Source organism: Triticum aestivum, chromosome 5B (assembly GCF_018294505.1).
Source record: "Triticum aestivum cultivar Chinese Spring chromosome 5B, IWGSC CS RefSeq v2.1, whole genome shotgun sequence".
NCBI classification, from domain to species: Eukaryota; Viridiplantae; Streptophyta; class Magnoliopsida; order Poales; family Poaceae; genus Triticum; species Triticum aestivum.
The window spans coordinates 710,828,644-710,900,732 of record NC_057807.1 but is presented as its reverse complement, the minus strand read 5'-3'; the positions used below and the strand labels follow the sequence as shown (position 1 = coordinate 710,900,732).

The 72,089-nt window shown below is 45.2% G+C and overlaps 3 protein-coding genes across 5 annotated transcripts in view; all 3 read left to right on the top strand.

Moving 5' to 3' along the window:
• LOC123115366 (uncharacterized) overlaps positions 1-4,917 on the top strand; it is a 21,739-nt gene extending 16,822 nt beyond the window's left edge. Inside the window, exons 2-3 of the mRNA XM_044536532.1 lie at positions 1,485-1,594; positions 3,404-4,917. Coding sequence (XP_044392467.1) covers positions 1,485-1,594; positions 3,404-4,917 — 1,624 coding nt within the window. The remainder of the gene's footprint in view (positions 1-1,484; positions 1,595-3,403) is intronic.
• A 27,942-nt stretch (positions 4,918-32,859) lies between these two features.
• Positions 32,860-34,500, top strand: LOC123117881 (atherin). 3 transcript variants are annotated; one of them, XR_006457551.1, is made up of 4 exons: positions 32,860-33,534; positions 33,618-33,774; positions 33,842-34,008; positions 34,093-34,500. XR_006457551.1 is itself a non-coding variant. In XM_044538548.1 (2 exons), the coding sequence occupies exons 1-2, from the start codon at positions 32,900-32,902 to the stop codon at positions 33,634-33,636; spliced, it is 654 nt and encodes a 217-aa protein (XP_044394483.1). In that variant the 5' UTR covers positions 32,860-32,899; the 3' UTR covers positions 33,637-33,775. The 3 variants fall into 3 exon arrangements, 1 of the variants encoding a protein (XP_044394483.1); XR_006457552.1 differs by having other exon boundaries at positions 33,614-33,774; XM_044538548.1 differs by lacking the exons at positions 33,842-34,008; positions 34,093-34,500 and having other exon boundaries at positions 33,618-33,775.
• A 2,157-nt stretch (positions 34,501-36,657) lies between these two features.
• On the top strand, positions 36,658-53,359 carry LOC123114468 (uncharacterized). The gene is made up of 5 exons (XM_044535955.1): positions 36,658-37,798; positions 40,373-40,924; positions 43,087-43,767; positions 43,972-44,601; positions 51,034-53,359. The coding sequence occupies exons 1-5, from the start codon at positions 36,746-36,748 to the stop codon at positions 53,251-53,253; spliced, it is 5,136 nt and encodes a 1,711-aa protein (XP_044391890.1). The 5' UTR covers positions 36,658-36,745; the 3' UTR covers positions 53,254-53,359.
• The last annotated feature ends 18,730 nt before the right edge of the window (positions 53,360-72,089 follow it).

The following is a 72,089-nucleotide window of genomic DNA, read 5'->3' as shown; positions in this document are numbered from 1 at the left end:
CCGGACTCCCTGCGGATGGAACCTGGATAGGCGATAAACCTGGACTAGAGGCTTAAGTGTTTAGGTAGGTCGTGGTCTACACCCACGTCGGCTTTCGCTTGAAGTCTGCCGAGCACATGTCGTGTGCAGACGCTAAGTGGTGAAAACATGTATGAAGAAGTACACCCCTGCAGGGTTATCATAACCTATTCGAATAGCCGCGTCCGCGGTAAAGGACTACTTGGTTGCCTATACAGTTCATAGACAAGTAAATGGAAACTACTAAAAGCCTCAAGATAAGTGTGAGTGCCGAGGATGGCTCTTCCGTAGGAAGACGGAGGTGGATCCTCGGTAGTGTATTGAAGTGGTGAGTAGTGGACTCGTGTGCGCAAAACCATTTCAAGTTGGAGTATCGTAGGATAGTCTAGCCATGAGTCAAAGCTGGCTTGCTGCAATAACTCCACCAACCCTTCTTGATAACATGCATGTATGTAGGATCTGATGTAAGTCTTGCTGAGTACCTTTGTACTCATGTTGCTATAATTTATATTTTTACAGAAGACGCTGCAACCCCTTCTGATGGGTTCTATGTAGACGTTGACATCAACGAGTAGGCTAAAGGCCCAGGTGGTGACCCTGAGCTTGTGAAGGACCATGTAGTATAGCTAGGCTTTCCAAGCCTCTTTTATTTTACTAGTTGTCTGTACTCAGACAAGTTACTTCCGCTGCTGGTTTGTATGACTGTATGACTTGTATGTGGGGTCGTGAGACCCGTATCTTTGTGTATGTTATGTATGGCTCCCTGAGCCTTAAATAAAGTACTTGTGTCATAGAGTCATGTTGTGATGCTTCGTTGTATTTGCACATATCGAGCATATTGTGTGTATGATTGAAATGCTTGGTATGTGTGGGATCTGACTATCTAGTTGTTTATCTTTAGTAGCCTCTCTTACCGGGAAATGTCTCCTAGTGTTACCGCTGAGCCATGGTAGCTTGCTACTGCTCTGGAACACTTAGGCTGGCCGGCATGTGTCCTTCTTCGTTCCTGTGTCTGTCCCTTCGGGGAAATGTCACGCTTTGAGTACCGGAGTCCTGTTAGCCCGCTACAGCCCGGTTTACCGGAGTCCTGCTAGCCCAGTGCTACAGCCCGGACCCACTTGCTGATGACCGACACGTTCGAAGCTGGGTCATGGATGCCTGTCCCTGTAAGTCTGTGCCACTTTGGGTTTACGACTAGTCATGTCAGCCCGGGCTCCTTATCATATGGATGCTAGCGACACTATCATATACGTGAGCCAAAAGGCGCAAACGGTCCCGGGAAAAGGTAAGACGACACCCGTGGGAATACCGTGCGTGAGGCCGCAAGGTGATATGAGGTGTTACCAGCTAGATCGATGTGACATCGAGTCGGGGTCCTGACATGCTAGCTAGCGGTGATTGATGCGCCAAAAGGTGTCGCGGGACAACTCGTCATAGTGCTTGATTTAGAAGTTTCGTGAATGGAGCCTACCTTCACCATCGGCTCAAAAATTTGGTATTTCTGCAGAGAAAGATGGAGAGAATTTGTTCAATGAGCTGGTCCAGTTGAGCATCATCCAGGAACCACCAGGCCAGAGTGATTTTCACAGGAGAACATTCAATGATCCAGAGAGAAAAGTTGACAATGTGTTCCAAGTCAATGGTTTCTACCATCAGTACATTATCTCATGACAATTGGAAGGTAACCTTGTGTTTGCACTGGAGGGGCACTTCAGCCTGAACTCGCAACGTGTAGGACAACACCTGACCATTAGGAGCAGCTGGGACAGAGCTGATAATGTATTCAAGAGCATGGACTTATCACGGCTGCGGTCTTTAACAGTGTTCGGGAAATGGGAATCATTCTTCATCTCAACGGCGGACGGTAGCAGCAATATGAGACTGCTTCGTGTACTTGATCTTGAGGACATGAAGCCAGGTGTAAAAAATGGTGTCCTCGACCAGATTCGGAAATTACTTCCTCGTCTCAAGTTTCTGTCTGTACGAGGATGCAAAGAAATTACTGGTATGCCGGACTCATTGGGTGGCTTGAGGCAGTTCCAATGATCCAGACAGCAAAGTAGACAATGTGTTCCAAGTCAATGGTTTCTTCCATGGATACATAATCTCACGACAATTGGAAGATAACCTTGTGTTTGCACTGGAGGGGCACTGCAACCTGAACTCGCAACGTGTGGGGCAACACCTGACCATTAGGAGCAGCTGGGACAGAGATGAGAATGTGTCCAAGAGCATGGACTTGTCACGGCTACGGTCTTTGACAGTGTTCGGGGAATGGAGGTCATTCTTCATCCCAACGGCGGACGGTAGCAGCAATATGAGACTGCTTTGTGTACTTGATCTTGAGGACATGAAGCCAGGTGTAAAAAATGGTGTCCTCGAGCAGATTCGGAAATTACTTCCTCGTCTCAAGTTTCTATCTGTACGAGGATGCAAAGAAATTACTGGTATGCCGGACTCATTGGGTGGTTTGAGGCAGTTCCAATGATCCAGACAGCAAAGTAGACAATGGTTCCAAGTCAATGGTTTCTTCCATGGATACATAATCTCACGACAATTGGAAGATAACCTTGTCTTTGCACTGGAGGGGCACTGCAACCTGAACTCACAACGTGTGGGGCAACACCTGACCATTAGGAGCAGCTGGGACAGAGATGAGAATGTGTCCAAGAGCATGGACTTGTCACGGCTACGGTCTTTGACAGTGTTCGGGGAATGGAGGTCATTCTTCATCCCAACGGCGGACGGTAGCAGCAATATGAGACTGCTTCGGGTACTTGATCTTGAGGACACGACGTCAGGTGTAACAAATGGTGTCCTTGAGCAGATTGGGAAATTACTTCCTCGTCCCAAGTTTCTGTCTGTACGAGGATGCAAAGAAATTACTCGTATGCCAAACTCATTGGGTGGCTTGAGGCAGTTCCAATGATCCAGACAGCAAAGTAGACAATGTGTTCCAAGTCAATGGTTTCTTCCATGGATACATAATCTCACGACAATTGGAAGATAACCTTGTGTTTGCACTGGAGGGGCACTGCAACCTGAACTCGCAACGTGTGGGGCAACACCTGACAATTAGGAGCAGCTGGGACAGAGATGAGAATGTGTCCAAGAGCATGGACTTGTCACGGATACGGTCTTTGACAGTGTTCGGGGAATGGAGGTCATTCTTCATCCCAACGGCGGACGGTAGCAGTAATATGAGACTGCTTCGGGTACTTGATCTTGAGGACATGACGTCAGGTGTAACAAATGGTGTCCTTGAGCAGATTGGGAAATTACTTCCTCGTCTCAAGTTTCTGTCTGTACGAGGATGCAAAGAAATTACTCGTATGCCAGACTCATTGGGTGGCTTGAGGCAGTTCCAATGATCCAGAAAGCAAAGTAGACAATGTGTTCCAAGTCAATGGTTTCTTCCATGGATACATAATCTCACGACAATTGGAAGATAACCTTGTGTTTGCACTGGAGGGGCACTGCAACCTGAACTCGCAACGTGTGGGGCAACACCTGACCATTAGGAGCAGCTGGGACAGAGATGAGAATGTGTCCAAGAGCATGGACTTGTCACGGCTACGGTCTTTGACAGTGTTCGGGGAATGGAGGTCATTTTTCATCTCAACGGCGGACGGTAGCAGCAATATGAGACTGCTTCGGGTACTTGATCTTGAGGACACGGCGTCAGGTGTAACATATGGTGTCCTCGAGCAGATTGGGAAATTACTTCCTCGTCTCAAGTTTCTGTCTGTACGAGGATGCAAAGAAATTACTCGTATGCCAGACTCATTGGGTGGCTTGAGACAGCTGCAGACTCTGGATGTTAGCCACACCAAAATAACCAAGTTGTCATGTGCTATCATCAAACTGGTGAAGCTTCAGTACCTGTGTGCAGGCACCACTGAAGACGGCGATGCACAGCCAGTAGCAGCTGACCCTGATGGCATGAGCAGAAGCCAAGCAGCAGCGGTTGACCATGATGGCATGAGCAGTAGCCAAGCAGCAGCAGCTGACCGCGATGACATGAGCAGAAGCCAAACAGCAGTAGCAATACCAGCCATGGACGGTGATGTGACGAGCACAATCGAACCAGCAGCAAGAGCACCAGCCGAGGGTGAAAATTCATCGAGTACACCAATGCAATGGAGGAGTAAGACCGAATGCAACTTGGTGCAATACTATTCCTACAGCTGGTCATCCAAGAAGAAGAAGATGATGAAGAAGAAGAAGCAGTTTGATTATGGCGGTGGTGTCAAGGTTCCTGCTGCAGGTTTTGGGAATCTAACGGCCTTGCATAGTCTTGGTATTGTGAATGTGAGTGGTGCAGGCGGGAAGGCCATCCTCAAGGATATGGAGAAGCTTACCCAGTTGCACAATCTCTGTGTGTCAGGCATCAGCCAGAAAAACTGGGACAACTTGTGTTCAGTCATCTCGGGTCACGGCCATCTAGAGTCCTTGTCAGTGCGACTCGACTATGATGAGTCTGAGCAGGAGGGTGGTCTGTGTTGTTTAGATGGCATCTCCGAGCTACCAAAGACACTAGACAGCCTCAACTTTTATGGGGGAAATGTCTGTGCATCCCCAACCTGGATCTTGAGGAATCCTCGGTTTTTTCAAGGTTTTTGGGGCTTGTTCAGGAACAATCTTGTACTTACTCGTATTGAGTTGACAGTATCAACGCAAGAGGACATAGACAGTCTTGGTAGAATTGACTGTGCAAACTTGTTTGCCCATCTTTGTGTCAAGCCGATTCAAGGCAGCTTGCTCCGTTATGGTTGCGTTGGGTTATTTGGCATGCCCTGCGGATCCGCCACAGTCAAGATCGAATGCAACAGCAACGATTTAACGCTGGTTTTTGGACCTCATTCAACGGAACATGTGGAGGTGCTGGAGGTTAACTGATTTTCTGCTACTGAGTCGTCTTTGGTGCTTTATGGGCTAGAGGAACTAAGGAATCTCAAGGAAGTGTGCCTCAAGGGTTCCTACAGCGACCAACTCAGGCAGTATTTGCAGCAGGAAGTTGACAGGCTTGAATACAACAATCGGAAACCTGTGTTGAAGCTGGAGCCCAACACTCAGCTCCATCTACTCCTTGTGCGAGCCTGAAGCGCCTATTTACATGAACTTTCCTGTTTGTAATCTGTAATAGAGTGCTACTACTGTACTATCTGTGATCCCAAAGTTAATTCTGCAATCAGTATGTATGTATGTATTATTACCATCTTGGCACAACTTTGCCTGCTCCTCCGTCTTAATTTGTCCAACTGTCGTACTGTACATGATAAATAAAGGGCAAGTGTGAGCTAAGGTACAAGGAAATTGTTATGATATTAAGAATTAGCACCCATTGCTCACTGAATTATGCATGTGTGTAATATTTATGGTTCACATTCACCCTTAGGCGGATGAGCCGCCGGCAACGAATCCATGTCAGGTCTGCACACCGATGCCCCGTCCCCCGTTTCGATCGGCTCTGCTGCAACTCTGCCTGACGACCGGTGCCCTACTTCGGTCTAGATCGGCATGGCCCTCTTCTGCCAAACCCTGCCCAATCTCCTCAATCAGGGATCTTAGCTTCCGAGACAAGCTGCAAACGAAACGGCGGAGCAGAGCGTCAGAAAACAAGACTTGTGGCAGAGCATTTCAGCAGTGGTCTTTTCTTGATCCTCTGCTGACACAGGTATTTGAGAGAAACCAGAGTAACCATCTAAAAAGCAAAAAAGTGTATGTTTGGATAATATTTCTAGCATTTGATCAATAAAAGGTATAGGGTAATGATCCTTTTTAGTAGCTTTATTTAACTTACGAAAATCAATTACCATCCTATAACCTGTAATAATTCTTTGCGGGATCAATTCATCTTTGTCATTAGAAACAACAGTAATACCTTCCTTCTTAGGGACACAATGGACAGGGCATACCCACTGACTATCAACAACGGGATAAATTATACCTGCCTCGAGAAGCTTTAGTATTTCCTTTCTTACCACTTCTTTCATCTTAGGATTTAACCGTCGTTGGTGATCAATAACTGGTTTGGCATCTTTCTCCAAATTTATTTGTGTTGGCATAGAGTGGGACTAATGCCCTTAAGATCATCAAGAGTATATCCAATAGCAGCACGGTGCTTCTTCAGAGTTTTCAATAATCTCTCATCTTCCTGCTCTGAAAGGTTAGCACTAATAATAACAGGATATATCTTTTTTTTCATCAAGATAAGCATATTTAAGGGTATCAGGGAAGGGTTTAAGCTCAAACACGGGATCACCCTTGGGTGGAGGGGGATCTCCTAGGATTTCAACAGGCAAGTTGTGTTTCAAAATAGGTCCCTGTTTAAAGAATACTTCATCTATCTCCCTTCTTTCATTCATAAACATATCATTTTCATGGTCTAGCAAATATTGTTCTAAAGGATCCTTAGGAGGCACGGCAATAGAAGCAAGACCAATAATTTCATTCTTACTAGGCAATTCGTTATCATGAGGTTGTCTACGAAATTTGGCAAAATTAAACTCTTAAGACATATCCCCCAAACCAATAGTAACAACATACTTTTCGCAATCTATCTTAGCATTAACAGTATTCAAGAAGGGTCTACCAAATATAATGGGACAAAAGTCATCTTGTGGGGAACCAAGAACAAGAAAATCAGCCGGATATTTAACTTTCCCACACAAGACTTCAACATCTCAAACAATCCCAATTGGTGAAATAGCATCTCTATTGGCAAGCTTAATTGTAACATCAATTTCTTCTATCTTTGCAGGTGCCATATCATGCATAATTTCTTTGTATAAGGAATGAGGTATTGCACTTGCATTAGCACCCGTATCACATAAGCCATGATAACAATGATCTCCTATTTTAACAGAATAACATGCATGCCTACAACAGGTCTATGTTTCTTAGCATCGGGTCTAGCAATTCTAGCAGCTGCATCACAGAAATAAATAACATGCCCATCAATATTATCAACCAACAGATATTTAACCATAGCAATACTAGGTTCAACTTTAATTTGCTCAGGTGGTGTATATGTTATAGTATTACTCTTATGAACCACAGTTGAAGCTTTAGCATGATCCTTTATCCTAACAGGGAAATGTGGTTTCTCAATATAAGTGGAAGGAACAATAGGATCGTTATAACTGATAGTCTTTTCATCAACTATAATAGGTGCAACTACTTTTACTTCAGTGGGAGGATTATATTTAAACCACTTCTCCTTAGGGAGGTCGACATGAGTAGCAAATGATTCATAGAAGGAAGCTACTATCTTAGAGTCAAGTCCATATTTAGTGCTAAATCCACGAAAAGCATCGGTATCCATAAAAGATTTAACACAATCAAACTTAGATGTCATACCTGACTCATTACCTTCGTCGAGATCCCAATCTTCATAGTTGCGTTTAATTCTTTCCAATAAATCCCATTTGAATTGAATAGTCTTCATCATAAAAGAACCAGCACAAGAAGTATCGAGCATGGAGCGATTGTTGAGAGAAAGCCGAGCATAAAAATTTTGAATAATCATTTCTCTTGAGAGCTCTGATTGGGGCATGGATATAACATTGACTTAAGCCTCCCCCAAGCTTGAGCGATGCTTTCTCCTTCGCGAGGCCAAAAATTATATATATAATTACGATCACGATGAACAAGATGCATAGGGTAAAACTTCTGATGAAATCCCAATTTCAAACATTTGTATTTCCATGATCCCATATCATCACATAGCCTATACCATGTCAATGCATCTCCATTCAAAGATAAAGGGAAGACCTTCATCTTGATAACATCATCGGGCATACATGCAAGCTTAAATAATCCACAAACTTCATCCACATAGATTAGGTGTAAATCGGGATGCAATGTTCCATCTCCTGTAAAGGGATGAGCTAGCAGTTTCTCTACCATACCCGAAGGAATTTCAAAGTAAACATTTTTAGTAGGTTCAGTAGGTTGAGGAGCAACTCTTTGCTCTACTGGTCGGGGTGAAGATACCCTGAACAAGCCCCTCAAAGGATTATGTTCCATAGTAATAAGTGACAGTAAATTTCAGCACACTATATAACTTTTTCCTTACCAAGTTCCAGTTACCAAAGGCACTTCACTCCTCGGCAACGGCGCCAGAAAAGAGTCTTGATGAGCCACAAGTGTAGGGGATCTATCGTAGTCCTTTCGATAAGGAAGAGAGTCAAACCCAACGAGGAGCAGAAGGAAATGACAAGCGGTTTTTAGTAAGGTATTCTCTGCAAGCACTGAAATTATCGGTAACAGATAGTTTTGTGATAAGGTAATTTGTAACGGGTAACAAGCAATGAAAGTAAATAAGATGTAGCAAGGTGCTTGGATACTGCCCTTTCTTGGACAAGCATCCCAATTATGATTAACCCCTATTGCAAGCATCCGCAACTACAAAAGAAGTATTAAGGTAAACCTAACCATAGCATGAAACAAGTGGATCTAAATCAGCCCCTTGCGAAGCAAAACATAAACTAGGGTTTAAGCTTCTGTCACTCTAGCAACCCATCATCTACTTATTACTTCCCAATGCCTTCCTCTAGGCCCAAATAATGGTGAAATGTCATGTAGTCGACGTTCACATAACACAACTAGAGGAGAGACAATATACATCTCATCAAAATATCGAACGAATACCAAATTCACATGACTACTAATAGCAAGACTTCTCCCATGTACTTGAGGAACAAACGTAACTACTCACAAAGCATATTCGTGTTCATAATTAGAGGGGTATTAATATGCATTAAGGATCTAAAAAAATGATCTTCCACTGAATAAACCAACTAGGATCAACTACAAGGAGTAATCAACACTACTAGCAACCAACATGTACCAATCTGAGGTTTTGGGACAAAGATTTGATACAAGAGATGAACTAGGGTTTGAGAGGAGATGGTGCTCGTGAATATGTTGATGGAGATTGACCCCCTCCCGATGAGAGGATCGTTGGTGATGATGAAGGTGATGATTTCCCCCTCCCGGGGGGAAGTTTCCCCGGCAGAACAGCTCCGCCACAGCCCTAGATTGGTTCCGCCTTGTGGCGGCGGAGTTTCATCCTGAAATCTTGCTTATGTTTTTTTTCAGGGTAAAAGACTTCATATAGCAGAAGATGGGCACCTGAGGGCTGCCTGGGGGGCCACGAGGCAGGGGGCGCACCTAGGGTGGTAGGTCGCGCCCCCCACCCTCGTGGCCAGGGTGTGGACCCCCTATGGTATTTCTTCCGCTTAGTATTTTTTATTAATTCCCAAAATGACTTTCGTGGAGTTTCAGGACTTTTGGAGTTGTGCAGAATTGGTCTCTAATATTTGCTCATTTTCCAACCCAGAATCCCAGCTGCCGGCATTCCCCCTCTTCATGTAAACATTGTAAGGCATAAGTACTGTGACATAATGTGAAATAACAGTCCATAATGCATAAGTATTGATATAAAAGCATGATGCAAAATGGACGTATCAGGCCTCAACTGGACCAAGAGTACGAGGGACGTCTTCGAGCTGAACGTGTGCTGAACATGGAGGTGCCGTACGTTCGTTGCTTCGATCGGTTGGATTGCGAAGACGTTTGACTACATCAACCGCGTTAGCTAAATGCTTCCGCTTTCGTTCTACGAGGGTACGTGGACACTCTCCCCTCTCATTGCTATGCATCACCTAGATAGATCTTGCTTGATCGTGGGAATTTTTTTGAAATTACCGCGTTCCCCAACATACTCACCTGTGGCTCGACGGAACACTATTGGAGTACTACTTTAATATGTTGCCTCACATGGTGTTCTCATTCATCAAATGGATGTTAAGACCGCTTTCCTAAATGGAGAGTTAGAAGAGGAAATTTATATGGAACAACCAGATGGGTTTTTAGTAGATGGTCAGGAAGGAAAAGTGTGCAAGTTGCTGAAGTCTTTGTGTGGACTTAAGCAAGCACCCAAGAAGTGGCATGAGAAGTTTGAAAGACCTTTAATAGCCACAGGCTTTGTTGTAAACGAAGCTGGTAAATGTGTGTACTATCGCCATGGTGGGGGTGAGGGAGTTATCCTTTGCTTGTATGTTGATGACATACTGATTTTTGAAACAAATCTGAAGGTTATTAAGGAGGTCAAGGATTTCCTATCTCGTTGCTTTGAGATGAAGGATTTAGGAGTGGTTGATGTCATTCTGAACATCAAGTTGTTGAGAGACGATGATGGTGGGATTACATTGCTTCAATCTCACTATGTGGAAAAGATCTTGAGTCGCTTTGGCTATAGTGACTGCAAGCCCTCTCCAACACCATATGATGCTAGTGTGTTGCTTCGAAAGAATTGAAGAATTGCTAGAGGCCAATTGAAATATTCTCAAATTATTGGCTCGCTTATGTATTTAACCAGTGCTACAAGACCTAACATCTCTTTTGTTGTTAGCAAACTGAGACGGTTTGTCTCAAAACCAGGAGATGTGCATTGGAAAGCTCTAGAGAGAGTCTTGCGTTATTTGAAAGGCACTGCGGATTATGGAATTCACTACACTGGGCACCCAAAGGTGCTTGAAGGGTATAGTGACTCAAACTGGATCTTAGATGCTGATGAGATAAAGGCCACAAGCGAATATGTATTCACTCATGGAGGTGGCGCTATTTCTTGGAAGTCTTGCAAGCAGACCATCTTAACGAGGTCAACAATGGAAGCAGAACTCACAGCACTGGATACAGCTACAGTCAAAGCAGATTGGCTTTGCCGGCTCTTGAATGACTTGTCGGTTGTTGAGAAACATGTACCGGGTATCCTTATGAACTGCGACAATCAAACTGTGATCACAAAAGTGAGCAGCTCAAAGGATAACATGAAGTCATCAAGACACGTTCAGAGAAGGTTAAAGTCTGTCAAAAAAATGAGAAACTCTGGAGTTATTGCATTGGATTATATCCAAATGTCTAAAAATCTGGCAGATCCTTTTACTAAGGGTCTATCACGTAATGTGACAGATAATGAATCGAGGGAGATGGGTATGAGACCCACAATATGAGTTGTTCACAGTGGTAATCTATTCTTTGCGATCAGAGATCCCGTGGTTTAGATGTGGAAGACAAGTTGTTGGTCAACTGAGAGGAGAGTATCCTTACTATGAACAATACCACTCCATGAAGATGCAATACTCTCCTAATCTGCATGGCAGGTTGATGTATATCTTAATGTGTTCTAAGTGACTCTTTTAAGCAGAGATGTTGTCCTGTAGAACATCTTTTGAAGAACACACCTATATGAGTCTGATTGTTAAATGTGGCAATCTATGAGAGTAGGGTTCTCTCTAGTAAACTCATGAAAGGTCTCGGAGTATGATGCATAAGCTCCACCTGCGTGGAAGACCCATGGTAGCCTACTATCGGTCAAGGCTTTGTCTGAACCTAGATTCACAGAAAACTTGTAGTTCAAGGCCCAGTCCATTGTTCAATGTTTACTAGTGTAGCATAGATTCTAGCTGGAAGTTCAACTTAACAGTCTCCACTACAGTACCGGTATATAAAACAGTGTTTTGGAACCAAAGGCAATTCTTGTGTGCCTCTGGTATCTGGTGGGGGATTGCTGGAATTTAGTCTATTTTGGGACATCCCAATAACTATTTCAGAAATTCCTAATAAATCCTAGAGGCCCACTTAGCCCATTCGTGCAAGGCAAGGGATACTACTAAAGTTTAGTCCCATATTGCTAGTTTAGTGGGAGTTGGACCTCCTTATAAGGGAGGTTCTTTCCCCACAAGTATGAGCATGAGAACAAGCGGGACATCCACGCGGGCTCCTCCTCCGCCGCCCGCCTCGGCATGACACGACGCGACGAGTCACGCCGTGGATTGCGGGAATGAGCCGAGCCGATGTCTAAATTTTTGCCACGCACTACGGGTATACGAAAGGTCACTCAGGAGCTGGAAAGTTTTTGCTGTAGTGGATACTGAATAGGAACGCTGCACCCTTCGGTTGTTGTCTGTTCATTTCGTCTCCCTCGTTCCCTTCAGCTCCCGGCGCAGCCTCTCGCCTTCTTCTCCTGTGCCTATAAAAAGGAGGCCGCTCCTCTCCAGAGAGACACAACAGAAGACTCTCTTCCTCTCGCCACCGAGTTCCTGAGCACTGTGCTACTGCCACGATCTTCCACATCCCGGCTTGCGGCATGCACCGCGAGTTGGGATAGTAGGCCTTCGAAACCGCACCTCTTTGCGTCCTGTATGGGAGAAGGGTGATAAGGTTTTTGGGGAGCGCTCCGCGTGACTACTGACTTGTTCGTCACGGAAGCCCCGGACTCCGACGACTACTTCCCCGACGATGACTTCTTCCCCGACGTCAACAACCTTCTCGATGACATGGCTGGCGAGGACACCAAGCCCAAGACCAGTGCTTATGTTGCTGCTGCTGTCCCGTACGTGTTCTTCCTCTTTCTGTTAGATGTCCTGCCAAAGTTCCTTGTTCTAGCATCTACTCTAGATATGTTTGGTTATAGTTCATATTTGCAGATGCTATTTACCTTCTCTCTGTCAGACTGCATGACTTGTTTTATATCTGTTATATTAGTCATGCTTTATTTAGTATTTCTGTTAATAAAATTATTCGGTAAATTGCTCATATTTCCAACACGCCTCGTCTCCAGTGGCCTTAGGACCATGGCTGCATGGTGGATCCCGGCCCTTGCCAGCAGGAGGGTTCTGTCTTTCCTTCGAATTTTGTTAGGGTTTATGTCTTGTTCAGAAAGACGAGACGTCGGTGCCTCCCTGAAGATGGAATAAGGTTCTCCCCACCTAGCTGTTGGGGAACGTAGTAATTTAAAAAAAATTCCTACGCACACGCAAGATCATGGTGATGCATAGCAACAAGAGGGGAGAGTGTGTCCACGTACCCTCGTAGACCGAAAGTGGAAGCATTAGCACAACGCGGTTGATGTAGTCGTACGTCTTCATGGCCCGACCGATCAAGCACCAAAAGCACGGCACCTCCGAGTTCTTGCACACGTACAGCTCGATGACGTCCCTCGAACTCCGATCCAGCCGAGTGTCGAGGGAAAGTTCCATTAGCACGACGGCGTGGTGACGATGATGATGTTCTACCGACGCAGGGCTTCGCCTAAGCACCACTACAATATTATCGAGGTGGATTATGGTGGAGGGGGGCACCGCACATGGCTAAGAGATCAATGATCAATTGTTGTGTCTATGGGGTGCGCCCCTCCTCCGTATATAAAGAGGGCCGGCCAAGGGGAATGGCGTGCCCAAGGGGGGGCAATCCTACTCCAAGTAGGTTTGTCCCCCCTTTCCTACTTGGACAGGGAGAGGGAAGGAAGAGGAAGGAGGGAGGAAGGAAAGGGGGGCCGGCCCCCCTCCCAATTCGGATTAGGCTTGGACGGGGGGGGGGGGGTTCCCTTGCTCCTTTCTCCTCCTTTCCACTAAATCCCAATAAGGCCCATATACCTCTCGGGGGGTTCCGATAACCTCCCGGTGCTCCGGTATTATCCCGATCTCACCCGGAACCATTCCGGTGTCCAAATATAGTTGTCCAATATATCGATCTTTACGTCTCGACCATTTCAAGACTCCTCGTCATGTCCGTGATCACATCCGGGACTCCGAACTACCTTCGGTACATCAAAACATATAAACTCACAATATAACCGCCATCTAACTTTAAGCGTGCGGACCCTACGGGTTCGAGAACTATGTAGACATGACCGAGACACGTTTCCGGTTAATAACCAATAGCGGAACCTCGATGCTCATATTGGCTCCCACATATTGTATAAAGATCTTTATTGGTCAAACCGCATAACAACATACGTTGTTCCCTTTGTCATCGGTATGTTACTTGCCCGAGATTCGATCGTCGGTATCTCAATACCTAGTTCAATCTCGTTACCGGCAAGTCTCTTTACTCGTTCCGTAATACATCATCCCGCAACTAACTAATCAGTTGAATGCTTGCAAGGCTTATAGTGATGTGCATTACTGAGTGGGCCCAGAGATACCTCTCCGACAATCAGAGTGACAAATCCTAATCTCGAAATATGCCAACCCAACAAGTACCTTTGGAGACACATCTAGAGCACCTTTATAATCACCCAGTTACGTTGTGACGTTTGGTAGCACACAAAGTGTTCCTCCGGTAAATGGGAGTTGCATAATCTCATAGTCACAGGAACATGTATAAGTCATGAAGAAAGCAGTAGCAACAAACTAAATGATCAAGTGCTAAGCTAACGGAATGGGTCATGTCAATCACATCATTCTCCCAATGATGTGATCCCGTTAATCAAATGACAACTCTTTTTTCCATGGCTAGGAAACACAACCATCTTTGATAAACGAGCTAGTCAAGTAGAGGCATACTAGTGACACTTAGTTTGTATATGTATTCACACATGTATCATGTTTCCGGTTAATACAATTCTAGCATGAATAATAAACATTCATCATGATATAAGGAAATAAATAATAACTTTATTATTGCCACTAGGGCATATTTACTTCAGTCTCCCACTTGCACTAGAGTCAATAATCTAGATTACACAGTAATGATTCTAACACCCATGGAGCCTTGGTGCTGATCATGTTTTGCTCGTGGAAGAGGCTTAGTCAGTGGGTCTGCAACATTCAGATCCGTATGTATCTTGCAAATCTCTATGTCTCCCACCTGGACTTGGTCCCAGATGGAATTGAAGCGTCTCTTGATGTGCTTGGTATTCTTGTGATATCTGGATTCCTTTGCCAAGGCAATTGCACCAGTATTGTCATAGAAGATTTTCATTGGACCCAATGCACTAGGTATGACACCTAGATCGGATATGAACTCCTTCATCCAGACTCCTTCATTTGCTGCTTCCGAAGCATCTATGTACTCCGCTTCACATGTAGATCCCGCCACGACGCTTTGTTTAGAACTTCACCAACTGACAGCTCCAACCGTTCAATATAAAAATGTATCCGGTTTGCGATTTAGAATCATCCGGACCAGTGTCAAAGATTGCATCGACGTAACCATTTACGACTAGCTCTTTGTCACCTCCATAAACGAGAAACATATCCTTAGTCATTTTTAGGTATTTCAGGATGTTCTTGACCGATGTCCAGTGATCCACTCCTGGATTACTTTGGTACCTCCCTACTAAACTAATAGCAAGGCACACATCAGGTCTGGTACACAGCATTCCATACATGATAGAGCCTATGGCTGAAGCATAGGGAACTTCTTTTATTTTCTCTCTATCTTCTGCAGTGGTCGGGCATTGAGTCTGACTCAATTTCACACCTTGTATTATAGGCAAGAACCCTTTATTTGCTTGATCCATTTTGAACCTTTTCAAAACTTTATCAAGGTATGTACTTTGTGAAAGTCCAATTAAGCGTTTTAATCTATCTCTATAGATCTTAATGCCCAATATGTAAGCAGCTTCACCGAGGTCTTTCATTGAAAAACTTTTATTCAAGTATCCTTTTATGCTATCCAGAAATTCTATATCATTTCCAATCAATAATATGTCGTCCACATATAATATTAGAAATGCTACAGAGCTCCCACTCACTTTCTTGTAAATACAGGCGTCTCTAAAAGTCTGTATAAAACCATATGCTTTGATCACACTATCAAAGCGTTTATTCCAACTCCGAGAGGCTTGCACCAGTCCATAAATGGATCGCTGGAGCTTGCACACTTTGTTAGCATCCTTTGGATCGACAAAACCTTTTGGTTGCATCATATACAACTCTTCTTCCAGAAATCCATTCAGGAATGCAATTTTGACATCCATTTGCCAAATTTCATAATCATAAAATGCGGCAATTGCTAACATGATTCGGACAGGCTTAAGCATCGCTACGGGTGAGAAAGTCTCATCGTAGTCAACCCCTTGAACTTGTCGAAAACCTTTCGCAACAAGTCAAGCTTTGTAGACAGTAACATTACCATCAGCGTCAGTCTTCTTCTTGAAGATCCATTTATTCTCAATGGCCTGCCGATCGTCGGGCAAGTCAACCAAAGTCCACACTTTGTTCTCATACATGGATCCCATCTCAGATTTCATGGCCTCAAGCCATTTTGCGGAATCTGGGCACATCATCGCTTCCTCATAGTTCGTAGGCTTGCTATGGTCAAGTAACATGACCTCCAGAATAGGATTGCCGTACCACTCTGGTGCGGATCTTACTCTGGTTGACCTACGAGGTTCGGTAGTAACTTGATCTGAAGTTTCATGATCAATATCATCAGCTTCCTTCCTAATTGGTGTAGTCGTCACTGGAATTGGTTTCTGTGATAAACTATTTTCCAATAAGGGAGCAGGTACAGTTACCTCATCAAGTTCTACTTTCCTCCCACTCACTTCTTTCGAGACAAACTCCTTCTCTAGAAAGGATCTATTCTTGGCAATGAATGTCTTGCCTTCGGATCTGTGATAGAAGGTGTACCCAACAATCTCCTTTGGGTATCCTATGAAGACACATTTCTCTGATTTGGGTTCGAGCTTATCAGGTTGAAGTTTCACACAAGCATCGCAGCCCCAAACTTTAAGAAATGACAACTTTGGTTTCTTGCCAAACCACAGTTCATAAGGCGTCGTCTCAATGGATTTTGATGGTACCCTCTTTAACGTGAATGCGACCGTCTCTAAAGCATAACCCCAAAATGATAGCGGTAAATCAGTAAGAGACATCATAGATCGCACCATATCTAGTAAAGTACGATCACGACGTTCGGACACACCATTACGCTGTGGTGTTCCGGGTGGCATGAGTTACGAAACTATTCCACATTGTTTCAAATGTAAACCAAACTCGTAACTCAAATATTCTCTTCGCCGATCAGATCGTAGAAACTTTATTTTCTTGTTACGATGATTTTCAGCTTCACTCTAAAATACTTTAAACTTTTCAATTGTTTCAGACTTATGTTTCATTAAGTAGATGTACCCATATCTACTCAAATAATCTGTGAAGGTGAGAAAATAACAATACCCGCCGCGAGCTTCAATATTCATTGGACCACATACATCAGTATGTATGATTTCCAACAAATCAGTTGCTCGCTCCATAGTTTCGGAGAACGGCGTTTTAGTCATCTTGCCCATGAGGCATGGTTCGCAAGTACCAAGTGATTCATAATCAAGTGATTCGAAAAGTCCATCAGTATGGAGTTTCTTCGTGCGCTTTACACCAATATGACCTAAACGGTAGTGCCACAAATAAGTTGCACTATCATTATCAACTCTGCATCTTTTGGTTTCAACATTATGAATATGTGTATCACTACTATCGAGATTCATCAAAAATAGACCACTCTTTAAGGGTGCATGACCATAAAAGATATTACTCATATAAATAGAACAACCATTATTCTCAGATTTAAATGAATAACCGTCTCGCATCAAAGAAGATCCAGATATAATGTTCATGCTCAACGCTGGCACCAAATAAAAATTATTTAGGTCTAAAACTAATCCCAAAGGTAGATGTAGAGGTAGCATGCCGAACGCGATCACATCGACTTTGGAACCATTTCCCACGCGCATCGTCACCTCGTCCTTAGCGAGTGTCTGCTTAATCTGTAGTCCCTGTTTCGAGTTGCAAATATTAGCAACAGAACCAGTATCAAATACCCAGGTGCTACTGCGAGCTCTGGTAAGGTACACATCAATAACATGTATATCACATATACCTTTGTTCACCTTGCCATCCTTCTTATCCACGAAATACTTGGGGCAGTTCCGCTTCCAGTGACCAGTCTGTTTGCAGTAGAAGCACTCAGTCTCAGGCTTAGGTCCAGACTTAGGTTTCTTCTCTTGAACAACAACTTGTTTGCCGTTCTTCTTGAAGTTCCCTTCTTTTTCCCTTTGCCCTTTTTCTTGAAACTGGTGGTCTTATTGACCATCAACACTTGATGCTCCTTTTTGATTTCTACCTCTGCAGCCTTTAGCATTGCAAAGAGCTCGGGAATAGTCTTATCCATCCCTTGCATATTATAGTTCATCACGAAGCTCTTGTAGCTTGGTGGCAGTGATTGGAGAATTCTGTCAATGACACAATCATCCGGAAGATTAACTCCCAGTTGAATCAAGTGATTGTTATACCCAGACATTCTGAGTATATGCTCACTGACAGAACTATTCTCCTCCATCTTGCAGCTGTAGAACTTATTGGAGACTTCATATCTCTCAATCCGGGCATTTGCTTGGAATATTAACTTCAACTCCTGGAACATCTCATATGCTCCATGACGTTCAAAACGCCGTTGAATTCCCGGTTCTAAGCCGTAAAGCATGGCACACTGAACTATCGAGTAGTCATCAGCTTTCCTCTGCCAAACGTTCACAACGTCTGCAGTTGCATCTGCAGCAGGCCTGGCACCCAGCGGTGCTTCTAGGACGTAATTCTTCTGTGCAGCAATGAGGATAATCATCAAGTTACGGACCCAGTCTGTGTAATTGCTACCATCATCTTTCAACTTTGCTGATTCCAGGGCCACTGCATTATGTTGGTTGGCTTTCATCAAGATGAGTGAATCATCCGCAAAGAGAAGGTTTGTTACTGGTGAGGCATCTCTACAAACTTTTACTCCTGATATGTTTCCGTTCTCCTCCGCATGCGTAAGCAAGGCATTTAGCCCCTCTGTACACAACAGGAATAGACCCTGCCTCAACCCTCTAGTCGGCTTGAAACTCTCACTTTCCTCTGCATTTATCCTTACTCTATATTCGACAGTTGAGACGCATTGCATAATTAAATTAACCCACTCTTGACGAAAGCCCAATTTCAACATGATCTCCTTCAAGAAAGGCCATTCGACTCTATCATATGCTTTGTGCATGTCAAGTTTTATAGCACACAAGCCCTCTCTACCCACTTTTTGTTCTTGATAGTGTGAAAGCATTCATATGCCACTAAAATATTATCCGTTATCATTCTTCCTGATACAAAAGCACTCTGTGCCGGACTAATTATTTCTGGTAGGAGAACCTTCAATCGGGAAGCCACCATTTTGGCAATTATCTTATCGACCACATTACATAAGCTGATCGGTCTAAACTGATTTACCTTTTCTAGTGTATTAATTTTAGGAATCATCACGATCGCCATCTCATTCCAGTCATTCGGTATAGTACAAGTGTTGATTGCTTTCAGAACCTCCTCAATTAGGTCTTCCCCTAGCATGGGCCAAAACCTTTTGTAGAAAATAGTATGGAGTCCATCTGGCTCTGGAGCTTTCAAGTCCCCAATATCGAATAAGGTCTTACGAACATCTTCCGCGGTATAAGGGGCGCGTAGAGCCTTGTTCATTTTATTTGACACTTTCCTAGGGACATGTGATAACACTTCCTGATTCGGATGCTGACCTTCCGACGTGAAAAGCTTTGAAAAATAATCAGTAATATGATCCGTCAATTCTTTTTCTCTTATCCATTTTTCGGACTCGTCTAAGAGTTTATTTATATTATTTCTTTTTTCCTGGTTGTGACAGCGTTATGGAAGAACGATGTATTTCAATCCCCGTGCATCAACCAGTTTGCCTATCCTCTTTGTAGCCAAAAAAATTCCTCTTGATCCAAGATATTTTCAATTAACACAATAACTTCCTTTTAACGACATTGAGATTCCATATTCAAAGGGCCCCGCCTAAGTCTCTCTAGTTCCTTTTTAGTTTCCTAATTCTCACCTTTGGTCCCTTTAGAGTTTCCCAATCCCAAGTATGTAGATCGATATGCACTGTTTTCGTACGGTCCGCAAGTGAAGGTCCAATACCTGCGAGCTTTGCTTTCTCCCACGATGCCTTAACAATTCCAGTCACCGTCTCTTCCTTCATCCACCTCGCCTCAAATTGTTTAACACGCCCCTCCGAATGTTTAAATATATTTCCATCCAAATATTCCGTGTCCAGAACGATTGGGCGATGGTTAGAGTGGACATGTTCTTCGTTGATCACCACCGTTCTAGGGAATTTATTTGCCCACGCTATATTGCAGACTTCCCGGTCAAGATGTTCACATATTTCTCCTCTCCTCCAAGTGAAGATCTCACTGATATAGCCCATGTCGTCGAGCCCGCAATCCATTAGGAATTAAACTCTCTCATCATACCAATAGGTATTTCCATGCCACCCTCCTTATCTGAAGGGTAAAAAATTTCATTAAAATCTCCCAAAACCACCCACAGATGGTTTCCCTTACTATGAAGATTGCGAATATCCTCCCAAGATAGATGGCGTTCATTCCATTTCGGGTGACCATAAAAACCGGTGAAACACCACTGAACCATATCCTCATGCATGAAAACAATATCAATAAAATGGGGCGAGACCTAGTTCAATTCGACTTTATTTAACTTATGATAAAATAAAATGAGGCCACCGGCCTTACCATCACTTTCCACTACAAACATAGAATCAAAACCTAGGACACGACGAAGTTCATCGGCTTTACACTTATTCAAATGAGATTCAGAAAGGAAAATTAACTCTATCCTTGTACACTCCTGTAGGTCCAGAAGCTCATGAACTGTCGTGGTAGGCAGTTCCATCCTAGGATTTTCATTTGGCCCGGCGGTCCTCCTCCTCGGAGGCCGCCGATGTGCCATTCTCATCTTTCTCTTCGCCCACCGTCTCCACACCTTGCGGAGTATATTCTTCCTCCTTCTCGTCTATCTCCTTTGCTACGTGCGTAACACCCCCCTCCTTGTCCTGGATTACCTCAACTCTACTAGTACACATCGCCATATAACATATGCTCATAGCTGTTCATCTCTTTCTCAAAAGGCAGTGGTTATGTCAAATGAACATGTTGGCGCCGGATAGATCAAATCGGTGGGGCCGAGTTTGACTTTAGGTTTTGGACATATGTGGAAATGAGAAAGTGGCTGAGGGTTTTTGGAGCAATATCACTAAGCACTTGAGCAAGTAGACCATTAAGCAACACCTCATCCCCTTTGAATAGTATTGGCTTTCCTATGGACTCAATGTGATCTTGGATCACTAAAATGAAATTGAAGAGTCTTTAGCCTTTGCCAATCTTTGTCCTTAGCATTTGGAAGGGGTTCCACATCCTCTTGTCCTTGCCACGCCATTGTTGAACTCATCTGAAATATACTCGATAAAAGTATTAGTCCAACAAGAGATATGTTGTCATTGATTACCAAAATCACCCAGGGAACACTTGTGCTTTCAGAGGCTATAATAATCAAGTATGGGTATAATTTCATATATCTGATCGAAAACTCACAGTTCATTAGATCCCAACAAACACAACGTAAAAGAAAGAGTTACATCAAATAGATCTCCAAGAAACCATTGTATTGAGAATCAAAACGAGAGAGAAAGCCATCTAGCTACTGCCTAAGGACCCGTAGGTCTGATATGAACTACTCACGCATCATCGGAGGTGCACGAATGAGGATGATGAACGCCTCCGTCACCGTGTTCCCCTCTGGCAGGATGCCGGAACGGGCTCTAGATTGGATCTCGTGGCTTCTAGAACTTGCGGCGGCAGAAACAATTTTTTGTCGACTCCCCTAGGGTTTCTGAAATATTTGGGTATTTATAGAGTCAAGAAGAGGTGGGAGAGGTGCCTGAGGCCCCCCACTACCCACCAGGGTGCTCCCTGGTGCCTAGTGGGCCACCTGGGCCTCCCCTGGTGAGCTTCCTTGGTTCACAAGTTTCCTTCTGGTCCAAAAAATCTCCAAAAAGTTTCGTGGCATTTGGACTTCATCTGATATTGATTTTCTTCGAAGAAAAAAACAAGCAAAAAACTATAACTAGCACTGGGCACTATGTCAATAGGTTAGTCCCAAAAATGATATAAAGTTTCTAAAAAATTATTATAAAACATCCAAGAATGATAATATAACAACATGGATTAATAAAAAATTATAGATACGTTGGAGATGTATCAAAGGCCCACGAACTAATCGTTATTACCGCTTGATACTTATGGTGGAACAGACGTAGGCTGGTCCACGAAGGAAAGTTTCAAGATGCTCCACAAACTCTATGGGAATTCGTGCTATAGCGGCAAACTTTGTTAATGCTTTCTCACGAAATGCAGTCAGTAAAAGAGGGGCAAGGACTAGACCTCCAATGGGTTTTGTGAAGCTTAATGTGGATGCATATTTTGATCATGACTTGCTTAAGGGCACGGCTGGTGCTGTTCTTAGAGATGATAAAGAAAAATTCATTGTTGGCGGAAACTAGAAGATTGATTAGTGTGTTGATGTCCTGACGACAGAAGCTTTGGCTCTATTGAATTATCTCTCGCACATTAGGCGGGTTGCAGTCGTGTTGTCATTAATTCTGACAATATGGAAGTCACTGATACCATGAAGAATGGAGGACGTTCAGCAGGAGCGGCGGCTGCAGTTTTTGATGATTGTTAGTTTTTAGCGTGTGATTTTCCTCTCACTGGTTTTGAATGTTGTAATAGGGAAGCGAATAAAGTAGCTCGTGAACTTGCCAGATTAGCTAGATTTTCTGAGACAATGGGATGGTTTGAGGAGCCTTTGGTCGAAATTGTAAAACCTCTAATAGACGATGTAACCGTTATTTCTAATTAATAAAGTTGGTTATTTTTCAAAAAAAATTGCTATTCCTAACAGTCCCCACCTCCTCATGTCATCATGCACTACTTTAAGGGATAGCCCCAAAGGGTGGCCTTCCAAAAAGCCACGAAAAGGGGGTGTACACTAATAGTGGTATATGCATCATCATCTCACGATTCGTAGGATCTTGTCCCCTCACACTGGGACAAGATTTTCCGCGACTGTTCTCTTCGAAAAAATCCTCGAAGGTCCAAATTTTTTGGCACCCCAAAAATAATTTTGGACGTGTTTCGAAACATCTTCTATATGATGATTTTCTCTTCGAAACTTTTCCGCTGTCTTTCTCTCGGACTCCCTGTCTAGTAGTCAGCAAATAGATGAACCTTAAGTGTGGATCCTCTAGGTTTGGAGAAGTATAGACATGACCGAAACACTTTCCAATCAATAATCAATATAGCAGAACCGTTAACATCCATATCGACCGCTACCCATGCGAATAAGTATTCAAGTGAACCAGTAGTTACTGAATGATGTTCATGTTGCTTCGTGGTATGTTAAAAATTCATGAGTTGAGTTTTAATGGCATCCCTGTAAACAACGTGTTCACTGTGCCAGTTACCTCGTTAGCGGTTTTATTCTCTTTTCTCGTCCCCACATTCCGGCATCCCTATAATCAAATCACACAGTGTCGGGCCAGACGATGATGGATACCGAAACACCGAGTGGTCCCTAAGAATATCTCTTCATCGTGGGAGGGGAAAATCCTAATCTTAAGCTATCTAATTCCTTGGCATACTTTTTCATGACCACGTAAGCTGCCGTAATAGCCATCCTATTATAGATGACGTTTAACAAACCCGAAGTAAGTATGAAAGAACTTTGTACTCTTATGGTCTAAGGAATTATGCAAACGTATAACTTTCTCTGCGTTATAAAATCATTAACTCGTGACAAAAGTATCTCATAACATAACATCAATTGGGTCAATTCAACACATTTGTTCTTGTAACATTGTGTCCTCAAAGTTGTGACATTGTAACGCCCATGATCAGGAAAATGTGTCCATCGTGGAACATTTGAGCTAGTCTTAGAGGCGTGGCTAGAAATGTATATTACAGTTTATTATATTCCACACATGCACATGAGTTTTCCTCTGATCATTTATGGATTTACGGGCTCAAGGACCATTGCATTTAAAGCATAAAACATAAACATTTATTACAAATTTAGAGATAAATAACAACTGTTATTATTGCCTCCAGGACATATCTCCTGCAGTGTCTGTACACCTGCCCCCTCTGTACTGTTGTACCTCAAACTATGCGGTCGTCCCTTTTGAATACAAATTAAGGTGGGGGACCTCCCTCCTTCCATTGACAAAATTAAAAAAAAAATCTTCACGTCGTCCGCTGAGCATTGTCGGGCAATGTGGTTCTCCGATTTCCACAACCCTAGCATCATGATTCTCTCCTGTGATGCCGTGTCACCGTGCCTATCATTGTTGAGTTCCCGCGCCATCGGACTAGGCTTCTTTATGCCGTCATTGGTGACCGGACGCGGCCAAATTTCATGTTTTGACCCTTTTTGCAAACAAAATCGGGATCTGACTCCAGTTCGGAAATTTTTTGGGATCTGACCCTTTTGCCTACCGCCAGAGGGCCTGGCGGTAGGATTGCGTGCCCTACCGCCATACCCTACGGCGGTAGGCCCTTTGACGGCGACTGACGGCCGTTGGCAGGCGCTGACGTGGAAAAGGGCCTACCTCCATCCCCTACGGCGGTAGGTTACTGGAGCCTACCGCCATACCCTCTGGCGGTAGGGTCCTGTGTTCTGGATAAGGTGGGGAGGGGCTGGTTTGTGGGCCCCACCACCACTCTTCTTCCCCACTCATCTTCTTCCCCGTGCTCAGCTCCTCTTCCCCCTCTCTCCCCCTCACAAACCCCCCTAGATCCACACCATTTGCTTGGGATTTGATCGGTGGATCCGGAGCATTTTCATCACCCAAGGTACCTCCCCCATTCCCCCTTCTTTTGATTGGTTGAGATCTTTGTTTTGTGTTGATTTGGTCAATTTATTGCAAACCCTAGGTGTTGATGTTGTTGTGTGCATTTATGATGCATTTATGGCTAGGGTTGTGGTTATGTTAGGGGTTGGTGTTAGGGTTAGGGTTAGGGATGTTGGGTGGTTATGTTGGTGGTTATGTTGGGGTTAGGGTTATAGTGGTTATGTTAGGGGTTATGGTTAGGGTTAGTGGTTAATGGTTAGGTTAACTTTAGTATGAATAGTAGTTATGCAAAATTTCGTTCATTTGTCCATTTGTGTTGGTTGGATGACATATATGGATTGATTATATTCTTCCCATTTTCTTAGATGCATAAGCTCGTAAACGTTCATTATTTGGACAAGTCGACATTTATGCTTGGAAATGACGATGAAGGGGAAGAGGCTATGGTTTTTGACACAAGTCCAAGCTTTGATGATCTTGTAGTTCAAGTGAGAAGCGTCTTACATTGGAATGACCCAAATGCCGAGGTTAAGCTTATTGGGAGGTATGACGTTGGATTGGGAGTAAAGTCCCGATTAAAGAGTATGCCCATCACCTCCCAATTGCATTGGAATGTGTACAAGGAAAAAGTAGACGCATCACAAGACAAGTCTCTTGAGATCTTTGCCACAAAGGTTGATCCTCCTCCTCCTTTGCAAATTGATCTCAACCGCAATGCATCCTCCCCCATGCATGATGACAGTGCCGAGGTGTATGTCCCCAATTCTTCTAGCCAACCACCAAGTAGCCAACCCAATGAAGATCATATCAACGCTAGCGCCATAGTACTCCGTCATGATGCTATTCCTCATGTTGAAGAAGATGCTATTCCTCATGTTGATGATGATGCTATTGTTGCTCTAGAGGAGGATGTTTACTCGGAGAATGAAGAGATCCATTACAATCCAATTGGTAACTTGGATGTCATTGTGCGGCAACAAGACATGGACCGTACCCTCCCTTATAACCGTATGTGTGGGTATAACTCGGATGACGAGGGTCCGGAGGAAGAGTTGGATGAGGATGGGTTGACTGCGCAAGAAAACGAAATCTACAAGAAGGTGACCGGCAAGGAGAGAGGGCCGCCTTTGTTTAGAGATGTGAGTCTTGCGGACAATGCAGTCGTTGATGGTGGGATGAGATTATGGTTGTCCGAGCCAACGCCGTGCCCCAAATTCAGTGATCCTCGACCAGAAAATGAGGATGAGAATGCTCATTTGAAGAAAGGCATCAAGTTTGGTTCTTTGGTAGAGTTCAAGATATGGTTGTGTGACTATGCCATTAGGAACCATAGGCCATTTGTTGTTAGTCATTCAAATCAAAAACTTCGGTACACGGTCAAATGTGACAAAGAAGGTTGCAAATGGATGGTCCGCGGTAGAAAAATCAAAGAAATCGGGCAATGGGTCTTGAAGAGTCATGTTGGCACTCACACGTGCGTACCCCCGGACAAGGCCGACCAAAGCAAAGGATAGCGTCAACTCACGTCGGAGTATCTAGGATATAAATTGTTGCATCAAATAGCACATGATCTAACCGTGAAGGTCAAGTTTCTCATGTCTTCGATTGAGGAACAATTCGGACACCCGGTCAAGTACGGGAAGGCATGGATGGCGAAGGAAACGCTATTAGGATGTTGCATGGTGATTATGAGGCCGCATATAACATTCTCCCCAAGATGTTGGCAGCAATTGCTCATCGAAACCCGGGAATGCGCCATCGGGTGGAGTCAATTGCCGGAGTGTTTCGTCGTGCCTTCTGGAGCTTTGGACAATGCATTGAGGCATTCACGTATTGTCGCCCGGTGTTGTCTATAGATGGTACATTCTTGACCGGCAAATACAAGGGAACATTGATGGTGGCGATGGCCCACTCTTCAAATGATAACGTGTTGCCGGTGGCATTTGCCTTGGTGCCTTCGGAGCACGATGATAATTGGGAGTGGTTCATGGGGCATGTGAGAACCAAGGTGATAGGCAAGCGAGAGGTATGCATTATATCGGATCGCCATCATGGGATTCTCAAAGCAATAGACGTTGATATTCCCGGTCTTCCAAAGCTTCAACACCGTTGGTGCATGAGACACTTTGTTGCAAACTTTTACCGGGCATGCAAGAGCAAGGAGTTTTGCAAAGACCTTACCCTTGTTTGCGTTGCTTTCAACACCGCCACATTCAAGACCCGATATGATAAACTCCTCGAGGCTTTGGAGAAGAACAAAGGGGGGAAAGAATTCTTGGTTAGGCACTTTCCGGAGAAGGAAAAGTGGTCACGCGCTTACGATGAAGGAGGTATGCGATATGGGGACATGACAAGCAACATGGTGGAATGCTTCAACAATGTGTTGAAGGGTGTCCGTTCCTTGCCGGTGACCGCAATACTCAAGTACACTTTCATCAAGCTCAATGAGTACTTCCTAAAGCATTCTGCAAGCACGGCCAAGTGGATTGGGGAAAAGATGGACTATCCATTAAAGGTTCATGATTGGTTGTTGCATCAAGCGTGCAAGTCTGCCAAACAACAAGTGATCACATATAATGAAAAAGAAATGATCTATCAAATCGATGAGCTGGGTGGGACAACAAGGGACGGTAGGTCTTACAGTGGAGTTGCTTACGAGGTGCGCCTTAAAAACCGTTGGTGCCAGTGTGAGAGGCCACACAAGTATCATTGGCCTTGCTCGCATTTGATGACCGCAGCACGGGTGAGAAACATGAACGTATCCGATGGCACAACGGTGCGGTTGCACGAGTTTACATTGGAAAGAACAAGGTTGACGTGGGTGCCTCGGTTCAATCCTTTCCTTGATGCCTCACAGTGGCATGAGTATGTTGGGCCAGAAATTGTGCCAGATCCCGCACCCATGGTGCCTATGAGGGGAAGAAGAAGAAAAAAGAGATTCCGGAGTGACATGGATGATCTAGCTGGATACACCGGAATGAAGCAATTTGGTAGTGGTCATTTCATGGAGCCACCGGAAAACAAAAATTGTGGAGAATGCAATGACACAGGACACAACGTTAGGACATGCAAGAAACGAAGAACCAACACGGGCACTAGTCAAACACGTGGACGGAGCAGTAGCCTTGGAGGGGGCTGTGGCCGTGGAGGAAGGGCTAACATTGGAGGGGGCCGCGGCCGTGGAGGAAGGACTAGCCTTGGAGGGAGTCGTGGCCGTGGAGGAAGGACTAGCCTTGTAGGGGCCCGTGGCCGTGTATCCGGTGGTTCTAGGACATGTCAGGTTGATAGGGGAAGGCCTATCGACGTGTTGCTCAATCCGGATGGTTAAATAATGTGAATGGTACTACTTTTAATATGTTCATGCATGTGTTGATATATTTGCCCCTTTACATGTCAATGTGTTCATATTTAGACTTAACATCTTTATTTGTTGTAGGGCATGGCTTCAGCCGGTTCCATGACAAGGCCACCGTGTGCTCACCATGAAGACATGCCACCGTGAACGAATTTAGTTTGTTAGTGTATTCTGGGATTTGTCATGATTTTTTTTGAAAAACTGTTGTGCTGTGAAGAGAAGTGGGATATAACAGAACAGAGTGCTCTGTTTTCGGAGTTAGAACCCTACCGCCACAGGCCATGGCGGTAGGATGCTGGACCCTACCGCCAGGTTGCATGGCGGTAGGGGGCGCAAAGTTTCTGTGACGAAGAAACCAAAACCGTTGGCGGTAGGACCAGACCCTACCGCCACACGCCTTGGCGGTAGGGTGCTGGACCTTACCGCCAGATGCCATGGCGGTAGGGGGGGCAAATCTTCTGTGACAAGAAACGCCAGCGCCCTGGCGGTAGGGTTGCCCCCCCTACCGCCATGGCATCTGGCGGTAAGGTCCAGCACCCTATCGCCATGGTCTGTGGCGGTAGGGTCTGGTCCCTCCTCTCCCCTGTTTTGCCCCATATGTGTCGAATGTTAGCATAATATACCCAATTCTATCAAATATTAGAATGATCATCTCGCAAGAACATACATAACTCAACTCAACATAGTTCATTACATTCACGAATAACAAATGTTCAAACTTATTAAAACATGACCCGGTTCGAATGACATCGTTTGAAACTAATAACTCATGCTCAACGGCACATTTTCTAAACATGTAACATATCTCTCATACTTATCAAACGTTCAATTTGATCGTCACACCCTTGATTACGCTTCAGTTGAAAGTCTGTGGATCCTGCCCAATGACCCAACACACCATTCATTTCACGGAACCAAGCCCATGCAGCACGGTGAGCGGGATTCTCTGACACACCCTATTTGATTGCCCATCCTATGACCTGCCTGGGTTTCCTCAAGTCCATCTCACAGAATTCTTCTTTGCTTGCAGTGAACGCAATCTCAACTGCCAAAGCGTGTCTGCAAGCATATTCCCGGTCTTGCAGCTGATCAAGCATCCTCTCTTTCTCCTTCACAAGCTTTCGGAATGCTTTTTTCTCCTTAGCATCAGAAGGTTCCTCGATAAAGTGATACTTGCTGAAATCTTTCATGGCCGCATTTGCCTCATCACAACTCTTCAACCATGCTTCACATTCCTTCTTCAAGCAACGGTGTCGCTCCGCCATGATCTTCTCACACGCTATGTTCATAGTCATGGATCGACTATCCATCCTACATGAATATACGGGTTTAAGATGACATAAACAAAAACATAAAATAAATTAATTAGAGTACAACACTCGGTTACTTGATATGACATACAACATCAAGTTCTTAATGAGTTCAAATGTTAAGGGTACAAGTCATAGTAGTTCAAACGACGACCAAGCATAGGGTACATGTCATTACAGTCCAAATGACAAAGATTACATAGCCTCATGCAATACTATGCGGCGTACGGTCCCGGGTTGCAACAAATAACACCATTTCTTTCTTTGACCCATGCCCAACGAGATGCACGGTTCTCATCCGACGAGAATGGTTGGCGAACTAACCAATCAATGACCTGACCATGATTGCCCATGTCTATCTCAGCATATTCTGCCGTTGTCGCACACAATGTAATTTGCATTGCAAGATCACGCCTACAATTTTTTTCCGCCGTCTTGAGCTTCTTCATCAGCCTCTCCTTTTTTGTTATAAAATTTTCGGAACGGTCTTTATTGAAATAATTATATGAAAAGGCCCTACACTCCGCATTCAACGCATCAATGGCTTCGATCCACAAGTTCATCTTTTCCTCAATCAATTCGCGTTCACGGTTCGCCGCCGCCTCAGCAGAAGTTTCAAAGAAAACGAACGGTGCCATCCTACAATTCGAAAAGTTGCTATTAAAGTAACTTAGCTTTAATTGCTTTCTTAAGCATAACCTAATCCCCATTATGTACATTAAGATTAGCACTAGATCTAGGCACACAAACTTTTCTACAAGCAATTCTAAGCACATCATACATAAGGAAATCACAAACATAAACCTAAATGGATCATAGTAATTGATTTGACCACCCCAAAATGATGAGCTAGGGTTTGCAATCAAATGAGCAAATGCAAAGTAAACAAAGATATCAACCAATCAAAATGAGGGGAAATGAGAGAGCCACCTTGAGTGATGAAAATGGTAAGAATCCACCGGAGAAATCTCAAACAAATGAGAGAGATTTGGGAGGCTCTTGTGCTTCAAAGAAAGAGGGGGGAGAGTTGAGCTCGGTGGAGAGGTGATGTGGGCTGAATGAGTGGTTGAGGAGAGGGGGGGGATATCCAGCCCCTCCCCACCTTATCTAGAACACAGGACCCTACCGCCAGAGGGTATGGCGGTAGGCTCCAGTAACCTACCACCGTAGGGGATGGCGGTAGGCCGTTTTCCACGTCAGCGCCTGCCAACGGCCGTCAGTCGCCGTCAAAGTGCCTACCGCCGTAGGGTATGGCGGTAGGGCACGCAAACCTACCGCCAGGCCCTCTAGCGGTAGGCAAAAGGGTCAGATCCCGAAATTTTTCCGAATTGGAGTCAGATCCCGAAATTCTTTCAAAAAGGGTCAAAACACGAAATTCGGCCACCGGACGCCCTCTCCGTCTAGATCAACGCCTTTAAGAGATACTGCCTCCAACCACTCTCCAGACGAATTAGCAAGTATCAATAGACCAATCCGCCACCTCACAGGCACGTCAATGCCTACGAACTGGAATTGGTCAAAGTCCCTTTAGTCTCAGGTTTGATCTCCTCTCAATGTCCCATGCTTTATCTCAATGGCACTCAGTGATACAAATATGGAATTTATGGATAAGTATATTTATTGGATGCATAGTTAGATACTACTTAAATAGATTGCTTTCATGGGGAAGGGAGAATGTACGCGGGGGAGGTGTTTTCCTACAACGACGATAGACCAGACAAGCAATGACACATGGCACGGATATATGTGCACTCACAGTGACATCAGGCTAGCCATAGCGTGAGTAACTTAGGGCATGTACAATGTATAGCCTAAAGGTGATGCCTCGCATGCCATGTAGGATTGGATATGACGTAAAGTAGGTTCGGATAGAGAAGCAGGATCCTCTCCAGGAGGCGGGTGCTTGAAGAGAAAAGGCGTGGTCCGATGACAAAAGCTGAAAAGGTTACAGTGAAAAGTAGAGATGCATGTGTACTGGAGTCTTTATTTTTTATTTTTTAATGAGGCCCACTAGTGATAGCTTGCATTGGAGAGGAAAAATTAATGTAGGTGCTTCAAATTACTTTTTGTCATGGGGCATATGTATCCATATGCCACCATTGTACATGCCCTTATGGTAACATAACGCACCCCAAAACAAATTTACTTGTGTGAAAGGAGTTAATGAAGAGAGATGTTTATGATAACATAATATGTTACTGTAAGATCAAGTACAATAATGTGTTTATAGCCCGCTTACATGGCACTATTGTCTATGTGAAGAAGAGAGACATGAAAAAATGATGGGAGTGGGCTCTCATGCAAGAGCCTAGCAATATGCGTACTCCTAAGCAAATACAATAAATATGAAGAAAAAGATAAAGAGAAGGTGAAAAAAGTAGTACTCTTATAGTCAACCTTATTGTATTAGTGATGATAAGTGATAACTATATTTGACATGGCAATATCATATAGCCGGCAGTTGGTTATACTATCAACCATGCTCTAACATAGCATTTTTCATGAAAAAAATAAGTCTACAAATTAATAAATAAATACATCTATGACACTACTACTATAATACTTTGCATTAAGGAGGTAATAATTTAGATTAGTGTTATATGCACGACACTGGTATAAATTAGAGTAAATTGCTTATATACCATAGACAAGCTCGGTATTGCTCATTTGCCGTCGAACAAACTAGTGTTGCTTATATGCCGCTTACAAGCTTGTTTCGTTGCCAATTTGCCATCGCCGTTACTCTTTTTTTTGCGGGGAATTGTGAGAGCTTTATTCAAACAAAAACGCTCCTAGGATCATCAGCCATCAGGCTACTGATCAGGAACGGGGGTGCAGAGTCTAACCAAGTCTCGGTCACCATCAACGTGCTGGCATGCTTTGCACAAAGATGGGCCGGAAGATTAGCAGACCTGTTTACATGCTGAATTAAAAAAGAATCAAAAGACAAAGTATGCTCTCCAATCTCTACTAGTAACGAGTCACAACCGAAAGAGAGCCGTGACGAGTGTTCCAGAGATTCACTATCTCCAGACAGTCGGATTCCAATATCACATGTGCATAGCCTCGAAGACGAGCAAAGAGAACTCCCTCTCGTAGTGACAAGGCCTCCGCAATGAGGGGGTCCGTAACACCGACATGCGGTTTGGACCAGGAAGCTAGCAACGCCATAGCAGAACGAGCCACACCACCAGCTTCGGCTAGACCCACTTCTGAATTGATTGCACCATCGACATTAATCTTGACAAATCCCTCTTCCGGAGGACGCCAACCATGTCCTGGCAATAGGGTGGCTTGCTTTATAGGAATCTCTAGAAGGCCAAATCCTCTCGAATGTGGCGAATGGAGTAAACTGGCTCGACATGTTCCTTCTCATGAGTCCATCGATTCCGCGACTGCTAGATAGCCCACATCACCGACACGATCTGCTCTCTCACATGATCCGAGAAACGATCATCACATAGAATGTCACGCGCCCAGGTGGCAGGGTGCAAGCATGGGAGTCGAAAGCCAAACCAGGTTTGCGCTTCATCCCAAAATCTGCGTGCATGGGAGCAAGACTCCAATGCATGCATAAGATCTTTCTCTTTGGCCAGGCAAACATTGCATAGACTAAGAGGTTTAATATGTTTGTGCTTAAGGGTAGCTTCATCAAATAAAGTAAAAATACATGGTAAAAAGACCCATCTTTTTCACCCCGCAGAATTCACCCCGATTTCAAGCCCTGTCGGCGGTCGCCATGGCGGAACCGCCGCCGCCCCTGCCGCATCTTCTCCTACCCACCGAAGATCCTCCTCTCCTGGCTGTCTTTCCTGCCGCCGCCGGACATGTAGCCGCCGCCCCTCCCTCATCTTCTCCCGTTGCGGCCGGTCGTGAAGATGCAGCTCCCGCCGCCGGCGGCCGTGCAGTCGCCGATCCCGTCGCCTCCGGCCGTGAAGCTGCAGATCCCGTCGCCGCCGGCCCTGTAGATGTTGTTCCTCCCGTCGCCGGCGCAACAGCTTCTGCTCCTCCCGTCGCCGGCCCTGCAGCTGCTGCTCCCGCCTCCACCGCCCCTGTAGTTGCTGCTCCCGTCGCCCCCCCGCACTGTAGTTGTGGATCCGGCTGCCACCGCGCTGCACCGGCTACTGGACCTCGAGCTCCAGCCGGTGGACCTCCATCCAACGCCCCTACAGCTGCAGGACCTCGAGCTCCAGTTGCCTCCCTCATAGGCACTGGACCCCCAGCTCCAGGCGCCTCCCTCACTGCCGGTGAGGATGTGGCTTCTTCGACATCTCCTCAATCCCCACCACGAATTCCTGCAGTAAGGTAGTTCTCTCTCTGATGTGTTTGTGATATGTTCTCTTGTGATATTTAGTTGCACATTGTGATACGATTGTCGCAAAAGGTAGAGATGCACAAGAGTGGTGATGAGCATAGCAAGAGCAAGAGAAGAAAAGGACAACATCAATGCCTAATTTGCAAAGACTATGGTCATGGATGGAAAGGTTGCAAAAATGCCGATCTAGATGCAAAAGAAGCTAATGCTGATGTCGCAAAAGAAAGAAGGTAAAACTGTAATTTTGTTTACAATTATCATGCATATAGCAATACTAATGTTCTTTTGCTCATGTAGGAAAAAAGAAACAAGTCCAAAGCTGCAGCAAGGAGTGGTGACAGTAATATTCAAGCAATTAAAGGTACTCAACCATCACTAGGTCTTCCATGTCCAACTAGCAACCCAAGTGAAGTAGATGTGGTGAAGTCAACATCATCAAAGACTACATCATCTAAATCTTTGAGGTAAATGATACTATATTTTCAAGGTTAAATTGTATTTCTTTTTTGCAATCATATCATCTACTTTAATATGAGTTGTTAATTTAGGTCAAAAACTGGTTCAAATTAAATTGAGAACACCTCAATGGAAATTGTGTCAACACCAAAGCGACGCAACTGCAAGTCGAAGGCAAAGGTGATACCACCAGCAGCGGACATCCCCGCAATGGCCACTCGAAGCAAGAAAAGGTAACCAAACAGCCCTGTTATGGCCACTCGTAGCAAGAAGAAGCTGAAAGTGTGAATTTGTTTCTTTCTATCACATTGTGGACTTGTTTTCTTGCACTGGACATTGTTCTCTCTTTTGTGCACTTCAATTTCATGTACTGGACTTTGAGTACCATGTCTATTTGGAGACCTAGTGCTGGTTGAGTGCCTATATATTGAGTACCTCTTTTGTGCACTTCAATTTCTTGTACTGAACTATGGAAATATATTGTTGTCATGCTTATAATAGTTTGATCCTCAAATTACAAGGAAGGTGCTGTCAGTTTTTAAAGAGAAATATGTTATTGTCATGCAAGCTAGCTCCAGCAAGGTGCTACCTCTATCCTTGTTATATGTGATGGTGAAAATATTATATTGTTTCCATGAACTTGTTTGATCTTGAAATTACAAGTAAGGTGCTACCAATTTTTTTATACAAATATGTAATCTCAATATGTAATGGTGAAAATATTATATTGTTTCCATGAACTTGTTTGATCTTGAAATTACAAGCAAGGTGCTGCCCTTTTTTTATACAAATATGTAATCTCAATATGTACCGCATGTTTACAAGTAATTGTTCGCAAGCAACCTTATTTGCCATTGAGGGCAAAATCATCATTTTGCTTACTTTAACAGAAGTGTTTCACACCAACATAACGGTTGATGGCAAATTGGCAACGAAACAAGCTTGTAAGCGGTATATAAGCAACGTTGGTTTGTTCGATGGCAAATGAGCAATAGCTGAGCTTGTCAATGGTAAATAAGCAATTGTCTCTATAAATTACTTATTATAACTGAACCACCCAAACGTGGCGCACCTTTCCTTCTCTCCCCAATCGCTAAACATTGCAGAGATCCGACGTGGCGCAAGCGACTGGGCGCCCAATGCAACGACTCTTAATTTTAGAATTCACGGTGCTGGTGGGTGTGTTATGTTTAAGCTAGCCGGTTGGTGACTAGTCACACGTCCGTATGTACCTAATCACACAATTTAGAATTCACGGTGCTGGTTTGTGTTTATTTTGTTTAAGCTGGCCGGCCGGTGACCAATCAATCTTATGTCCTTATCTATCTAATCACATAATTTTAGAATTCACTTTTGTTTAAGCTGGCCGGCCGGTGACTAATTAATCACGTGTCCTTATCTACTTAATCACATAATTTTAGAATTCAACTTTTGTTTAAACTGGCCGGCCGGTGACTAATCAATCACGCGTCCTTATCTACTTAATCACATAATTTTAGAATTCAACTTTTGTTTAAACTGGCCGGCCGGTGACTAATCAAGTGTCCTTATCTACGTAATCACATAATTTTAGAATTCACTTTTGTTTAAGCTGGCGGCCGGTGACTAATCAATCACGCGCCCTTATCTACATAATCACATAACTACAGAATACACCGTGCTGGTGTGCGTGTTTTGTTAAGCCGGCCCGTGACTAATTACATGTCGTTATCTACCTAATCACATGATCTTATAATTCACTGTGCTGGTGTGTATATGTCTATTGTTTAAGCTAGCCCGCCGGTGACTAATCAATCATGTGTCTATCTACCTAATTATATAATTTTAGAATTCACTTTTGTTTAAGCTGGCCGGCCGGTGACTAATCAATCACGTGTCCTTATCTACTTAATCACATAATTTTAGCATTCAACTTTTGTTTAAACTGGCCGGCCGGTGACTAATCAATCACGCGTCCTTATCTACTTAATCACATAATTTTAGAATTCAACTTTTGTTTAAACTGGCCGGCCGGTGACTAATCAATCACGCGTCCTTATCTACATAATCACATGACTATAGAATACACCGTGTTGGTGTGTGTGTTTTGTTAAGCCGGCCCGTGACTAATTACATGTCGTTATCTACCTAATCACATGATCTTATAATTCACTGTGCTGGTGTGTGTATGTCTATTGTTTAAGCTGGCTGGCCGTGACTAATCATATGTATCCTTACCTATTTAATCATATACTCTCTCAGTCCCAAAATAAGTGTTGTTATTTTAATATAAAAGTTGTACTAAATTGATGCTATTTATTTGAAGACGGAGGGAGTATATGTGTTGAAGGCTATATCGATCAACTAAATTCAATCAGTTTCTTAATTGGGACCTCGAGCCAAGTCTAGAAGTATAATGTCTGATGAGTGTTCCCAAAAATCTGACCTGTGAGTTTTTTCCTTCTGTATCGAATTATGATCTGGTTGGCAGCTAATTAAGTGTACTACTCGCTCCATTTTATAATGAGTGCCGCGGTTTTAGTTTAAATTAGAACTAAAGTAATGACACTTGTTTTGAGAGGGAGAGAGGATATGTTAAAAATATCCAAACACCATGGGCCCCCCATGTGCCTTGCTTCGCTTGATAGCTTTATAATCCCATGCGTCCCCGGCTGAGCTGCTGCACAAATCACTTGCTAGCTTCAATTAAGGAGCTAGAAAACAACCAGACAAGCTAAGCGAGGCTGGGAGATCGAGCAACTAGCAATGGCGGAGTTCGCGCTTGGGTTGACCAAGTCGGCGGTGGAGGGGGCGCTAAGCAGGGTGAAGTCGGCGATCGAGGAGGAGGATAAGCAGAGGGTGCGTGTTCAGGACGACCTGGTGTTCATCACCGGGGAATTTCAAATGATGCAGTCCTTTCTCGGCGTCGCCAACGCCGAGCGCGCCAACAACACGGTGGTACGGACATGGGTGAAGCAGCTCCGCGACCTGGCCTTCGATGTCGAGGACTGCGTTGAGTTCGTCATCCACCTCGACAAACCGTCGCGCTTGGACTGGGTGCGGCGCTTCACCTCGTCCGTCATCTGCATCACAAGGCCGCCGCTGCCCCTGGACGTGGCGGTTGCAGACATCAAGCGGCTCAAGACCAGGGTGGAGGATGTAAGCCAGAGGAACACACGCTACAACCTCATAAGTGACTCCGGCTCCAGCTCCAACTCTGCAGTTACTGTTGTCTCTACTCCGGCAGTAGAGCTTAAGCCGGCCAGCGCAGGACCAACATTGCATAGTATCCTATGCAAGGTGTGGGAGGAAGCGGGGAGGAAGCGATGCGGCACGGATGATCTCAAGAAGCTGATCATCAGAGGAGGGGGTGGCCTTGAAGTCATCTCCCTATGGGGAAGTCAAGAGGTTGCACATCTTGGGGTAACACATGTTATTAGGGAGGCGTACAATGATCCACAAATCCGCCAAGATTTCAGTATCTGTGCACGGGTAAAGCTGCTACATCCATTTATCCTTGACGAGTTCCTCAAGAGCTTTCTCGCTCAGTTCAACACACTGCGGCAAAGGAGCACTAGGCGTTCTCACCTCAGGCAGCATATGAAAGAGCATAGGTATCTAGTCATCTTGGAAGATGTACGCACTGCGGCAGAGTTGGATGACATCAGAGAGTATCTGCCGGACACTAACAATGGCAGCCGGATAGTCGTGTCAACACAGCAATTGGGGCTGGCGATTTCCTGCTTGTGGAAGTCGTACCAGGTAGCGGAGCTCAGAAAGTTCTCTCATGGTCAATCGCTTTATGCATTTATCAACAAGGTATGCAGTTAAGCTAGCACTATCCACTATTTGGTTAAACTAGTTGTTTATAATAATAGAACATCTGTATATTGAGGGCGTAATCAGAATGCCAATTTCCATATGCCCGGGGTAATCCATGTTTTAAATTATTTCCACTCACAATTACTGGACCTTCATATTTTTGCTCCTACGTCCAACCAACTGCTCTAATAATTTTTTACCTTGGCGTCCATATCACTTGGAATAGTTTAACTACTTACTCCCTCCGTCCCATAATATAAAAGCGTTTTTTACACTAGTGTAAATGCTCTTATATTATGGGACGGAGGGAGTACTACTGTGTGCGTGTGTGTGCTTGTGCGAAGCTCGGCCGTGTCGTGTTGATTACTCTCTTTGGATCGCTATGTATATAACTCATGCATAGATTTATCCCATAAATACTTTCATATTTTTTTATTATACTGTAGTCTGAAATGAGTTGTCAATGGGACGTAATATCCATGCCAAAGAAAAAAAGGACGTAATATGGTTTGGACATATTCTAGGTAATGGGTACATGAAATTGGCATGTCCAAGTATAAATATACGTAGTGTGTCTTATAAATAATTTCTTGCATTTTTAAATGCATCAAGAGGTTTTTGAGATGTTATTAGATCCATTTAAGTAAACATAAGCTATGAAGAACTTATGATATAATTGAGATAAAAGTTGTGGTCTGCTATATGAAATCACGCTCCTAAAGATTACCTATATATATGATTGAGGTAAAACTGTGTCTATCATAGCTTGCCACAAAACTAGTTAAGCCTTGCTAAACATTTAACGGTTTTAATTGTGGTACCAAGGAGAGTAGTAACGGGATAGATCAACCGTCTACCGATATATATATGATTGAGGTAAAACTGTGTCTATCATATAGCTTGCCACAAAACTAGTTAAGCCTTAATTGTGGTACCAAGGAGAGTAGTAACGGGATAGATCAACCGTCTACCGCGTGGGTGTTATGGATATTTTACATTAGCATATTACAGTTTCAATTTTATTTTGAGCGAGAGAGCGTGTTCAGATGCGCCCAGGTCCGGCTGCTCCGCGTAGTTTGGCGCACGACAGCAATGGCTTAATCCACGAGGATCGCCATTTTTTTTACGCCTTGTCGTTGGTCTATATCAGCTCACCATGGGTTTTCTCCTCTATACGGCCTTCACCAGCAAGGGAACCGCGGTCATTGCCGGTAGTCCGTGGTCCGCCGGCACACCTGGCGCTCATCCGATCCGTGTCTTGCTAGTCCCTCATGGTAGCCGACTAGCCATGCAGCCCCCAAGAACTTCTTGGTCAACAGACCGCACCGCACGCCTGTCAGGCTGTCTTCGACAAACCAGCACCCCAACTCATCCTCCTCATCGTTCTTCTTCCTCAGCTGCCCCCGTGTCCTGTCAATGTTGCTCTTCCTCCCCCGCAAGCACTTGAAACTGGTTGGCGGCCCGGTTATGGAGCCGGTTGCCGAGTGGAGCAACTTCGCAGCGCGTTGCGGCGGTGCTATGTCCTCATGAGCGTGTGCCGTGCCAGGACTGATGCTACCTCTGCTGCCTGCTCCTGCTGAGTGCCCAGATGGCCGCGGGTAGTCCTGGCCATCTCACGCCCGGCCCTAAAATCCAGGGCCTAGGCCCGATGGGCTTGCTTGTGGGCCGGGCTTGGGCCTAAGTTTTGAGCCCACCAGCAGGGCTTGGACGGGGCATTTTAAGGAAGAGACCCGACCCACGGCCCTAAGCCCTAAGGGCTTTTGAGGGCTTTTTACCAGATGGGCTGGGCTTGGGCTTGAAAAGTAGGCCCGATGGTAGGGCCTGGGAGGGCTTGGGCCTCAGTTTTCTGCCATGGGCTTTTTTAGGCCCGGCCCACGGCCAGATATAGCCGTGGGCAACTGGCAGTCTGACAGTCTCACAGACCCTAGCGTAGACGTACTGCGTAGGCACATGGATGAGACAAGGGATGGATCGAACTCTTTGCTCATCGATTTTTTTTTCTTCATTGTGCCCTTTGGCCAAAAAATACTACTCCCTCATTCCAGAATTAACTGACAGTTAATTCTGGACGGAGACTCATATTGTATGCTAGTATTGATAGATCTGACACATCAGATCAGCCAGATGAACGTAATTGTTGGTCCCAATTGTAAGAACCCTAATAGAAAGCTAAAACTGTGCCTACAATTTTTAAGAATAGTCGTACATGTATGTTATGGGATGGAGTATAGACATATAATTTGGGTTTAAAATATAAGTTATTTTTTAAACCGATCATTGATTAAAAAATATGTGCTTAAACTCACGAAGCTACATGTATGAATATTCTCAGATTTTTTTCGTACTTTATACGTAGGCATGATTTTTTATTTTATTTTGAAAGTCGGACAGAGGTAAAAATCCAAGTAGTAATAATTCTCTCTAAATAAAGTGAGCCAAGTAACTAGGTTAGAGTTGAAATATGAAATTCCTTTAAATAAATTTGGATGTGCATATTACCCACCAACGTTTTAAAATGTTAACTTCATGATTGGCCTGTGATTTAAAATTCCATTTCTTGGTTGTGTGCAGGTTCCTGATTGTCGCAGTGATATGAGCGAATTTATTTGGCAATTAAGATGTGGTGGTGTGGTCTCCGTTTGGGGCAACAGTGAATCAACTACTATCCTTGATAGCGTGTACACCAGTATAACCCATAAGTCGAAAGCATTTGAGAACGAGGGAGTAGAATTTGAAAAACACAGCTGGGTCGAGGTACCCAGTCCATTTAAATTTGATGTCTTCTCCCGGCGTCTTCTTCTGAGTTTCCATGGTGATGATTTTGTCGCCCAAGAAGTTGCAGCAGTGGGTAGGATGGGACACCAAGGTGTAGTTCAACGGTGTCAGAGGTTTCTACAAGAATACAAGTGCCTCGTAGTTATTAATGGTCTGGAAAACAAGGATGATTGGGACTCGATAAAATCTACCTTCTTATCCATGTCTACTAATGGTTGTATTCTTGCCATTACACATCCCAGTGTAACAGACGCAGGTGTACTAGCAAGATATTGTGTAGATGAGGAAGATCGAGCAATCAACATCCAGTATTTGGAATCCGACTCCATGCTCCGTCACTTGATAAAGGTATGCATTAGTATATCGCAGGAGCATTTTATTCTCAGTTACTTATAGATACTCCCTCCGTCTAGGTGTGTAAGTCATCTTATGAAAACCAAATAATCCCAAAACACTTAGGCGCGATGCATTAAATTCTATCTCGTTTCTTGTTTCTTGACATATCAACCAATAAGAGATGTGGGGTGTGCATGTTTTTAATGACTTGAGACTACCAAACACGACATGCAGTGGCTAGTTCATTGCATGCAATGCTATTGATTAACAAATGAACGTTAAGTTCTCTCGTTTTCCCCTCCTCCTTGGTCACGGTGCACAACCTAAGATGACTTACTCACCTAGATGGAGGGAGTAAAAAGTATGCATCCCTGGCTGAATTGGACCCAGGTGCCATTCACTGTTGAGTCAGATTTTGCAGAGATAGGTCGAAATCAGAATGCTGTTAGGGCATCTCCAAAGTTGACAAAGCGGAAACAAAGTGTGTGTGTTGGGGGGTGCATTCCGGACCGCTGCCACGCCCCCTCCTCTCTCGTTGGCGTGCTTTCCCGCCCAGCGCCAATTGCCCGCATTCGTGTCAATGTAGAGCGGCTGCTCAACACTGACATTGGCCTAGAGCAAACACAACCTCTCGCTGGTGTCGACGGAGAGCGCCGTGTGCTCGGTGTACGCGTGTGTTCAATGTTGGAGTGACGTTTACTGTAGGAGACGGGATTGATATCTACCATGCCCGTTCAAGCCTGCCCCCCCCCCCCATGCCGCAATTAAGAAGGCTTGTCGACTGAGGAACCAAATCCAGCGCCACGCATTGATGAACCCGGCCGGATGCTTGGCCTCACCAGAATCCGTTATTTAAAGGCGGCCACACCCACCTAAACTCCACATCACAACATATCCGCTCCACATCCTCCTCCCTTGCACCACATCCATCATGACTGCAAGCTCTAGCGCTATGTGGGAGAGCATGTCATCGGAGCAGAAGCACGGGGTGGCCTCCCTTGCAGTCGTCTGGCAAACCTGTCATGCCTGGTGTATCGAGCATGGCATGCCAGCCAGCTTGCCCGAGGTCTCCGACGACAACCCTATGATGGAGAAGGGATGCGACATCGCACCAAACCCGCGCCTGTGCATGCTGGCTTGACCATGGAGCAAGCACGCGCGCACTTTGATGCCTCCATGGCGGAGGAGGAGGAGCCTGCGCCGGCTCCTATGTCGACGTTCCGGCAGGCACAGGAGGAGCATCGATACAACCTATTCCTCCTCAAGCAGCACCGGCTGGCGAAGGCCAAATCTATGGCGAGCGCTCAAGCGAGGAGGCCGTGGCCGCCATGGCAGCGGCAAACCCAAACATCGCTGCGGAGCAGCGGGCGCTCTACGAGGCCGCGCATGCTCAAGGTGCCACTCGCAATGCAGAGGTGGCAGATCCAGACACGAACCAACTGCGCGTCCTACACGCCGGCATAGGCGGTGGAGGATGAGAATGCCACCAACTGCGTGTCCTACACGCTGTCGTCCAACTTTCGGGGGTGCATGTGGCAGGTGGACAGTGACGGACCGTCCACGTGCATCATCGACCTCACGTCCATCGGCACCAGCGACGGATAGGACACGGACTCCCCTGAGGACCAGTAGGGCATGGGTGGCGGCAGGGCATTGTGTCTCAAGTGGGCCGGTCCGTCTTCCATGTTCTTCTATTCTTTCTCGCCGGAGGCCGCATCTTCACTTCACGGATCTTGAACCCCTGCTGCCGCTCATGAAGACGGTAGATGAAGGACGTGGTCGCCGATGCGGAATACAAAGAAAGTGGACGACGGGAGCCACCGTAGGATACGTTTAGGTCTGACTGCTTCTTTTTAATGAAAAATTGTCGAATTGTAATAAGTGTGTTCCGGTTTATATGAAAATCAGTCGATTTGCATGAATTTCGGCCGGTCCGTTGAAATATGGTTCGAGTTGTATGCAGATAGTGTTAGATGGACGGCTGCCGCATCCGTGTCCATGGACGGATACCGGAGAAAATTTAGGGATCAGCGTTAGAGATGCCCTTAGTTACAATTTAGCTAAGCTAGGTAGGAAGCAACGTAGAATAGCACTTGGGTTATGAAACTAACCGATTTCTCAAACGCAGTTGTGTGCTAATCGATTTATTTAACTAACAAATGCATTTCTCACAGGGTTCTCGAATCTATGGAATTGGAGGCAAGCAGGCTTGTCGGAGGGGTCGTCTTTTTTCCGTCAGGAGGGAAGAGGCACGCATCTGGACCAAACAATTTCGTCATGTTGTAGGAGCAAGCTTTCTTCATCACTGTTTTAGAGATAGTACCGTGTTGTCCCTGTGGGGAACAGACGGCGCTCAGAAATCGCCTTTCATCAGAAAAGCGTACTACTACCAACTGCTTCTGAGCCAAAATGACAATATAGTCAAAAGGATATTCGATGATGGCTATATTAACTTGAAATTTACAAAGTTCAGCTGGGTTGATGTGCCGCACCCATTTAATTTGGTGGACTTGTCTTGGCGTTTACTTTTGGATTTCCATTCTGATGATCTCCAAGCCAAGGAAATGTTAGCAGTCAGTATGATGGAAGGCCAGGATGACCCAATTCAACTGTGTCTTAAGTTCATGAGTGAAGACAGATGCTTCATTGTTATTAATGATCTGCGCTGTACAGGTGATTGGGACTCTATAAGGGATGCCTTCTCGTGGTCAAAGGGTATAAAAAGTTCTATTGTTATCATGACAAATGAAGAAAGTGTCGCCACATATTGTACAGATAGCTGTATACATGGATATGGAAAAGGTTTTTACAAGATCAACATCGAAGAAGTAGTCGCAAGCTGCAGTATGACAAAGGTATATATATATATATATATATAGTCGATCATATACTCTCATTTTCATTTTAATTACTCTTAACAGTTGCTGGTAGGTGGTCTACAGATTTGGATATATTTTTATTATTTCTGGCGTTCGTTTTACTGTTATGATTGAATGTGAATAAAAAATCGCTCGCAAAATAGTTACTCTAACAGTTATGTATCTGGACCGTACCCGCAGGATTGTGGATACACTGGATACTACGGAAATGAAAGTGGTGAGGTTTCTCGCTTTTTCTCCAACAGAAGGGAAGAGGCAAATGACTGGGCCCTGACATTTGGGCTCGTTGGAAAGCTGTTTGAAGATGATCCCGACTATTCATTCTATACTCATGTTGGTTTGCTATCCATATCGGGAATCCCTGGGGTTGGGAAATCAGTGCTCTGTAGATATATCTACAGCAAGGTAATGCTTTCTAGTAGAAAGAGATTTACATCCTTCAGTTGGGTCGATGTGCCACAACCCTTCAGTTTGATGGAATTATGTTGGCGGCTACTTTTGGATTTTCTTTCGGATGATCTCGAAGCAAAGGAAACTGCGACCATTGGTATGATTGACGACGGTTCTCGGGATCACATTCAGGAGTGTCGTGAGTTTCTGCATAAAGAATGCTTTGTTGTTATTGATGGTCCGTGCTCTACACGTGATTGGGACTTGATCAGAGATGCCCTCTCACCCGAGAATACCAAAGGATGCATTCTTGTGATTTCAAATGAAACAAATATGGCCACATATTGTGTGTCTGATAAAAATCAAGTGGTCGGCACACAAGGTCTAGAACCTAATGCAGCTCTTCTTCTTTTCGAAAAGGTACGTATGTTTACCGATTCTAGTTTGAACCTTGATGCTCTAGTTAATATTAATATATATATATAGTAGTATATGCATATGAAAATACATCATACACTCCTGCAAAAAATACATCATACAATTGGGTGCAGACATCATGTCTCTTTTTTAAGGAAGATATTGTCTCATATATTCTAGCTATGTTCGTTATGGACCAGCACCCATATGTATCTCCGATTTTTTGAGGAATTCCACACATCAGATTTGGAGGATGGGAGGGTAATGCATGTGTTTTCTTGTGAGACTCAATTTTCCAATCAAAATTATGGACTAACTGGTTTACTCGGCTAGTGAATTACAAAAGCCTAAGACACCGACAGCCACAGAACCATACATCTCCACGGGCCGAAGAGGAAGTCCCGCCTGCCAGAGACAGAATGGGGGCAGATGTTCTATCACACGCCTTCCTGGTCGCTCGTCTGATATCCTAAGTCTTGTTGCTCTAGTTCCTGAGAGCATCTCCAGCCGTTGGCCTCCTAGGGGGCGTGTAAAATCGACGCCTGGGGATGAGCCGGCGCAAAAAAATGACCTGGAGGCGAGTTGATTCTCACTCGTCGACCCCAGGGCCGCCCCAGATGCCGTCTAAATTTCTTTTTAAAAAAACATTTGGCGAAATTCGGCTAAACTCGGCTAAAATTCGGCAAACTTGGCATACATTAGACATGTTCGCGGTTTACATAGCAAATTTATCTAAAAAAAGGCCTAAACTAAGGGGCAAGGAAGTCGCTGAACGCGGCGTAGTCGCCGCCGTCGGCGACGGCGTTCCTCACCTCCTTGGCGCGGCCGCCCCTGCTAGACCCCTGCCCGGCGTCACCATGGCGGACCGGTGGCGGTGGCGGCGCGTCGTCGTCGTCGCTGTCGTCGAGGACGACGACGCCACCTTCATCGTGGCCCCGGCGGCGATGTTCGAAGCGCTGCAGGCCGGCGCACTTATGCTCCATCTCCATCTTGAGATAGTCCTCGCGCTCCCATTTCAGGGCCGCCTCGTCGTTGAGCTCCATGTCGCCGTGCTCCGTCTTCACGGCGGGAAGCCCCGGCTCCGTTTTCACGGTCGCGAGCCCCGGCTCCGTCTTTGGCTTGATGAAGCGCGGAGGAGCCGACGAGGAGGCGCGCCGGCCGCCCTTGTTTATGATGATGCCGGCGTTGCGAGTGCGCCGGCCGAGCGGCGTCTCCGTGTCGGGCTCGGCCTTGACGCCGAGTAACGCCGGAGAGCCGGAGGAGTGAAAAGAAGAGCGTGAGGAGGAGTGCGAGGAGGAAGTCGAGGAGGAACAGAACCTCCTGGGCATCCATTGCCCGGCACGCCGGCGGTGGGCTGGGGCGGCCGCCGTGGGAGGGTATGTCAGCAGCGGTTCGTTGCCGCCCTCGAGGTACGACAGCACGCCGTCGAGCGTGTGGCCGGGGGTGCCCCACCACACGCGGCGCCCCTCGCTGTTCTTCACGCCGCCCACCACCGGCGCCCCGTTGGTGGATGCCAGCCTCTTCTCCTAGCGGCGCTCGAAGTACGCCGCCAGGCCGCGTGGTTGTCGGCGGCGTACTGGGGAAGGGCGAGTTGCTCATCGGTGAGGGAGGCTCGCACGCGGTCGATCTCGGCAGCGAAGTAGGCGGGGCGCGCCTCGACGTCGGGCAACGGGGGAATGGCCACTCCCCCGTTGCTGAGCCTCCACCCCGTCGGCCCGGTGCGCATGTCCGGTGGCGCCGGGATGTTCGCCTCGAACAGGAGCCACGACTCCCACTCGTGGAGCGAGCGGCGGCCGAAGCCGTTGGCCGCTGCCGCGTCGCCGGGGAAACGCGCGGCCATCGGGTGTCGGAGTGAGGGAGAGGGAGGGAAGAAGCGTCGGCGAGAGGGACAGCTCGGCGGCTAGGGCTGGTGTGGCTAGAGGCGAGGGAGGCCACCGGATTATATAGCCGCGCCCGTGTGTACGCGTGGCGGGAGGGGAGGCGTCGCCGCGCTGCCCCGTGACGCGCCGCCCGTGATGAGGAATCAATGGCAAGGCTGACCGGCGGCGGCAGCGCGGCAGCCTTGACATTGATTCCCGCGGGGACTGAGGTGATGAGAGCGACGAAGCGCCCATCTTCCTGACTCGGTGGGCCCGCGGCTATTTCGCGCCAAAACCACTCGCCCCGGCGCCCCCCAGCGCGCCGGGTTCGGTCTGGGTCTGCCGGCGCTGATTGCGGTCCAAGCCGGCAAAAAACGGGCTTCTGAGGACGCGACTGGACCGTTTTCTCGACGCCGACGCGGAAAAATCACGTGGGAAGACTGTGTTGGGGAAGCGGCTCGAGATGCTATGAGGCAGCCATCGTAGGAATCTGCCACCGACGATCTGATCATCATGTCACACATATTTCTTCTTCCCTCCTCTCTCCCCGCCACCTCCTACTTGCACTGGCAAACCTGCCCATGCTACTGGATGTTGTTGGAAATATCCTCTAACCAGAGATGGTTTGGGTATTCCAAGCATGTTCAGAGGCTTCCTCAAGGTCAATGCCATTATCGAGATTTGGTATTCGATGGCTGCTACTAAATTTTCCCAAATTATCTGAGGGCCGTGAAGAAATTAACCACGAACTTCCAGGCGGCATCTCCATGAGTTGCCATCAGGTCAGTCCTCGTTTCTGTCTTTGACTCATTTCCTGCCCTAGGGAAACAACCACTTTGTAAGTCAGCTGCAACAACGAGGAAACGTGGTTGACCGCTCCATCCATTAATTGTGGGGCCCACCATTGACATGATGGGACAACAACAATGCTCAACAGTGGCACAACCATAAAGCTGGCCGTAATGGAAGTATTATAACTAGTAGTACCATACTACCTTCGTCCTGGTTTATTGGTCGCCATTGCATTTCGTGTCAAATTTTGATCAAAAAATTGACTAACAAAATGTTAATGCATGCCAACAAAAATTATATTGTTGGATTCGTATTTGATTATAGTTTTCAATGATATAATTTTTGATGACATGCATGGACATTTTGTTAGATAAATTTATGGTCAAAATTTAGCACGAGAATACAATGAGGATCAATAAACCAGGATGGAGGTAGTATATGTCAATTAGGCAATTTTGATGATGTGACACATAACTAAATGAAAAAATAGAGGGTCGAATATCATATCATCATAAATATCTACTATTATATATCTTGCGTGACAATAAATAAGATCATCTATAATATTATGCATTGCGGAGATAGTATTATAATGCATGATACTAACTTACGGTACTACCCATTACGGACAGCCTAATTTTCACTTTTCCCAATCAGCACACCATGTCGTGTTGTGCATGCATGATGATCCTTTGACTTCCGACGACCTTCATTGGCCTGTGCATGCGTGCTGATGTATTTAATTTCTTTGTGACCTTCTCGAAACAGGCTCTCGCACCATTTTATAAATAAAACACCAAATAAAGTACACGGTTGAATGATACAAGGAAGTGAGGTGACCCTGTTACAATGCAGATCCTAGAATATCCTGGTCACGTAGAAACTATGCTACCGAAGGAGAACACGGGAAGAAATGAGTACAACACCACGCTACGCTATCGATGAGTCGTGGGACGACCTCTACATCCTCATGGAGGCGCAGTTGCCTGAGGAGGAGCGCACCCGGCGAAAGGCCAGATCTTTTGCTAGCTTTCTGGGGCTTCTAGAATAAGTTGCCCTCTACCCTTTGTGACGGGGCTCGAGCGGATGCGCTTGGGGCGGCGCGGCTTGTCGGCGAGGAGGTGCACGGAGGCGTTGCGCTGCTATGCTGGATGCAGAGGGAGCGCGGGGCGCGCGTCCCTGTCCGCGTCGATCTGGCGCGGTGGGTGATGTCCGCGGCGTGGGGAGGCGCTGCGCGCGTGGTGACTGCTGTGCGCGGCGGCCTGGGGCCATGCGGGTGTGCGTGCTCCGTGATGTGCGGCGCCGTTGCATTGGCTGGTGAGGATGCATGCGGTGGTCGTGGCAGGTCAGTTGGGCGTGGCCAGAAGGTGTTTGTAGCCCAGATCTGCGCCCTTTGCGCTGATGTGCTCGTGCACGCGTGTCTTGGCGGCGCGTTGGAGGAGCTGGGTGCGGGCTGTTGCTCGCACGGTGGTCGCGGAGCTGGCCGGTTTGGGCTGGCAGAGGGGGGCCCATGTTGCGTGCCGTCTCTGCGTAGGGGTGAGGTGTGACGATGTGCTTGTGTGTCGTGGAGGTGATAGGTCGGATGGGCTGACCGGGTCATGGGATTGGGCGGGTGAGGTTGCCGGTGAAAACGGTACTCCGGCGGTGGCCGGAGTTGTCGATGGCGGCGCCTACGGGCATCGTTTCTTTGTTGAAGGCATCGATGTTGTAACCCTCACCTTCCTTCCCGATCTTCTTCGGGGGAAACCCTAGATCCAGTTTCCGGATCGGACGATGAAGACACTATTGCATTTATTTGGTGTCGTGTTCCCTTTTGGGGGCATCGTTTTGGAGTTGGACTCGGTCAGATGGACTTAGGGCTCATCGAGGTGGTTGACGGAAGTTGGCGTGACATCTCCGTGTGAGCAGCAGAAGCACCCGTCACATGCAAGGTGCGCGAGGCAAGCTATGTCTGCTAAACTCATGGGATTGAAGCGGCATATGTTTGCTCTATCGGACATAGCGTTCCTCTTTGATGTCATCGAGCTTTGCGGATATGCTTGTGGCAGCCCGGATTGATACGACGGTTTTTGGTGTGTATTTTCGTAGCAGCGTAGGCGCTCGAGTACCCGACCGGGTTGTTGTGGGGTGTGGCCTGCTGGCGTGTTGTATGTTTTGTGTGCTTTATGTCTAGTCTAGATAGGCGTTGTTTGGGTTTTCATCTGATTTTTCTTTAATAAACCAAGCAGTTTGGGTCCTTGTACCATCTTCTTTTTCACAAATGAATATAACAGCTCTCCTGTTATCGTTTCAAAAAAAAGGAGGACCAACGGAGCCATATGGAATTTTCGTAATATGAGTCCCTACACATCTCTGTGGACACATCCGGACATGCCCATTGACAGTGATCGGATAGTGCCCATATTTCACTGTGCATAACCGTAGTCTTCATTTGCAGTCACCAAATCCATGCAACAATGTAAACAAAATAACATATATCAACATCGAACAATAAATTTAGAGCATAGTTCATCGGGCAGTGCCAATCGGACCCAAAAGACATTCTTCGTCAGATTACTACAAAGAAAATAAAACAAGATAAAATGTAAAATTCGAAGGTGGTCGGAGTTCACCGCTTGGTCAAGCCCTTGCCCTTGCAGCCGGCGGCACAGTGGTCTATCTACTCCGTGTACGGCGTGTGCGACAGGAGGATCGTCGTCTTTGGTGGTGGCGGTGCTCTCTGACACCGACGACATGTACCCAGACATGCAGCGGATGGCGTGGGCCTGCTCTCGCGCATGGCGCTCCGCCTCCACGCTCTCCTTCTCCCTCGCGAGGCACTTGGACACCTTGAGAGTGAGGCGGAGCACCTTCGCGTTATTGCGCCGGAGGTGCCGCGCGTCGGACTCCGCCGTGGTCAGCAAGCGCGACCTCGCGGAGGAGCACCTACTCCGGGTCGACGGGATGGAGCATGCGCGCTAGAGGGAGGAGTCTCGCGCTGGGTCACCTTCGCCTCCGACTCTGGCATTGCACAGGCGCACAAGAGCCGCGGGCATGAGCAACCATCGTTGCCCGGGCGGTGCTGGCGCCGGAGGGGAAGGGGAGACACCCTCCCTGCTCCGGATCTGGAGCGGGTCGGGCGACCACGGCCCGCATTCTGTCGGCGGGAGGTGGAGGAGCTAGCGGACGCGACGGAGCTCGAGCTCCCGTCAGTGTCCAAGTTCGAGTGCTCGATGGTGATGCGGATCGCGAGCTCCTCGTCCCGTGCATCGCTGCTAGATCCAACGTCCTCCTCCTTAACGAGACCGTCCCAGTCCATGGGATCGAGCTCGCTGCCGGAGTCCTGATCGGGCTTGGCCATGGCGAAGGGGAGGAGATGGATTTGGGTGGAAGCGAAGGCGATGAGGAGAGCGGATAAGACGAGTGCGGACCAAGAAAGTGAGGGTTTGATTAGGGTTCGTCCGACGGAGTGGGGTATTTGTGGTGTCATCGGTGGGGGGCGGCGCGGGCCCTAGCGGGTCGATTTGATGTGGGGCCCGCGTCTGGGCGCATCCGGGCACTCCCATATCAGCCCCAGATATGGGACGGGTATGAGGAGTACCGGTCAGTCCAATCTTTTGGACAGGATATGAGGCGTCTGGTTGGGTTACGTTTGTACGTATAGGCACTGACCGTGCAGCCCGTCCGAGCATTTGGGACGTGTATGGGGTTCCCGTTATAGATGCTCTTGAGTTATTATCGTTTTCCAAATTGATATTTTGTACATATGCCGTTGGAATTTAATGGACTTCATGATCTTAATTAGGTAGCTTTTGGTGGCAAGCAATTGAGTCCCGAGGAGACTGAGATTTCAGAACTTATCATGGCCAAGTGTGGCGGACTTCCCAAAGTAATAGCTGCTATAGGGGAACAATACATAGCACGTGAATGGGGCATAGATTTTCTGAAGAAGTTAAATAATGACTTCATGGGTACGCTGGAGACTATGCCAGAATTCTATAGTTTAAGGGGTCTGTTTGGTTGGATGCAATCCTACTTTGATGCATGTTCAGATGCACTCAAGCCATGTATTTTCTATCTCTCGGTCTTTCCGATAGTCACTGATGTGAGGCGAGGGAGGTTGCTGAGGCGGTGGATCGCAGAGGGTTATTCCAGGGACAAGTTTGATATTACTGCAGAGAAAGACGGTGAGAATTTGTTCTATGAGTTGGTCAAGTTGAGCATAATCCAGGAACCACCAGGACAGACTCATGACGACAGGAGAAAATCCAATGATCCAGACAGCAAAGTAGACAATGTGTTCCAAGTCAATGGTTTCTTCCATGGATACATTATCTCACGACAATTGGAAGATAACCTTGTGTTTGCACTGGAGGGGCACTGCAACCTGAACTCGCAACGTGTGGGGCAACACCTGACCATTAGGAGCAGCTGGGACAGAGATGAGAATGTGTTCAAGAGCATGGACTTGTCACGGCTACGGTCTTTGACAGTGTTCGGGGAATGGAGGTCATTCTTCATCTCAACGGCGGACGGTAGCAGCAATATGAGACTGCTTCGGGTACTTGATCTTGAGGACACGGCGTCAGGTGTAACAAATGGTGTCCTCGAGCAGATTGGGAAATTACTTCCTCGTCTCAAGTTTCTGTCTGTACGAGGATGCAAAGAAATTACTCGTATGCCAGACTCGTTGGGTGGCTTGAGACAGCTGCAGACTCTGGATGTTAGCCACACCAAAATAACCAAGTTGTCATGTGCTATCATCAAACTGGTGAAGCTTCAGTACCTGTGTGCAGGCACCACTCAAGACGGCGATGCACAGCCAGTAGCAGCTGACCCTGATGGCATGAGCAGAAGCCAAGCAGCAGCGGTTGACCATGATGGCATGAGCAGTAGCCAAGCAGCAGCAGCTGACCGCGATGACATGAGCAGAAGCCAAACAGCAGTAGCAGTACCAGCCATGGACGGTGATGTGACGAGCACAATCGAACCAGCAGCAAGAGCACCAGCCGAGGGTGAAAATTCATCGAGTACACCAATGCAATGGAGGAGTAAGACCGAACGCAACTTGGTGCAATCCTATTCTTGCAGCTGGTCGTCCAAGAAGAAGAAGATGATGAAGAAGAAGAAGCAGTTTGATTATGGCGGTGGTGTCAAGGTTCCTGCTGCAGGTTTTGGGAATCTAACGGCCTTGCATAGTCTTGGTATTGTGAATGTGAGTGGTGCAGGCGGGAAGGCCATCCTCAAGGATATGGAGAAGCTTACCCAGTTGCACAATCTCTGTGTGTCAGGCATCAGCCAGAAAAACTGGGACAACTTGTGTTCAGTCATCTCGGGTCACGGCCATTTAGAGTCCTTGTCAGTGCGACTCGACTATGATGAGTCTGAGCAGGAGGGTGGTCTGTGTTGTTTAGATGGCATCTCCGAGCTACCAAAGACACTAGACAGCCTCAACTTTTATGGGGGAAATGTCTGTGCATCCCCAACCTGGATCTTGAGGAATCCTCGGTTTTTTCAAGGTTTTTGGGGCTTGTTCAGGAACAATCTTGTACTTACTCGTATTGAGTTGACAGTATCAACGCAAGAGGACATAGACAGTCTTGGTAGAATTGAATGTGCAAACTTGTTTGCCCATCTTTGTGTCAAGCCGATTCAAGGCAGCTTGCTCCGTTATGGTTGCGTTGGGTTATTTGGCATGCCCTGCGGATCCGCCACAGTCAAGATCGAATGCAACAGCAACGATTTAACGCTGGTTTTTGGACCTCATTCAACGGAACATGTGGAGGTGCTGGAGGTTAACTGCTTTTCTGCTACTGAGTCGTCTTTGGTGCTTTATGGGCTAGAGGAACTAAGGAATCTCAAGGAAGTGTGCCTCAAGGGTTCCTACAGCGACCAACTCAGGCAGTATTTGCAGCAGCAAGTTGACAGGCTTGAATACAACAATCGGAAACCTGTGTTGAAGCTGGAGCCCCAACACTCAGCTCCATCTACTCCTTGTGCGAGCCTGAAGCGCCTATTTACATGAACTTTCCTGTTTGTAATCTGTAATAGAGTGCTACTATTGTACTATCTGTGATCCCAAAGTTAATTCCGCAATCAGTATGTATGTATGTATTATTACCATCTTGGCACAACTTTGCCTGCTCCTCCGTCTTAATTTGTCCAACTGTCGTACTGTACATGATAAATAAAGGGCAAGTGTGAGCTAAGGTACAAGGAAATTGTTATGATATTAAGAATTAGCACCCATTGCTCACTGAATTATGCAAGTGTGTAATATTTACGGTTCACATTCACCCTTAGGCGGACGAGCCGCCGGCAACGAATCCACGTCGGGTCTGCACACCGATGCCCCGTCCCCCGTTTCGATCGGCTCTGCTGCAACTCTGCCTGACGACCGGTGCCCTACTTCGGTCTAGATCGGCATGGCCCTCTTCTGCCAAACCCTGCCCAATCTCCTCAATCAGGGATCTTAGCTTCCGAGACAAGCTGCAAACGAAACGGCGGAGCAGAGCGTCAGAAAACAAGACTTGTGGCAGAGCATTTCAGCAGTGGTCTTTTCTTGATCCTCTGCTGACACAGGTATTTGAGAGAAACCAGCGTAACCATCTAAAAAGCAAAAAAGTGTATGTTTGGATAATATTTCTAGCATTTGATCAATAAAAGGTATAGGGTAATGATCCTTTTTAGTAGCTTTATTTAACTTACGAAAATCAATTACCATCCTATAACCTGTAATAATTCTTTGCGGGATCAATTCATCTTTGTCATTAAAAACAACAGTAATACCTTCCTTCTTAGGGACACAATGGACAGGGCTTACCCACTGACTATCAGCAACGGGATAAATTATACCTGCCTCGAGAAGCTTTAGTATTTCCTTTCTTACCACTTCTTTCATCTTAGGATTTAACCGTCGTTGGTGATCAATAACTGGTTTGGCATCTTTCTCTAAATTTATTTTGTGTTGGCATAGAGTGGGACTAATGCCCTTAAGATCATCAAGAGTATATCCAATAGCAGCACGGTGCTTCTTCAGAGTTTTCAATAATCTCTCATCTTCCTGCTCTGAAAGGTTAGCACTAATAATAACAAGATATATCTTTTTTTCATCAAGATAAGCATATTTAAGGGTATCAGGGAAGGGTTTAAGCTCAAACACGGGATCACCCTTGGGTGGAGGGGGGTCTCCTAGGATTTCAACAGGCAAGTTGTGCTTCAAAATAGGTCCCTGTTTAAAGAATACCTCATCTATCTCCCTTCTTTCATTCATAAACATATCATTTTCATGGTCTAGCAAATATTGTTCTAAAGGATCATTAGGAGGCAAGGCAATAGAAGCAAGACCAATAATTTCATTCTTACTAGGCAATTCGTTATCATGAGGTTGTCTATGAAATTTGGCAAAATTAAACTCTTAAGACATATCCCCCAAACCAATAGTAACAACATACTTTTCGCAATCTATCTTAGCATTAACAGTATTCAAGAAGGGTCTACCAAATATAATGGGACAAAAGTCATCTTGTGGGGAACCAAGAACAAGAAAATCAGCCGGATATTTAACTTTCCCACACAAGACTTCAACATCTCAAACAATCCCAATTGGTGAAATAGTATCTCTATTGGCAAGCTTAATTGTAACATCAATTTCTTCTATCTTTGCAGGTGCCATATCATGCATAATTTCTTTGTATAAGGAATGAGGTATTGCACTTGCACTAGCACCCGTATCACATAAGCCATGATAATCATTTCTCTTGAGAGCTCTGATTGGGGCATGAATATAACATTGACTTAAGCCTCCCCCAAGCTTGAGCGATGCTTTCTCCTTCGCGAGGCCAAAAGTTATATATATAATTACGATCACGATGAACAAGATGCATAGGGTAAAACTTCTGATGAAATCCCAATTTCAAACATTTGTATTTCCATGATCCCATATCATCACATAGCCTATACCATGTCAATGCATCTCCCTTCAAAGATAAAGGGAAGACCTTCTTCTTGATAACATCATCGGGCATACATGCAAGCTTAAATAATCCACAAACTTCATCCACATAGATTAGGTGTAAATCGGGATGCAATGTTCCATCTCCTGTAAAGGGATGAGCTAGCAGTTTCTCTACCATACCCGAAGGAATTTCAAAGTAAACATTTTTAGTAGGTTCAGTAGGTTGAGGAGCAACTCTTTCCTCTACAGGTCGGGGTGAAGATACCCCGAACAAGCCCCTCAAAGGATTATGTTCCATAGTAACAAGTGACAGTAAATTTCAGCACACTATATAACTTTTTTCTTACCAAGTTCCAGTTACCAAAGGCACTTCACTCCCCGGCAACGGCGCCAGAAAAGAGTCTTGATGAGCCACAAGTGTAGGGGATCTATCGTAGTCCTTTCGATAAGGAAGAGTGTCAAACCCAATGAGGAGCAGAAGGAAATGACAAGCGGTTTTTAGTAAGGTATTCTCTGCAAGCACTGAAATTATCGATAACAGATAGTTTTGTGATAAGGTAATTTGTAACGGGTAACAAGCAATGAAAGTAAATAAGATGCAGCAAGGTGCTTGGGTACTGCCCTTTCTTAGACAAGCATCCCAATTATGATTAACCCCTATTGCAAGCATCCACAACTACAAAAGAAGTATTAAGGTAAACCTAACCATAGCATGAAACAAGTGGATCTAAATCAGCCCCTTGCGAAGCAAAACATAAACTAGGGTTTAAGCTTCTGTCACTCTAGCAACCCATCATCTACTTATTACTTCCCAATGCCTTCCTCTAGGCCCAAATAATGGTGAAGTGTCATGTAGTTGACGTTCACATAACACAACTAGAGGAGAGACAATATACATCTCATCAAAATATCGAACGAATACCAAATTCACATGACTACTAATAGCAAGACTTCTCCCATGTACTTGAGGAACAAACGTAACTACTCACAAAGCATATTCGTGTTCATAATTAGAGGGGTATTAATATGCATTAAGGATCTGAAAAAATGATCTTCCACCGAATAAACCAACTAGGATCAACTACAAGGAGTAATCAACACTACTAGCAACCCACATGTACCAATCTGAGGTTTTGGGACAAAGATTTGATACAAGAGATGAACTAGGGTTTGAGAGGAGATGGTGCTCGTGAATATGTTGATGGAGATTGACCCCCTCCCGATGAGAGGATCATTGGTGATGATGAAGGTGATGATTTCCCCCTCCCGGGGGGAAGTTTCCCTGGCAGAATAGCTCCGCCGGAGCCCTAGATTGGTTCCGCCTCGTGGCGGCGGAGTTTCATCCTGAAAGCTTGCTTATGTTTTTTTTCAGGGTAAAAGACTTCATATAGCAGAAGATGGGCACCTGAGGGCTGCCAGGGGGGCCACGAGGCAGGGGGCGCACCTAGGGTGGTAGGTCGCGCCCCCCACCCTCGTGGCCAGGGTGTGGACCCCCTATGGTATTTCTTCCGCTTAGTATTTTTTATTAATTCCCAAAATGACTTTCGTGGAGTTTCAGGACTTTTGGAGTTGTGCAGAATTGGTCTCTAATATTTGCTCCTTTTCCAGCCCAGAATCCCAGCTGCTGGCATTCCCCCTCTTCATGTAAACATTGTAAAATAAGAAAAAATAGGCATAAGTACTGTGACATAATGTGAAATAACAGTCCATAATGCATAAGTATTGATATAAAAGCATGATGCAAAATGGACGTATCAGGCCTCAACTGGACCAAGAGTATGAGGGACGTCTTCGAGCTGAACGTGTGCTGAACATGGAGGTGCCGTACGTTTGTTGCTTCGATCGGTTGGATTGCGAAGACGTTTGACTACATCAACCGCGTTAGCTAAATGCTTCCGCTTTCGGACTACGAGGGTACGTGGACACTCTCCCATCTCGTTGCTATGCATCACCTAGATAGATCTTGCTTGATCGTGGGAATTTTTTTGAAATTACCGCGTTCCCCAACATACTCACCTGTGGCTCGACGGAACACTATTGGAGTACTACTTTAATATGTTGCCTCACATGGTTTTCTCATTCATCAAATGGATGTTAAGACCGCTTTCCTAAATGGAGAGTTAGAAGAGGAAATTTATGTGGAACAACCAGATGGGTTTTTAGTAGATGGTCAGGAAGGAAAAGTGTGCAAGTTGCTGAAGTCTTTGTGTGGACTTAAGCAAGCACCCAAGAAGTGGCATGAGAAGTTTGAAAGAACTTTAATAGCCGCAGGCTTTGTTGTAAACGAAGCTGGTAAATGTGTGTACTATCGCCATGGTGGGGGTGAGGGAGTTATCCTTTGCTTGTATGTTGATGACATACTGATTTTTGAAACAAATCTGAAGGTTATTAAGGAGGTCAAGGATTTCATATCTCGTTGCTTTGAGATGAAGGATTTAGGAGTGGTTGATGTCATTCTGAACATCAAGTTGTTAAGAGACGATGATGGTGGGATTACATTGCTTCAGTCTCACTATGTGGAAAAGATCTTGAGTCGCTTTGGCTATAGTGACTGCAAGCCCTCTCCAACACCATATGATGCTAGTGTGTTGCTTTGAAAGAATTGAAGAATTGCTAGAGGCCAATTGAAATATTCTCAAATTATTGGCTCGCTTATGTATTTAACCAGTGCTACAAGACCTAACATCTCTTTTGTTGTTAGCAAACTAAGACGGTTTGTCTCAAAACTAGGAGATGTGCATTGGAAAGCTCTAGAGAGAGTCTTGCGTTATTTGAAAGGCACTGCGGATTATGGAATTCACTACACTGGGCACCCAAAGGTGCTTGAAGGGTATAGTGACTCAAACTGGATCTTAGATGCTGATGAGATAAAGGCCACAAGCGGATATGTATTCACTCATGGAGGTGGCGCTATTTCTTGGAAGTCTTGCAAGCAGACCATCTTAACGAGGTCAACAATGGAAGCAGAACTCACAGCACTAGATACAGCTACAGTCAAAGCATATTGGCTTTGCCGGCTCTTGAATGACTTGTCGGTTGTTGAGAAACATGTACCGGGTATCCTTATGAACTGCGACAGTCAAACTGTGATCACAAAAGTGAGCAGCTCAAAGGATAACATGAAGTCATCAAGACACGTTCAGAGAAGGTTAAAGTCTGTCAAAAAAATGAGAAACTCCGGAGTTATTGCATTGGATTATATCCAAATGTCTAAAAATCTGGCAGATCCTTTTACTAAGGGTCTATCACGTAATGTGACAGATAATGAATCGAGGGAGATGGGTATGAGACCCACAATATGAGTTGTTCACAGTGGTAATCTATTCTTTGCGATCAGAGATCCCGTGGTTTAGATGTGGAAGACAAGTTGTTGGTCAACTGAGAGGAGAGTATCCTTACTATGAACAATACCACTCCATGAAGATGCAATACTCTCCTAATCTGCATGGCAGGTTGATGTATATCTTAATGTGTTCTAAGTGACTCTTTTAAGCAGAGATGTTGTCCTGTAGAACATCTTTTGATGAACACACCTATATGAGTCTGATTGTTAAACGTCGCAATCTATGAGAGTAGGGTTCTCTCTAGTAAACTCATGAAAGGTCTCGGAGTATGATGCATAAGCTCCACCCGCGGGGAAGACCCATGGTAGCCTACTATCAGTCAAGGCTTTGTCTGAAGCTAGATTCACAGAAAACTTGTAGTTCAAGGCCCAGCCCATTGTTCAATGTTTACTAGTGTAGCATAGAGTTCTTTCTAGCTGGAAGTTCAACTTAACAGTCTCCACTACAGTACCGGTATATAAAACAGTGTTTTGGAACCAAAGGCAATTCTTGTGTGCCTCTGGTATCTGGTGGGGGATTGCTGGAATTTAGTCTATTTTGGGACATCCCAATAACTATTTCAGAAATTCCTAATAAATCCTAGAGGCCCAGTTAGCCCATTCGTGCAAGGTAAGGGATACTACTAAAGTTTAGTCCCATATTGCTAGTTTAGTGGGAGTTGGACCTCCTTATAAGGGAGGTTCTTTCCCCACAAGTATGAGCATGAGAACAAGCGGACATCCACGCGCGCTCCTCCTCCGCCGCCCGCCTCGGCATGACGCGACGCGACGAGTCACGCCACGGATTGCGGGAATGAGCCGAGCCGATGTCTAAATTTTTTCCACGCACTACGGGTATACGAAAGGTCACTCAGGAGCTGGAAAGTTTTTGCTGTAGTGGATACTGAATACGAACGCTGCACCCTTCGGTTGTTGTCTGTTCGTTTCGTCTCCCTCGTTCCCTTCAGCTCCCGGCACAGCCTCTCGCCTTCTTCTCCTGTGCCTATAAAAAGGAGGCCGCTCCTCTCCAGAGAGACACAACAGAAGACTCTCTTCCTCTCGCCACCGAGTTCCTGAGCACTGTGCTACTGCCACGATCTTCCACATCCCGGCTTGCGGCGTGCACCGCGAGTTGGGATAGTAGGCCTCCGAAACCGCAACTCTTTGCGTCCTGTATGGGAGAAGGGTGATAAGGTTTTTGGGGAGCGCTCCGTGCGACTACTGACTTGTTCGTCACGAACGCCCCGGACTCCGACGACTACTTCCCCGACGATGACTTCTTCCCCGACGTCAACAACCTTCTCGATGACATGGCTGGCGAGGACACCAAGCCCAAGACCAGTGCTTATGTTGCTGCTGCTGTCCCGTACATGTTCTTCCTCTTTCTGTTAGATGTCCTGCCAAAGTTCCTTGTTCTAGCATCTACTCTAGATACGTTTGGTTATAGTTCATATTTGCAGATGCTATTTACCTTCTCTCTGTCAGACTGCATGACTTGTTTTATATCTGTTATATTAGTCATGCTTTATTTAGTATTTCTGTTAATAAAATTATTCGGTAAATTGCTCATATTTCCAACACGCCTCGTCTCCAGTGGCCTTAGGACCATGGCTGCATGGTGGATCCCGGCCCTTGCCAGCAGGAGGGCTCTATCTTTCCTTCGAATTTTGTTAGGGTTTATGTCTTGTTCAGAAAGACGAGACGTTGGTGCCTCCCTGAAGATGGAATAAGGTTCTCCCCACCTAGCTGTTGGGGAACGTAGTAATTTCAAAAAAAATCATACGCACACGCAAGATCATGGTGATGCATAGCAACGAGAGGGGAGAGTGTGTCCACGTACCCTCGTAGACCAAAAGTGGAAGCATTAGCACAACGCGGTTGATGTAGTCGTACGTCTTCACGGCCCGATCGATCAAGCACCAAAAGCACGGCACCTCCGAGTTCTTGCACACGTACAGCTCGATGACATCCCTCGAACTCCAATCCAGCCGAGTGTCCAGGGAAAGTTCCATTAGCACGACGGCGTGGTGACGATGATGATGTTCTACCGACGCAGGGCTTCGCCTGAGCACCGCTACGATATTATCGAGGTGGATTATGGTGGAGGGGGGCACCGCACACGGCTAAGAGATCAATGATCAATTGTTGTGTCTATGGGGTGCCCCCCTCCTCCGTATATAAAGGGAGGAGGAGGAGAGGGCCGGCCAAGGGGAAAGGCGCGCCCAAGGGGGGGCAATCCTACTCCAAGTAGGTTTGTCCCCCCTTTCCTACTTGGAGAGGGAGAGGGAAGGAAGAGGAAGGAGGGAGGAAGGAAAGGGGGGGCCGGCCCCCCTCCCAATTCGGATTAGGCTTGGACGGGGGGGGGGGGGGCTCCCTTGCTCCTTTCTCCTCCTTTCCACTAAATCCCAATAAGGCCCATATACCTCCCGGGGGGTTCCGATAACCTCCCGGTGCTCCGGTATTATCCCGATCTCACCCGGAACCATTCCGGTGTCCAAATATAGTTGTCCAATATATCGATCTTTACGTCTCGACCATTTCAAGACTCCTCGTCATGTCCGTGATCACATCCGGGACTCCGAACTACCTTCGGTACATCAAAACATATAAACTCACAATATAACCGCCATCTAACTTTAAGCGTGCGGACCCTACGGGTTCGAGAACTATGTAGACATGACCGAGACACGTTTCCGGTTAATAACCAATAGCGGAACCTCGATGCTCATATTGGCTCCCACATATTCTATAAAGATCTTTATCGGTCAAACCGCATAACAACATACGTTGTTCCCTTTGTCATCGGTATGTTACTTGCCCGAGATTCGATCGTCGGTATCTCAATACCTAGTTCAATCTCGTTACCGGAAAGTCTCTTTACTCGTTCCATAATACATCATCTCGCAACTAACTAATCAGTTGCAATGCTTGCAAGGCTTATAGTGATGTGCATTACTGAGTGGGCCCAGAGATACCTCTCCGACAATCGGAGTGACAAATCCTAATCTCGAAATATGCCAACCCAACAAGTACCTTTGGAGACACATGTAGAGCACCTTTATAATCACCAGTTACGTTGTGACGTTTGGTAGCACACAAAGTGTTCCCCCGGTAAATGGGAGTTGCATAATCTCATAGTCACAGGAACATGTATAAGTCATGAAGAAAGCAGTAGCAACAAACTAAACGATCAAGTGCTAAGCTAACGGAATGGGTCATGTCAATCACATCATTCTCCCAATAATGTGATCCCGTTAATCAAATGACAACTCTTTTTTCCATGGCTAGGAAACACAACCATCTTTGATAAACGAGCTAGTCAAGTAGAGGCATACTAGTGACACTTAGTTTGTATATGTATTCACACATGTATCATGTTTCCGGTTAATACAATTCTAGCATGAATAATAAACATTCATCATGATATAAGGAAATAAATAATAACTTTATTATTGCCTCTAGGGCATATTTACTTCAGTCTCCCACTTGCACTAGAGTCAATAATCTAGATTACACAGTAATGATTCTAACACCCATGGAGCCTTGGTGCTGATCATGTTTTGCTCGTGGAAGAGGCTTAGTCAATGGGTCTGCAACATTCAGATCCGTATGTATCTTGCAAATCTCTATGTCTCCCACCTGGACTTGGTCCCAGATGGAATTGAAGCGTCTCTTGATGTGCTTGGTCTTCTTGTGATATCTGGATTCCTTTGCCAAGGCAATTGCACCAGTATTGTCATAGAAGATTTTCATTGGACCCAATGCACTAGGTATGACACCTAGATCGGATATGAACTCCTTCATCCAGACTCCTTCATTTGCTGCTTCCGAAGCATCTATGTACTCCCGCTTCACATGTAGATCCCGCCACGACGCTTTGTTTAGAACTGCACCAACTGACAGCTCCACCGTTCAATATAAAAACGTATCCGGTTTGCGATTTAGAATCATCCTGACCAGTGTCAAAGATTGCATCGACGCAACCATTTACGACTAGCTCTTTGTCACCTCCATAAACGAGAAACATATCCTTAGTCATTTTCAGGTATTTCAGGATGTTCTTGACCGATGTCCAGTGATCCACTCCTGGATTACTTTGGTACCTCCCTACTAAACTAATAGCAAGGCACACATCAGGTCTGGTACACAGCATTCCATACATGATAGAGCCTATGGCTGAAGCATAGGGAACTTCTTTTATTTTCTCTCTATCTTCTGCAGTGGTCGGGCATTGAGTCTGACTCAATTTCACACCTTGTATTATAGGCAAGAACCCTTTCTTTGCTTGATCCATTTTGAACCTTTTCAAAACTTTATCAAGGTATGTACTTTGTGAAAGTCCAATTAAGCGTTTTAATCTATCTCTATAGATCTTGATGCCCAATATGTAAGCAGCTTCACCGAGGTCTTTCATTGAAAAACTTTTATTCAAGTATCCTTTTATGCTATCCAGAAATTCTATATAATTGCCAATCAATAATATGTCGTCCACATATAATATTAGAAATGCTACAGAGCTCCCACTCACTTTCTTGTAAATACAGGCGTCTCTAAAAGTCTGTATAAAACCATATGCTTTGATCACACTATAAAAGCATTTATTCCAACTCCGAGAGGCTTGCACCAGTCCATAAATGGATCGCTGGAGCTTGCACACTTTGTTAGCATCCTTTGGATCGACAAAACCTTTTGGTTGCATCATATACAACTCTTCTTCTAGAAATCCATTTAGGAATGCAATTTTGACATCCATTTGCCAAATTTCATAATCATAAAATGCGACAATTGCTAACATGATTCGGACAGGCTTAAGCATCGCTACGGGTGAGAAAGTCTCATCGTAGTCAACCCCTTGAACTTGTCGAAAACCTTTCGCAACAAGTCAAGCTTTGTAGACAGTAACATTACCATCAGTGTCAGTCTTCTTCTTGAAGATCCATTTATTCTCAATGGCCCGCCGATCGTCGGGCAAGTCAACCAAAGTCCACACTTTGTTCTCATACATGGATCCCATCTCAGATTTCATGGCCTCAAGCCATTTTGCGGAATCTGGGCTCATCATCGCTTCCTCATAGTTCGTAGGCTTGCTATGGTTAAGTAACATGACCTCCAGAATAGGATTGCCGTACCACTCTGGTGCGGATCTTACTCTGGTTGACCTACGAGGTTCGGTAGTAACTTGATCTGAAGTTTCATGATCAATATCATCAGCTTCCTTCCTAATTGGTGTAGTCGTCACTGGAATTGGTTTCTGTGATAAACTATTTTCCAATAAGGGAGCAGGTACAGTTACCTCATCAAGTTCTACTTTCCTCCCACTCACTTCTTTCGAGACAAACTCCTTCTATAGAAAGGATCTATTCTTGGCAATGAATGTCTTGCCTTCGGATCTGTGATAGAAGGTATACCCAACAATCTCCTTTGGGTATCCTATGAAGACACATTTCTCTGATTTGGGTTCGAGCTTATCAGGTTGAAGTTTTTTCACACAAGCATCGCAGCCCCAAACTTTAAGAAATGACAACTTTGGTTTCTTGCCAAACCACAGTTCATAAGGCGTCGTCTCAACGGATTTTGATGGTACCCTCTTTAACGTGAATGCGGCCGTCTCTAAAGCATAACCCCAAAATGATAGCGGTAAATCAGTAAGAGACATCATAGATCGCACCATATCTACTAAAGTACGATCATGACGTTCGGACACACCATTACGCTGTGGTGTTCCGGGTGGCGTGAGTTACGAAACTATTCCACATTGTTTCAAATGTAAACCAAACTCGTAACTCAAATATTCTCTTCGACGATCAAATCGTAGAAACTTTATTTTCTTGTTACAATGATTTTCAGCTTCACTCTGAAATTCTTTAAACTTTTCAATTGTTTCAGACTTATGTTTCATTAAGTAGATGTACCCATATCTGCTCAAATAATCTGTGAAGGTGAGAAAATAACAATACCCGGCGCGAGCTTCAATATTCATTGGACCACATACATCAGTATGTATGATTTCCAACAAATCAGTTGCTCACTCCATAGTTTCGGAGAACGACGTTTTAGTCATCTTGCCCATGAGGCATGGTTCGCAAGTACCAAGTGATTCATAATCAAGTGATTCCAAAAGTCCATCAGTATGGAGTTTCTTCATGCGCTTTACACCAATATGACCTAAACGGCAGTGCCACAAATAAGTTGCACTATCATTATCAACTCTGCATCTTTTGGTTTCAACATTATGAATATGTGTATCACTACTATCGAGATTCATCAAAAATTGACCACTCTTTAAGGGTGCATGACCATAAAAGATATTACTCATATAAATAGAACAACCATTATTCTCAGATTTAAATGAATAACCGTCTCGCATCAAACAAGATCCAGATATAATGTTCATGCTCAACGCTGGCACCAAATAAAAATTATTTAGGTCTAAAACTAATCCCAAAGGTAGATGTAGAGGTAGCATGCCGACGGCGATCACATCGACTTTGGAACCATTTCCCACGCGCATCATCACCTCGTCCTTAGCGAGTGTCTGCTTAATCTGTAGTCCCTGTTTCGAGTTGCAAATATTAGCAACAGAACCAGTATCAAATACCCAGGTGCTACTGCGAGCTCTGGTAAGGTACACATCAATAACATGTATATCACATATACCTTTGTTCACCTTGCCATCCTTCTTATCCGCCAAATACTTGGGGCAGTTCCGCTTCCAATGACCAGTCTGTTTGCAGTAGAAGCACTCAGTCTCAGGCTTAGGTCCAGACTTAGGTTTCTTCTCTTGAACAACAACTTGTTTGCCGTTCTTCTTGAAGTTCCCTTCTTTTTCCCTTTGCCCTTTTTCTTGAAACTGGTGGTCTTATTGACCATCAACACTTGATGCTCCTTTTTGATTTCTACCTCTGCAGCCTTTAGCATTGCAAAGAGCTCGGGAATAGTCTTATCCATCCCTGGCATATTATAGTTCATCACGAAGCTCTTGTAGCTTGGTGGCAGTGATTGGAGAATTCTGTCAATGACGCAATCATCCGGAAGATTAACTCCCAGTTGAATCAAGTGATTGTTATACCCAGACATTCTGAGTATATGCTCACTGACAGAACTATTCTCCTCCATCTTGCAGCTGTAGAACTTATTGGAGACTTCATATCTCTCAACTATTAACTTCAACTCCTGGAACATCTCATATGCTCCATGACGTTCAAAACGCCGTTGAAGTCCCAGTTCTAAGCCGTAAAGCATGGCACACTGAACTATCGAGAAGTCATCAGCTTTCCTCTGCCAAACGTTCACAATGTCTGCAGTTGCATCTGCAGCAGGCCTGGCACCCAGCGGTGCTTCTAGGACGTAATTCTTCTGTGCACCAATGAGGATAATCATCAAGTTACAGACCCAGTCTGTGTAATTGCTACCATCATCTTTCAACTTTGCTGATTTCAGGGCCACTGCATTATGTTGGTTGGCTTTCATCAAGATGAGTGAATCATCCGCAAAGAGAAGGTTTGTTACTGGCGAGGCATCTCTACAAACTTTTACTCCTGATATGTTTCCGTTCTCCTCCGCATGCGTAAGCAAGGCATTTAGCCCCTCTGTACACAACAGGAATAGACCCTGCCTCAACCCTCTAGTCGGCTTGAAACTCTCACTTTCCTCTGCATTTATCCTTACTCTATATTCGACAGTTGAGATGCATTGCATAATTAAATTAACCCACTCTTGACGAAAGCCCAATTTCAACATGATCTCCTTCAAGAAAGGCCATTCGACTCTATCATATGCTTTGTGCATGTCAAGTTTTATAGCACACAAGCCCTCTCTACCCACTTTTTGTTCTTGATAGTGTGAAAGCATTCGTAGGCCACTAAAATATTATCCGTTATCATTCTTCCTGATACAAAAGCACTCTGTGTCGGACTAATTATTTCTGGTAGGAGAACCTTCAATCGGGAAGCCACCATTTTGGCAATTATCTTATCGACCACATTACATAAGCTGATCGGTCTAAACTGATTTACCTTTTCTAGTGTATTAATTTTAGGAATCATCACGATCGCCATCTCATTCCAGTCATTCGGTATAGTACAAGTGTTGATTGCTTTCAGAACCTCCTCAATTAGGTCTTCCCCTAGCATGGGCCAAAACCTTTTGTAGAAAATAGTATGGAGTCCATCTGGCTCTGGAGCTTTCAAGTCCCCAATATCGAATAAGGTCTTACGAACATCTTCGGCAGTATAAGGGGCGCGTAGAGCCTTGTTCATTTTATTTGACACTTTCCTAGGGACATGTGATAACACTTCCTGATTCGGATGCTGAACTTCCGACGTGAAAAGCTTTGAAAAATAATCAGTAATATGATCCGTCAATTCTTTTTCTCTTATCCATTTTTCGGACTCGTCTAAGAGTTTATTTATATTATTTCTTTTTTCCTGGTTGTGACAGCGTTATGGAAGAACGATGTATTTCAATCCCCGTGCATCAACCAGTTTGCCTATCCTCTTTGTAGCCAAAAAAATTCCTCTTGATCCAAGATATTTTCAATTAACACAATAACTTCCTTTTAACGACATTGAGATTCCATATTCAAAGGGCCCCACCTAAGTCTCTCTAGTTCCTTTTTAGTTTCCTAATTCTCACCTTTGGTCCCTTTAGAGTTTCCCAATCCCAAGTATGTAGATCGATATGCACTATTCTCGTACGGTCCGCAAGTGAAGGTCCAATACCTGCGAGCTTTGCTTTCTCCCACGATGCCTTAACAATTCCAGTCACCGTCTCTTCCTTCATCCACCTCGCCTCAAATTGTTTAACACGCCCCTCCGGACGTTTAAATATTTTTCCATCCAAATATTCCGTGTCCAGAACGATTGGGCGATGGTTAGAGTGGACATGTTCTTCATTGATCACCACCGTTCTAGGGAATTTATTTGCCCACGCTATATTGCAGACTGCCCGGTCAAGATGTTCACGTATTTCTCCTCTCCTCCAAGTGAAGATCTCACTGATATAGCCCATGTCGTCGAGCCCGCAATCCATTAGGAATTAAACTCTCTCATCATACCAATAGGTATTGCCATGCCACCCTCCTTATCTGAAGGGTAAAAAATTTCATTAAAATCTCCCAAAACCACCCACAGATGGTTTCCCTTACTATGAAGATTGCGAATATCCTCCCAAGATAGATGGCGTTCATTCCATTTCGGGTGACCATAAAAACCGGTGAAACGCCACTGAACCATATCCTCATGCATGAAAACAATATCAATAAAATGGGGCGAGACCTAGTTCAACTCGACTTTATTTAACTTATGATAAAATAAAATGAGGCCACCGGCCTTACCATCACTTTCCACTACAAACATAGAATCAAAACCTAGGACACGACGAAGTTCATCGGCTTTACACTTATTCAAATGAGATTCAGAAAGGAAAATTAACTCTATCCTTGTACACTCCTGTAGGTCCAGAAGCTCATGAACTGCCGTGGTAGGCAGTTCCATCCTAGGATTTTCATTTGGCCCGGCGGTCCTCCTCCTCGGAGGCCGCCGATGTGCCATTCTCATCTTTCTCTTCGCCCACCGTCTCCACACCTTGCGGAGTATATTCTTCCTCCTTATCGTCTATCTCCTTTGCTACGTGCGTAACACCCCCCTCCTTGTCCTGGATTACCTCAACTCTACTAGTACACATCGCCATATAACATATGCTCATAGTTGTTCATCTCTTTCTCAAAAGGCAGTGGTTATGTCAAATGAACACGTTGGCGCCGGATAGATCAAATCGGTGGGGCCAAGTTTGACTTTAGGTTTTGGACATATGTGGAAATGAGAAAGTGGCTGAGGGTTTTTGGAGCAATATCACTAAGCACTTGAGCAAGTAGACCATTAAGCAACACCTCATCCCCTTTGAATAGTATTGGCTTTCCTATGGACTCAATGTGATCTTGGATCACTAAAATGAAATTGAAGAGTCTTTAGCCTTTGCCAATCTTTGTCCTTAGCATTTGGAAGGGGTTCCACATCCTCTTGTCCTTGCCACGCCATTGTTGAACTCATCTGAAATATACTCGATAAAAGTATTAGTCCAACAAGAGATATGTTGTCATTGATTACCAAAATCACCCAGGGAACACTTGTGCTTTCAGAGGCTATAATAATCAAGTATGGGTATAATTTCATATATCTGATCGAAAACTCACAGTTCATTAGATCCCAACAAACACAACGTAAAAGAAAGAGTTACATCAAATAGATCTCCAAGAAACCATTGTATTGAGAATCAAAACGAGAGAGAAAGCCATCTAGCTACTGCCTAAGGACCCGTAGGTCTGATATGAACTACTCACGCATCATCGGAGGTGCACCAATGAGGATGATGAACGCCTCCGTCACCGTGTTCCCCTCTGGCAGGATGCCGGAACGGGCTCTAGATTGGATCTCGTGGCTTCTAGAACTTGCGGCGGCAGAAACAATTTTTTGTCGACTCCCCTAGGGTTTCTGAAATATTTGGGTATTTATAGAGTCAAGAAGAGGTGGGAGAGGTGCCTGAGGCCCCCCACTACCCACCAGGGTGCTCCCTGGTGCCTAGTGGGCCACCTGGGCCTCCCCTGGTGAGCTTCCTTGGTTCACAAGTTTCCTTCTGGTCCAAAAAATCTCCAAAAAGTTTGTGGCATTTGGACTTCATCTGATATTGATTTTCTTCGAAGGAAAAAACAAGCAAAAAAACTATAACTAGCACTGGGCACTATGTCAATAGGTTAGTCCCAAAAATGATATAAAGTTTCTAAAAAATTATTATAAAACATCCAAGAATGATAATATAACAACATGGATTAATAAAAAATTATAGATACGTTGGAGACGTATCAAAGGCCCACGAACTAATCGTTATTACCGCTTGATACTTATGGTGGAACAGACGTAGGCTGGTCCATGAAGGAAAGTTTCAAGATGCTCCACAAACTCTATGGGAATTCGTGCTATAGCGGCAAACTTTGTTAATGCTTTCTCACGAAATGCAGTCAGTAAAAGAGGGGCAAGGACTAGACCTCCAATGGGTTTTGTGAAGCTTAATGTGGATGCATATTTTGATCATGACTTGCTTAAGGGCACGGCTGGTGCTGTTCTTAGAGATGATAAAGAAAAATTCATTGTTGGCGGAAACTAGAAGATTGATTAGTGTGTTGATGTCCTGACGGCAGAAGCTTTGGCTCTATTGAATTATCTCTCGCACATTAGGCGGGTTGCAATCGTGTTGTCATTAATTCTGACAATATGGAAGTCACTGATACCATGAAGAATGGAGGACATTCAGCAGGAGCGGCGGCTGCAGTTTTTGATGATTGTTAGTTTTTAGCGTGTGATTTTCCTCTCACTGGTTTTGAATGTTGTAATAGGGAAGCAAATAAAGTAGCTCGTGAACTTGCCAGATTAGCTAGATTTTCTGAGACAATGGGATGGTTTGAGGAGCCTTTGGTCGAAATTGTAAAACCTCTAATAGACGATGTAACCGTTATTTCTAATTAATAAAGTTGGTTATTTTTCAAAAAAATTGCTATTCCTAACAGTCCCCACCTCCTCATGTCATCATGCACTACTTTAAGGGATAGCCCCAAAGGGTGGCCTTCCAAAAAGCCACGAAAAGGGGGTGTACACTAATAGTGGTATATGCATCATCATCTCACGATTCGTAGGATCTTGTCCCCTCACACTGGGACAAGATTTTCCGCGACTGTTCTCTTCGAAAAAATCCTCGAAGGTCCAAAATTTTTGGCACCCCAAAAATAATTTTGGACGTGTTTCGAAACATCTTCTATATGATGATTTTCTCTTCGAAACTTTTCCGCTGTCTTTCTCTCGGACTCCCTGTCTAGTACTCAGCAAATAGATGAACCTTAAGTGTGGATCCTCTAGGTTTGGAGAAGTATAGACATGGCCGAAACACTCTCCAATCAATAATCAATATAGCAGAACCGTTAACATCCATATCGACCGCTACCCATGCGAATAAGTATTCAAGTGAACCAGTAGTTACTGAATGATGTTCATGTTGCTTCGTGATATGTTAAAAATTCATGAGTTGAGTTTTAATGGCATCCCTGTAAACAACGTGTTCACTGTGCTAGTTACCTCGTTAGCGGTTTTATTCTCTTTTCTCGTCCCCACATTCCGTCATCCCTATAATCAAATCACACAGTGTCGGGCCAGACGATGATGGATACCGAAACACCGAGTGGTCCCTAAGAATATCTCTTCATCGTGGGAGGGGAAAATCCTAATCTTGAGCTATCTAATTCCTTGGCATACTTTTTCATGACCATGTAAGCTGCCGTAATAGCCATCCTGTTATAGATGACGTTTAACAAACCCGAAGTAAGTATGAAAGAACTTTGTACTCTTATGGTCTAAGGAATTATGCAAACGTATAACTTTCTCTGCGTTATAAAATCATTAACTCGTGACAAAAGTATCTCATAACATAACATCAATTGGGTCAATTCAACACATTTGTTCTTGTAACATTGTGTCCTCAAAGTTGTGACATTGTAACGCCCATGATCAGGAAAATGTGTCCACCGTGGAACATTTGAGCTAGTCTTAGAGGCGTGGCTAGAAATGTATATTACAGTTTATTATATTCCACACATGCACATGAGTTTTCCTCTGATCATTTATGGATCTACGGGCTCAAGGATCATTGCATTTAAAGCATAAAACATAAACATTTATTACAAATTTAGAGATAAATAACAACTGTTATTATTGCCTCCAGGACATATCTCCTGCAGTGTCTGTACACCTGCCCCTCTGTACTATTGTACCTCAAACTATGCGGTCGGCCTTTTGAATACGATTGAAGGTGGGGGACCTCCCTCCTTCCATTGACAAAATTCAAAAAAAAATCTTCACGTCGTCCGCTGAGCATTGTCGGGCAATGTGGTTCTCCGATTTCCACAACCCTAGCATCATGATTCTCTCCTGTGATGCCGTGTCACCGTGCCTATCATTGTTGAGTTCCCGCGCCATCGGACTAGGCTTCTTTATGCCGTCATCGGTGACCGGACGCAGCCAAATTTCGTGTTTTGACCCTTTTTGCAAACAAAATCGGGATCTGACCCCAGTTCGGAAAAATTTCGGGATCTGACCCTTTTGCCTACCGCCAGAACTCGCAATGTGTGGGGCAACACCTGACCATTAGGAGCAGCTAGGACAGAGATGAGAATGTGTTCAAGAGCATGGACTTGTCACGGCTACAATCTTTGACAGTGTTCGGGGAATGGAGGTCATTCTTCATCTCAACAGCGGACGGTAGCAGCAATATGAGACTGCTTCGGGTACTTGATCTTGAGGACACGGCGTCAAGTGTAACAAATGGTGTCCTCGAGCAGATTGGGAAATTACTTCCTCGTCTCAAGTTTCTGTCTATACGAGGATGCAAAGAAATTACTCGTATGCCAGACTCGTTGGGTGGCTTGAGACAGCTGCAGACTCTGGATGTTAGCCACACCAAAATAACCAAGTTGTCATGTGCTATCATCAAACTGGTGAAGCTTCAGTACCTGTGTGCAGGCACCACTCAAGACGGGCGA

Bases quoted from the DNA above. Each gene is read 5' to 3' on its own strand.
- LOC123117881 (XM_044538548.1), top strand. From the start codon at position 32,900: ATGGTAAAAAGACCCATCTTTTTCACCCCGCAGAATTCACCCCGATTT.
- LOC123114468 (XM_044535955.1), top strand. From the start codon at position 36,746: ATGGCGGAGTTCGCGCTTGGGTTGACCAAGTCGGCGGTGGAGGGGGCG. The intron at 37,799-40,372 runs GTATGCAGTTAA...GGTTGTGTGCAG, and splicing joins TTTATGCATTTATCAACAAG to GTTCCTGATTGTCGCAGTGA. The intron at 40,925-43,086 runs GTATGCATTAGT...CATTTCTCACAG, and splicing joins TGCTCCGTCACTTGATAAAG to GGTTCTCGAATCTATGGAAT.